The sequence below is a fragment of the Mangifera indica genome, chromosome 8, assembly GCF_011075055.1.
Source record: "Mangifera indica cultivar Alphonso chromosome 8, CATAS_Mindica_2.1, whole genome shotgun sequence".
NCBI lineage: Eukaryota > Viridiplantae > Streptophyta > Magnoliopsida > Sapindales > Anacardiaceae > Mangifera > Mangifera indica.
The window spans coordinates 13,677,334-13,749,422 of record NC_058144.1 but is presented as its reverse complement, the minus strand read 5'-3'; the positions used below and the strand labels follow the sequence as shown (position 1 = coordinate 13,749,422).

Sequence of the window (72,089 nt, the reverse complement as noted above, 5' to 3'; positions counted from 1 at the left end):
GGAATAAAAGAAACACTGTCTTGTAAATTCCTTTTTGTGGTTTTGTTGTTGGTTACATATGTTGGATTATATTGCATTGGTTTTTATATTGTCAAAATTTTTACTAGTCTTTGTGAATTATACCTTAAATCTTAATATTTTAGATTTTATTTATTGAACACTGATAAACCCTAGGAACTCTTTATCCTTCACCATTTATTTTCTGCATTTCATTTACTTTAGTACTGTAAATGTCCACCTTAAACAAATCAAATATGTGAAGATTATTAACATGTACCTGCGATGGTCCATAGTTATCATCTCTTTTGCATTGGATGCAATAGTGGAGAGCTACTTGAATTTCTGCAAGTACTTTTTCCCTCATTTAGATGTTCATGATCGGTAAATAAGCTGCTTTAAACTTATCAGCAATGGTATTATTTAGTGATGCATCATCATTGAGGTGCCAGATCTCAGACTTCCTTTGCTTCTGAATATCCATGTCTGCTATTGCCAAAAAAAAATGAGTTTGTGATGCACTTAGCTTTGTGATATGTCATTTTTATTTGTAGACTAATTTTAGCTGTTTCTTTATCTGTTATGTGGTAGTTTTCAGTGCCTACCTCTGATGTTATAACTTGCCAAATGCTAATCATCGGCTGTTCTCATATCTTGCTTTCTGTTAGGAGTAAAGTGTATGTGAGGAAACAAAGGACAAATGGAGCTGAAGAGAGGACAGGTGGTGGCATCCTGGAAGAAACAAATGGCAGGCAGCTGTTGGCAAAAGAAAGCCTGGAAGAAACAGAAGGAAGATAGGAAAGAACAGGGGAGATTTCAGAGACAGAACTGACATTAACAGAAAAAGGGATAACAAAGACGTAGCTGATTGAAGGGACATTCAGAATGTCTCAACCAAAAAATGTCAGACCAGGAAAGAAGGTCAACTGGGAAGAAAAGAGGGGAAGATATAGACCTGGAGAGAAGCATTGGGGGTGGGGGAGAAACAGGAATGAAGAAGAATTAGAGTATGGAGAGATCAGTCTCTCGAAAGTTGGAGTTTGTTATCTGTTATTATGAATTTAGTTAATTTTGGGTTAGTTGCTGTGTTAGCCGCTGCTGGTGTTTAATTACTTTTTGTAATGTTTGTGTTGGTGGAAACATTGAAGTTGTGAACTCATATCTGTATTCCAGGAAATTATCAATGCAAATATTTTCATATTCATTGTTCTTGTTACAACATTATTTCCATACAAAGTTTGTTACATTGTTGTTGGAGTGATTAACTATTGTTATATTCAATTGAGCAAGTCGATGCATTCAGTGCAATCGATCCAGGTCTGTATCAACGTGGTATTAGAACATGACGAGGATGAAAAATCAAGTGGACGGATTTGAGAAAGAGATGTCAACGGTTCAAGAGAAAATGATAGAGATGGGAAGTGGATTGGAGGAGATGGGCCGAGATGTCGGAGCCAAGATGACGGAAACACACTCGAATGGAAGGGCTAAAAAACAGCGTGAAAGTCATGAAGGGGTACCTTAGGGACTTGAAGGAAGCCATGGTTGGAAGAAACAAGGATAAAGGAAAAGCTTCGATGGGACAAGAGGCTTCCTCTTCTAACCCCAGCCCCCGAAAAATCCATACCAGTGTCAATTCTTGAGAGAACTGAAGAAATATTTGGGGAAGATGAAACAACAAACAGTAGAGGTAAAGGAGAGATTCACTGTGAAGCGTGCGTCGAGATTTCCAATACCGATTACTAGATCTACCTCTTTTCAATGGAGAAAACGGTTTGGAATGAGTAGAGAAAGTGGAGTGCTACTTTCTTGTTAATCAGTTAACAAAAAGAGAACAATTGATGACTGTCGGAGTTTGAATAGAATGAGGGGTGTTCCATTGGTTTCGGTGGAGAGAAAAGAGACAACCGTTCTCCAATTGGGAAGAGTTTAGAAACAAAATATTAAAGCGCTTTCAACCAGATGACGAACGGACAACACAAGAAGAATTATTCTCCTCGTAATAAACTAGTATAGTGCATGAGTTCTAGAGTCGGTTCGAATTTCTTTTGATAGCTCTGGATAGAGTTTTGGAGGAGACTCTTACTGTGATTTTCATGATTGGTTTGGTGGATGACATATGTGAGGAATTGCGACTCTTCCATCCAAAAACACTAGAAGAAACGATGGAAAAGGTTGTTGAAGTGGAGAGGAAGAACACTGTGATAGAAGGCAAACAAATTACCTGATTCGATAAACCAAGCCCAAAACACTCATATGGGCCAGTCTAATTTTCGCCTAACCCAGGCTTTTCAACTAACCCGGTCCACTTTAGAGCCCCAACTAAACCTATGCATTACCCAAGCGTTAATTACCCAACCCAATCGGCCCAGACTATAACCCATCCTCTAACCTGCCCATTTACCAACCCAGTTTCCAACTTGACTTGTTCCCAAATTAATCAAAACTTTCAGCTCCAAAATTGCATAAACACAAACCGAGCCACGATGAACACATTCAGAGCTCCAACGAACTCGGGTACAAAGAAGAGGCGGAAGACGATGGCAGAGGCAACAACACCGAGAAAGAGGCAACAGAAGGGAAAGAATTGGAAGCGAATTTGAACGTCAGCTCCGTGTCAGGTTTGGGGTCACCAAAAACTATGAAACAATAAGGGGATTTAGAGGGTTGGAAGGTGATTGTTTTGATTGATAGTAGAGCCACGCATAATTTCATCTCAAAAAAATTGGTGATAGAGCAAAACATCCCAATTAAGACAACAAAAGTTTTAGTGGTTTTGGGGGATGATAGGAAGGTGAGAGGGATAAGGAAATGTGAAGAGGTGAAATTGACCATCCAAAGGGTCACTATACAACATAATTTTTTGCCATTCATTTTAGGAAGCGTGGATATAATTCTTGGAGTAGACTGGCTCAATCATCTAGGTGAGGTGAACATCAATTGGAGAATCCAAACAATGAGATTCGAATGGGATGACAAGGGAGTCAATTGGTGTAGAGAATGGTCTTTGTTGAGGTTGGAATCCTCTTTCAGATCAATAGCAAAAATTATCAATGAGAAAGATGAGTGTTTTTGGGTAGAGTTGGGACTGATAACGGAGGAAGGTGAAGAATATCAGAGGGAAATTCATCCCAAAATAGCCTAGCTGTTGGAAGAATTTACAACTAAATTTGGAGAACCCAGAGGCATACCACCGAAGAGGGACAAAGATCAGGCTATTAGATTAGTAACAGGAGCCCAACCACCCCACTTACATCCCTACAAATACCTTTACTATCAGAAGGGAGAGATTGAAAAAATCGTACAGGAGATATTGGCAGTAAGAGTGATCCGCCCAAGTATCAACCCGTATTCGAGTCCTATTATTTTAGTGAGAAAAAAGGACGGAGGATGGTGGTTTTGCGGGGATTATAGGGCTTTGCATTTATATAAGGTTGCAGTAGAACTTAGTTGCATTTATATTAAAATTAAGACTTATTCTTTGACATTGTTAAGGTGGTTATTTTTGCTGGACCAACTAGCTATTATAATATAAGAGATTTGACATGAGAGGATCTTTGAACTTTTGGACTTCCATTTTCTCCATTTGGGTAGAACTATATGATGATGTTTGTCAAGACAATGACATAGATTGAGAGGTATGATAATTGTTAATTTAGGTCTGTTTCTCTTTCAAGCCAAAGATTGGAAACCCAATGGTGGGTGAAACATAATTTCTTTTCATTTTTTTCAATGAGGTTAATGATAATCATCTTAGATTAGTTATAATAACGTTTTGCTTGTAATCAAATTAACAATTCTATCCTAATACTTGCTTAGAGAGAAGACAAGATAATACTTTGACGCAAAATTATCTTGGGTAAGAGTGAGAAACAACATATAAGGATTATAAACAATTAGGAGTCCAAAAAATAACCAAACTTAATTAAATATAATTTTGTTATCATATTTAACCTTTCAATAAAATCCTATACAAAAAATTCTAACATAGTGAATCTTTAAATATTATTTGCAATATTTTATAATTAAAACTTGAAATTAAGTAAGAAAATTATTATATTTAGATATTAAAATTAATCTAAACTTTAAATTGTGTTGATTTTTAATGTTACAATGAATGTGTATTATTTTATTGTGTTGGCTTATTGTTAATTTATACCTTATTAAGATATTTATGTTTAAATTTTATAATATGTGTTATCTAAGTTGGTAAACATTTTTTTGGGTCTTAGAGATGCATTAATTGAGAAAATAGAGTAAAAACACAACAAAATTCCTTAGGTTTTGTAATTTTATCTCTATAATACATACCTTTTTACACGATTAAAGGGTTTTTGTAAGTTTTTGATTTGACAAGGATTGTTTCAAACTTTTTACATGATCATGGTCTTTTTTTTACGGGTTGTATTCTTTCTTAGCTTGATCAAAAATTTCACATTTTTATATTAATTTAGTATTCACTTATTTTCTCTCGTTATGATGTGTGGATATCCATGCATTAAACAGTAATTTTATGGTGGATATCCAAAATACTCAAGTGGTACCAAAAAAATTATCTTCCAATGTAGGTATGTAAGGGTAAATAAACAAAATTTTCAAACTCGACAAAATTTGAATCACTCCCAAGGTTGGACAAAAAGCTTCAAGAAATCCAAAGATTCCTTTAAAACAATATTTGGGAAGAAATTAGTATAATGTAGTATGAAAAATAAAAATTCTAACGATTTTAACAAACCTAAAAACACTTGAAAAACAAAGAGTAGACATAAAATGGTTAAGAAGTACGATGATGAACGAGGAAGAAAAATGATGAAATGGAAAAACCATCAAATGCTTGGTAAATTTTCGACTCAAAATTGCATGAACTCCGAAGTAGCCAGATTTTGGTTAAAAATTGTATTGAAAGGCTTATGCTGATAATAGCGTAAGCGGTGTAGAATATGCTAAATGACAAGAAATTGAGTTTATTATATACAAAGATAATTTTGTGGTGGTTATTTTTGGATAGAGCCTTAATTTTCTGTTATTTTAATTAACATCGTAAATAATAACTCATAATTTAGACATATGTTAATCACTTAGACATAAAAGAACATGAGTATGAGTAGGAGTAGGAATAGGAATTGGATGGTCAAATACAAAACGTGTAAGATATGCATACTGATGTTTCATTAACTCAGGCGTGTGACATGTGCCCTCTTAGACTTGGAGCTTTCAGCACATGGGACGAAGGGTAGCATGTTGGAAAGGTTATTATTATTTTTAATTTTACCATTTAATACACAAATTGGCTTTGAATTAGTACAATTATTGAACTAGCAAATAAAGTGAGCTTAAGTTAAGGATTAATTCTATTTTTATCAAATTAGTCCAGTTTAAATCTATTCAAATATTTAAATTTAAATATATTTATACCAAATTTAAAATAAAATTATTTTTAAATCAAAATTGGCTTTTAAATTATTAATTTTGAACTAATTTTAAATTCGCCCTGTTCTTCAAATGAGCCTTGGACTTCCTCAGCAGAACTGAACAGATACTGATGGGTCCGGTGATCACTAATGATGTTTGCCGTGTAATTTGACAATCCTATTGCCGTGTAATCTTCTTTCTTTGATATGGGATATTCTTCAGAACGCTTTAAACGTGGTAAGCCATTAGAGTGGACAGTAATGTAGCCAAAGATGATGGACCACAGGCTAGCCACCCAGTAAATGCTCAATGCAAAAATTACCTTTGACTGATTCGAACTCACGCAAAGTTTCAGATGATGTGTTTTATAGCCACAATGACTGACAATTTTAATGAGCTTTTGGTTATTTGCTCCCCATTATAGCTACACCATCAAAGATTCATTACTGGGCTGGTCTCGTGGCGCCAATTGCTCCATTAGAGATGTTGATATGTGTACTCTTTATCCTTGGATTGATCGGACATTTTCCCACCCAAGGTTTGCCTGATTTACTTTTCCCACTCTCTAAGTTTCAAAATAACATTTTCCCATTCACTGTTAAAATTCAGACATTGGCTTTAATGGTAAGAGGATATTTCATCAGTGTGCAAATATACATTATAAAGTTAATATAATTTACACCTCTCCAACACAAACTAATGAATTTCCTTTACCAATTTAGAAATTAATTGCTTAGAATATCTATTTTCAATTGAAAAAAATTAAAATCATAACTTGCAATATTTTAGATGGCCAAAATAGTGATTTCAAGTGCAATATAGTCGAAATTACATCTAGAATGGTGTGATCTAACCAAATTTAGCTTGATCCATAGCTAAATTGCACTATGTAGTTCAATTGGAATCTCATATATGATGGTGCCCTATGGCCAGATTGTGCATAGGATGGTGCGATTCAAACCAAATTGCACTATATTAGATGCGATTTTAGTGAAATTACACCGTGCCATTTTGGATCACACTATCTAAGTGCAAATTTAGTCAAATTGCACCCTTTCGCCACTTCATTGAAACAAACCAAACATTTTTTTTTTAATTTTAATTTTATAATTTTTAATACTAAAATTAATATAAACCAAGTTTGAAGATATATTTAATGAAGTTTCCGGGGTTAAATATTATTAAGTTTTAGTGAACATTACAAAGGCAATAAAATATATTTTCATCTTTTCAATGACTCTAGCATGTCATTTACCATATCTTGAAAAATGTTATTTTGAAACAAAGCAAGGAAAAATGTATAGACCAAACGACCTTTCCCATCAAAGGTTTGATGAAATGACAGATTCCCATATTAAAGTTTAAAAAAGCTAATTTTCTATCAATTTATTAAATTTGTTAACAACATCTGTTATTTTTTTTTAATATAAGGTTGATAAAAAGACAAAAAAACTCTCAAATAAAAAGGCATTTTGTCCCCAAAAATTTTAAAATGATTTTTGTATACTAATTATAAAGGGTAACCTACAATTTTTTAAAATTTTAATGGTGGTAATGAAATTTTAAGGGTTTTTTTTTTAATTTAGAAAAAAAAACACAACAAATTAGAGGTGTAATGTTATATTATAGACTATTAAAACTATAATTATATTTTTAAAATATATTAGGATGAATATGATAATTTTTGAAACAAGATATGAGAAAAATATTTGTTTGCCTCTAGTAAGTTTTTAGAAAATGAAATTTACACTTGTACAATACTATTCATAGTTCAATCCAACAAAAGTGTTATTATGATATTTTAAATTTCAGAGACAAAATAATACTTAATTACATCATAATTATATGTAAGCATAAATCAAACTAATTCCAGAATCACAGAAAGCATACCCGGTTTGCCTGAATCTGACAATTGATAATGATTCGGTGATTCGATGCACTCCTGGAAATATCCACAACACAATTTGCTGATTATCTCTCGTTTCTGCAAGCATCCTTCCAGAGAATTGATTTGGAAGAGTATTCTAATGCTATTTCTGTTTTGCTGTAAAAATGCTTCTGTTAACCTCCCAATGGAAGTTACATTCCATTTAAATAAAAGAGGGAGTGGCAGTTATTAAAAATAACTGCCAAGGGCAATATAGTAATATCGCCAATCATGGGTTAACTTATAACCCTAATGGATCAGGTCAACCCATCATGGGTGGACCGGATCCAATATTCCCACTCACACATGATGGGTGATCCGAATCACAATACTCTTCTACAGAAATCTTACAGAACAGAGCAATTCATACTAGCAAATATGTCGTGCGACCTTGCAAGCAACCTACACTTGGGAGCTAATTTACTATGCATCTGTTAGGAATAACATAGTCGCTTCCACCCAAAATAAAATAAAGCGTTAGTCTCGTAGCACCCCAGACTTACTCGATAACACTAGCTCCCTTTAATCCCTCATTTATTATTGTGTTATATTCCTATGTATCCATGATCAAGTCCAATCTCCTGTATGAGTGACATGATCGGCCGGCCAATGGACACACGTAATATATAAGTCTTCCTCATTTACTCGAAATTCTCAATTTAAACTTAGCTGCTTTTCTAGTCATGTTCCATAGACCGAATCATTCATAGCCATAGGTTTCAAGCTAAGATAACAACACTAAGAATAAACATCAAATAACAGCAAAGAGTTAAAGGGTACCATCATGAGGTAATCCTCATAAAGTCTCACATAGTGAAGGAGCAGGGATTCATCCTTCCACTACTTCAAGCGGTCGTCTTATTCATGCACACATGGTATGAATCATATGCTACAATGTGTATCTTTTCAAAATGTCATTACCAACATTGTACAGATCTTAGTTCAGTCGCTGCACTCAGCGCCTAACCTGAGTTCTTAATCATCTCTCCAATCTTGCAGGTGTCTTTATCTATTAAGAACTCACATCTGGCATTCATAAGTTATTTGGACGTGGGGAATCCAAATCGGTCATTTTCAAATTTATCAAGTCATGACCTCATCTTGATTAATCATCAAGGCAACATATCAAATAATTCATTTCTTGAACAATTCTTATTTTCTAAGTGCGTTCTTCAAGTCGCATCAACCTCAAGAAATATGTCTCATCTTTGCACGCTCTCCTCAACGTCAAAGGCGATTGCTCGTGTGAGAGAGCCAATCAAACTTATGTGACATTATCATCTTGTTGAGATTTCAAAAATAAACAATGTGTATATCCATAAACACCATGAATTCAAACACATAAAATAAATTCAAACTCTTTGATGTTCTAACGTTGTGTTACAAGTACAATATATACTCAACAAGTCATCTATCATATTCTACGTAAGCCAAGAGACTTGACATGTGCAAGATATACATCTCTTGAGATCGATTTAGTTAGAGGATCAGCAATCATGTTATGTGTAGAAATATATTGTACGATCACTTCTTTCTTCGAAATGATGTTTCTGACAAAGTTATATCTGGTGTCGATATGTTTGGTTCTATTATGGAATTTGGGATCCTTTGTGAAAGTTATCGCAGCTTGATTATCACAATGCATAACTATAGGACCAACTGATACATCCATTACACCCAAATTCTCAAAAAATCTTTTCAACCAAACAGCTTCTTGCACAGCAGCAGAACATGCTACAAATTCTGCTTCCATTGTGGATAAGGCTATGCACGTTTGTTTCTTACTGCTCTAAGATATAACGCCATTTTGGAGTAAGAAAGCATAACCTGAAGTTGATTTGCGATGGTCTAAGTCACCACCCCAGTCAGCATCCGAATAGCCAACGATACGCAAGTTGATTTCCTTGGTAGCATAAACAATAATCCACAGTGCCTTTCAGATATCTCAATATCCTCTTTACAGCCTTCCAGTGTTCCCTTCCTAGATTCGATTGATATCGACTAACCAATCCGATAGCGAAGCATATATCGGGATGAGTACACATCATCGCGTACATGAGACTTCTAACCGCATTTGAATAAGGTACTAGAGACATTTCATTTCTTTCGTTTTGAGTCTTTGGACACAAGTCTTGGCTCAATGAATCGCCTTTTGACACAGGATTATCTACGGGTTTGTAGTTTCCCATATTGAATCGTTCTAGAATCTTTTGGATATAACGCTCTTGTGACAGAGCCAAAAGTCTCTTTAAACTATCCCTTTTGATTTTTATACCTAAAATATAATCTGCTTCACCCATATCCTTCATGTCAAAATTTGTAGATAACCAATTTTTAATGATCATCACATATTCCAAATCACTCCCAGCTATCAGCACATCATCCACATAAAGAGATAGAATTGCAAATTTGTCATCAGATCTTTTCACATAAACACAATGATCTTGTTCTAACATCTTAAAATTATAAGACAATATTGCCTTATGAAATTTTAAGTACCATTGTCTTGATGACTGTTTTAAGCCATATATAGATTTTCGGAGCTTGCACACTTTACGCTCTTGGCCTTTTACCATGAAACCTACAGGTTGATCCATGTAGATTTCTTTGTCAAGCTCTCCATTAAGAAAAGCTGTTTTGACATCCATCTGATGCAATTCTAGATCTAAGTGTGCTACTATAGCTAGAATGACATGGATTGAAGTAAATCTCACAAAGGGCAAAAAGGTTTCTTCATAATCTATACCTTCTTGTTGAGTATAATCTTTTGCCACTAGGCGAGCTTTGTATCTATCTACTGAGTCATCTGTTTTTCGTTTAATTTTGAGAATCCATTTATTCCCAATGGGTTTTCGACCCAGCGATATGCCCACTAGACTTCAAAGTTGGTTAAGTTCCATGAATTTCATTTCTTCCTCTAATGCTTCTTGCCACTTTTCCTTATTAAGGGATGATAGAGCTTCTTTGATATCTTTAGGCTTATCGTCTTCTGGAGGAGTAGTTATGAAAACTTCATTTTCAATTTTGAAACGTCTCTTAGGGATTCAAGAACGTTCGCTCTTTCGTAATTGAGGATCTTCGCTCCCACTATCCGAAATAGGTTAGAGCATAACCTCATTGCTCCCACTATCTGTAACAGGTAGAGACATCGTCTCTTGTGACACAACTAATGGTCGCTGAGTCGAACCTTCTCTATATTCCTCTTCCGTTTCATACAGATGAAGACTTTTATCGATATCACCCTTTTCAGGAAATTCATTTTCTATGAACGTCACATCTCGAGATTCTATTTCAGTCACTCTTCCATCAAAATCCTTTCCTATGAACACGTACCCTTTGGAGTGCTCAGAGTATCTTATGAAGATACATTTCTTACCTCTTGGACCCAATTTTCTGAATTTATGGAATGTGTCATGGATATATGCAGCAGACCCCCAAGGGCGCATCATATTTAATTCAGGTTTCCTACTTGTCCATAACTCATAAGGTGTAGAAATTACTGACTTAGTAGGCACACGGTTAAGTATATAAGTCGCAGTCATTAAAGCATCTCCCCAATACGAAATTGGAAGATTTGCTTGCGCCATCATAAACCTAACCATTTCCAACAGTGTTCGATTCCGTCTCTCCGCTACACCATTTTGTTACGGAGTTCTGGGAATCATCAATTGCCTCATAATTCCTTTTTCACTACATAATTCCTTAAATTCGGTAGATAAATATTCACGACCTCGATCAGTTCTCAAGGCTTTTATTCTTTTGTCCAATGGATTCTCAACCTCATTCATATAATGTCTAAAGCAATCTATTGCTTCTGACTTATGGGAGATCAAATAGACATAACCAAAACGTGAATAATCATCTATGAAAGTGATGAAATAGAATGCTCATTTTCTAGCTTTAACATTCATAGGTCCACAAATATCTGAGTGTACAAGTTGCAGAGGAACTTCAGCTCTAATAGCTTTGCCAAAAGGTTTTCTAGTAGTTTTTTTCGCTAGACAATGCTCACAAATAGACAAATCTATTTTCATGATAGGTCCTAATAAACCTTCACGGGCCAATCTGTTCATTCTCTCTTGGCCAATATGCCCTAATCTAGCATGCCATTTATTTGCATCCACATCTAGACTATTAGGAGTTGCAAATAAAGAAAAACTAACAGTATTATCATTAATACAATTTAAGGTGTCCAACACCATAAAACCTTCAGATATAAATCCATATCCATAAAACATATCATTATAAAAAAACTTAACCAAGTTCTCAGAGAAAATAAAACAATATCCTAATTTTAACAGAACCATTACAGAGACCAGATTTCGCCGAATTTCTGGAGCAAATAAAACATCATGTAGGTACAAGGTTTGACCACCGCGTAAAACCAATTTGCATGTGCCCATTCCTTTCACTTCAACTTTGGTATTATTACCTACATATATCCACCATGTTTCTCTCGGTATTCGACGAAATTCTATGAAAGTGTCTCTGTCACGAGCTACATGGTCTGTTGCTCCTGAGTCTACAGTCCACATAGGATGAGATTCAGTTAAGAAAACGGTACTGAAAACATAAATCTCACAATTTGAGATAAGATAAGACAATACCTTTTTCGGCTCCGTGCATTCACGGGCGAAATGACCCTTGTTACCACAGTTATAACAGGTCAGTTTAGACTTATCTCTTTTCCCATAGCATTTGCCTCTTTTGCGCTTGAACCGTTTGTTCTTGTTCACAGGTCCTTGGACGATCTCTTTTCCTTTTCCTGATTTTCGCTATTTTCTCTTATAGCCAGAAAATTTCTTGGAACTGGACTCAGCAACATATGCTTGAGCATTTAGTCCAGCAGCCTCTAGGTGCTCAACTTCTAGTTCAAGATGGCGAGCAATATTATCAAAAGTCCTGATATTGTCATTATGGGTCATGTTCACTTTCATGTGCTCCCAACTATCAGGAAGACATTGTAGAACAGTCTGTACTTGCTGTTCATCAGTTAGATCATGCCCAGCTTTCTTCAGCTCAATTATCATGTTCGACATTTCCCTCAGATATTGCTTCATTGGCTTATTAGGAACTTTCTTATATGTGTCGAACTTGATGGTCAACTACAGCAGTTTAGAGACGGTCGTTCCTCCAAACTTTTCTGTCAATGCTACCCACATAGCATTTGCAGTTTTAAATTGCTCATACTGATAAGCAATATCATCATTCATTGAGCTGATGAGTATTCCTTTGGCAGTCGAATCTTTCTTTTTCCAGGAATTATAAGCGTCCATATTACGCCTATGTTGGGCATTATTAGGATTCTGCCCCTCAGCCAGTTGGGGCTCATCCATAACCTGATTAACAACTTCCAAGGCATCCTGTTCATCTAGGATATAGTGCATTCTCATTCTCCATATTTTATAATTGTCTCTATTCAATCTTTCTCCCTTATTCAAATCGACAATTATGTTTTTCGAAGCCATTTCAATATATAACTACAGAGATACGCAACACAACACCAACAATAAGATATATACACATTTTATTGTCGCAATTGTGCATTAAAGATTAAAATATATCACATAAGACATAGAGTCGAAAGTTCACTATGTTTCCAATCATCGTCTATAACACAAATGTTTCACATTTTAATAATTAATCCAATCGCGTCAATGTATATTCCAGACGAGAATAATTTAATTCTACCAGTCTCAGAATTCCCACAAATAATCCATAAAACATATATATTATATCAACATTGAGAGTTTAACATAATCATAATTAAAAAATAAACAAATATGCATGAAATAAATATGGACATGAAATTCAACGACTATGACTAACTTCTGAACTATCTTTGGCTTGAGATTTGTACAATTTAAAACAGAGCATCTTGTTAATCAAACGCTCTTCATATTTATAGGGATTTGATCTCCACCAATCAGATTGAGAAAAAACATTTTCTCTATCTCTAACAATACTAGGAGTAACTTTATCTAAGATAAAGTTATTATCATGCTTGCGATAGCCTACATGCCTCGCACTTCGTTGATTTGAGAGAATGAGGAGTGATGTAGATTTTCTTATATTCATTACAATTCTACGTTCTTCAGCGAGCTGTAATTCATCCACACATTGCCAATAATTCTTGAATTTCTTGCCCCGGACAAGATTAGAAATTATTGAAGTCCAATAATCTGGCAATGATCTTAGTAATCCAGATATCCTCTCCTTTTCAGTTAACTTTATGCCCTTGTCTTTTAAATCGTTATATCTCTCATGTATGACACCAATGTGAGTGTAAAGATTGTGCACTGGATTCATCTTATAGTTCAAATAGTAGTACTTAGTCAACATGTTCACCCTATATATGACCAACAAATGGACAATAATAAATTATACATGCATAACAATATAAACAACACATGTTCACATGTTTAGCAAAGTATAATTCAAAACCATGATCAAAATAACACCAATAAGTGTTTAATTCATGCATAAACAGATCACACAGAATTGAATCTAAGCTAATATAAGCTGCTGAGCATTAATAGAAGCATACACATGCTTCCACTCGCCAAAATAATGTCTCACGTGCTTCCACGCATCGAACAACTCAACTCACGTGCCGTCATGTGCCTTCATGCGTCGAGACCACGTCCTCACGCACTTCCACACACACTCATGCGCGGTCAAAGCGTTGATCGTTGACGGGTCAATAGTTTGACTGTTGACCGATCAAAAGTTGACCCCGATTGATCGGGTTGCCATGGGTCAGGATTCGGATTGGATCAATCTGATTGACTAAACGGGTTGAACCGTTGACCATCATGTTTGACCAACCCGTTGACTATTTGGGTCGGGCAATTGGGTTTTCCCAACCCGATTGCGACCCGCAACGCAGTATGAACCCTAATTCTTTGACGGCAAAATTAGCCGTCTTCTGGCCATCCTCCGTGACTATTTCATAGGGCTTTTGAAGCTTGTGACACGACGATGAAGATGCATCAAATTTCAGGCGACTAAGTCACCGAATTTTGGCTAATTAAAAGCATGAATGTCACGATTTTTGGGTGATGCATAGTCCTCTGAATTTCATTCAATTTCATGCGATTTCATGCAATTTTTTTCTAATTAATCATGAAACTTATATCCAGGATTCATCCTAACATGATTCTAAGCATCAATTTCACAAAATTGCAATAAATCCATCAATAAGCATAATCATCCGTATGCATTATTTAATAAATAAATTAATGTTCACATAATTCAATCCCTAAACATGCTTCCTAATTATGTTTATATCACCAGCATCACAATTGCACAGATATAAGTGGCTCTGATACCAATGTAAGCATAAATCAAACTAATTCCAGGATCACAGAAAACATACCCGGTTTACCTGAATCTGATAATTGATGATGATTCGGTGATTCAATGCACTCCTGGAAATGTCCACAACACAATTTGCTGATTATCTCTCGTTTTTGCAAGAATCCTTCCAGAGAATTGATTTGGAAGAGTATTCTAATGCTATTTCTGTTTTGCTGTAAAAATGCTTCTGTTAACCTCCCAATGGAAGTTACATTCCATTTAAATAAAAGAGGGAGTGGTAGTTATTAAAAATAACTGCCAAGGGCAATATAGTAATATCGCCAATCATGGGTTAACTTATAACCCTAATGGATCGGGTCAACCCATCATGGTTGGACCGGATCTAATATTATAATATTTGGTTAAAATGATATAAATATTTTTTGATTATCAAAATTATTGTTAACTTTGATAGGTGAGTGAGAAATTAACTTTTTCAAACGTAAAAGGTGGAAATATTGTTCATAATTCTAGTAAGTTTTTAGAAAATGAAATTTACACTTGTACAATACTATTCAAGTTCAGTCCAACAAAAGTGTTATTATGATATTTTAAATTTTAGAGACAAAATAATACTTAATTATATCATGATTATAATAATTGGTTAAAATGATATAAATATTTTTTGACTATCAAAATTATTGTTACCTTTGATAGGAGAGTGAGAAATTAACTTTTTCAAATGTAAAAGGTAGAAATATGTCAGTTTATCAAAAATTGGGTGGATAATAATCATTTGGCCAAATGTCAATAAGACAAACTTTAGGTGAAAAATGTTGTTCAACATTAATTTTGACAGAAGACAAATATCATACTTTCTATTACACCGATAGGATCCTATTAAATAAAGAGTGGATTTAATAGTTAATGCAAACAATTTTATTATAAATTATGAGTTTGTAAATGATAAAACTGAATAGTTTGCTTATTCAAATAGTTGACAAGTACATAATATAACATTTCTTTCCAGATACATAACCCTAGATGGAATATGGATTCGAAGAAAATATCCAACTTAAACTTCTTTTCAAATACAATAGAATTATGCATCATACATACAACATAATTGCATGTAAAAAGGTGTAAAACTATTTAAACTGAATATCTACATTACATAATTGATAATCACCATCTCTACATCATCAAGTGTCTGAAATCCAACATCATAAAAACTAGTGCATAAACAAAAGTATAGTCTTAACTAAATAATGAATACATAAACTCAAATATAATATGAAAATGACTAAAATGTCCCCCAACCTCTTGGGCTAGACTGTTAGATCCCCTAAATGCCCTGCTACTCACCTCACCTACTTGCAAACCACAGTAAGGAACACATGAGTGAAAAACACTCAGTAAGTAATTAACATCCTAATAACTTGCATACAATATCTCAATATAATGTTTCAATGCTAACTTATAACGTGGTTACTATTTGATACTTTTTGACATCCTCATATGTTTATCCATCTTACTTTGGCACCTTCATGCCTTATATCCATAAGTGACGCCATCCCGAAAGACTAATGCCTAAGTTGATCTCGACATCCCTCATGTCTTATGAAAGAATACAATATCTCAGATGTTTACTATATAAGTGCACCTTGCACATTACTATTTGGGCTTTGAGCTAACTAATATTAATACCTTGGTCATATAAGGAAATCTAATCACAATCTCTCCCTTACCACATAAAAATAACTACAAGACTGTTAACTAAATTACCATCTTGGGATGACCCTACCGTTACTGTGTATATGATATATCTTGCTGACCATATGCGGAACTAACTAGTGCCACTTTCCTTTACGATGCATATCTGAACTGAAATTACTGACTAATGTGTTTTGGTGTCAAGTGCATGGTGCATCTTATAGGTATTTACTCTCTTTTAGCCTTATTGCTTTCACAAATAATGTCACATGTGCATATAACTAGTGGCTATCTCAATATATATCATTTTTCTCAACTTTTCTTAAATTTAACCTGAATCTTCTTTGATCAAGGTGAGTTTCATCGTCTACATAGTCATACATATTTATTTAGCTAGCTACTTTATTTTGCTTTTGTAAGGGTCACTTTATCTTTATCCCCTTTCTAGCAAACAATATAGAGGTAACATTATCTTTTCACACTGCATAAACAAGCGTGATTAACCCTTGCTCCCCTTGTCTCTCACTTAATCATTCATCTATAGCCTCTTCTAATAGTTTCTCTAATATTTGGCTATCAGCCGTTAGGTCCTTATTTATTAAATCATGCTCATTCATTCCTTCTAACACAGGGTGTTCACTATGGATAATGTGCATCTCATACTACATGAATGTGCATGCTCTAAAACTCATGAGGAGTCATCGTTAACCTAAAGGAATGAACATGTGTGCATTATTGCATGCATAACCATGCATTGCCATCTAGAAGTTTAAAATCTCAATGAAGTGGAATGAAATGACTGGAATGCCCTCGCTACCCTATGCCCATGAACCACCGCTCGTCTCGTAGCTGTCAAAATTACTTGTACCTCTACACATGAAAGTAGAGGAGTGAGTGATAAGACATTCAGTAAGTCAGAGACTCTACTTATAACTTTTAATGAAATCTTTATAATGGCCTTAAACTTGACTCATGCTAACTTTGTCATCTATAGTGGATGATGACAATTCCTGTATATTGTCTCTATGCACATACTGTACTCTAGAGATTGTCTTGGTTGTATATAATCACTTTTGGGTCAAACTATATCCTACTCAGTCACTAAAGAACCATTACCCTATATTCCTATCTAGTGTGACCATACTAAACTTGGTGGAAGCATTTGAATCTGGAAATTGTAACTATAATTGTGTACTAGGTCGATTAGTTTAGATTAAATACAAAGATTTGACACTTTGGCCATGTGAGCTATCTCTCTGTTTCACTATACCAAACTGTATCTTAGTTAGGCTATATTATAAGCAAGTACCCTATTACAAGTTTGATGTCTTACTGCAAAAGTGCCCTATTATTGGCGGTGCAAGAAATATATACTCATGGTGCCCTCTTGTAACGACCTTATAATATCTAACATGCATGCATCTCGAGCCTTTACTTAGCTTAGCTCTCTCTTGCTTTCACCAATAAGTATATCTCATGTCACACTATGACTTAACTTTTAGGCATGTTAGGTACTACTGCGTATTTAGAATCTATGTATTGTTACTCGAGACGACCTTTAAATCTTTTGTCTAGTTCTTTTGCTCTTTTTTTACTATTGCTCTATATACATAGATGTGTATATCTCGACAAATGAGGTGTGTCTCTTTATTTTACTCACACATGACCACCTCTTTGTGGCTTCTCATGTGCTATTATTGATTGATACATGGGTGTGTATCTTAACTAACACAGACATGTGCCTCTTCAGATATTTATTTTACTTTCCTCTTTAAACTTGTCTTAACTGCATTACTTTATAAGGTTGTTTTGGTCATTTCACCCCACACACGGTCGTGCTAAAGCCATACATAAGAAACCCATATGTCTTGGTTAACTGCGAATCGATCAACGACGTCCTACAATCATTTGATCACCAAGAAGCATAAGGTGAATTATGGGCTTCATGCATATGGAAGTGTGTTCCATACCATACAATTGTGTGACGAATTCAAAATGTAGAAAATGTCTACTTTCACACCCTAATTTGGTTTCAATGGAACCCCTCCTTACCTTAAGAATTATCACAATCCAACACAGGTTCCAAACATATAAGTTCATCCCTAAACCACATACAATCATTCATAACATAGATGAACAATATTCATAATGAAATAAACTTATAACAGTGTTGTAAACACACAATCTCTTACTACAATATCCATTACTTTATATCTGTCTCATTTTCACAAAAACCAATGTTATAATAGGCCTATTATACATCAATCTTAACAGATCGTATCAATGGAATTATAACTCAATTTCATTACAACTTATGGCAAACCTTTTCGGTCATCAATATCAATAGCCTAAATATGATCGTAACGCTTCAATATAGTGATAAACATAATCATGAGAACGTATAAAGGCTTTATCAAGTCATAATAGATGCAAACGAAACAACAAAATCCTACTTACATCTTGGTACTTTCTTTGGCAATGAAGTTGATTAGAAGATTCTTTTTCTTTCACTATGTCATTGAAAAACACAACCAAAAGTTACTAACAGAAATTCGGTGGGTCAAACTCCAATCTCTCTTTCTCTTTTGGGGGATTTATGCATTTAGGTATTTTGAATCATAATCCCTAAAACGCAGCAACGTGTTATTTATAAATTGAAAATATGTCCTACACACATGAGCATGTATCTAAGGCACACAATCATGTGTCATTTAAACTTCATGTCAAGATTATAAGGATAAGCATAATTGGAGCTGCATTGAAAAAATGTGCAGGATTTGTAAAACATAATTGCAGTGGCAGACAAGCAACTGGATTTCATTATTGGACATGATGCTTTAGTTGGGAAAAATAAAGGTAAGGTCAAAGATGATAAGAATGACTACAAAAAGGCCAAAAACAAGAAGACACTAAGGGGTAATGAAGGAAAGGGAAAACATGAAAGTTAGTTTGTGTGACCATGATACCCATATAACTATTATGCACTGGTATAAAATGTCCAAACATTTGGTATGCTCATGCATGCATTGACGTTGAACATTTTAACATTTGAGATGCTTGTACAACATTGGGAAGCTCATGCACATACTAACATCTAGGCTTATTATCCTCTTGTGATAAGGTATCCTTAGCTTGAAACCTGGTTGACAAGTGTATTGGGTGCACTTTATGTTAAATACTTAAGATATCTTATGTTTTCACTAGGCATATAGGATATTGATGTACATTGTTTAACATTAATCATTTGAATGATATTGTGAATGGAGATTGGACATTAGGTGTTGAGAAACTTAGATGGGCACTCAAGATACTAGGGAAACATTCGAGAATATTACATTAAGATGTTTGACAGAACATTTTTGGTTATTAGTTATGTTGTGTGTAAGGTGTTATTGACTCTTTTCACTCATCATGTTTCTTTTGTGGTTTTGCACTCATCATGTTTGTGGACTCATCATGTTTGTGGACTAGCGAGGTGGTGAAAGAGCCAACGAATCAGTTTGAAATGTTGCATGAAGTAAGGAGCAATTTAGTCAATTGAATTATGGATTGTTATTTATGTTTATTTGAGTTGACATTTATGTTCATGCACTTTGGTTTTGTGTTTATGAACTTCAGACACTTAATATTATGGTTGATATGGATTTTATTAGTTATAATAATAAGGTATTTTCAGTATTTATTATAATACACCTTTTTGCATGATATATGTATTTAAGGGAAGAATCATGAAAGTTATTCCGTTGTTTGTTTGGGAAAAAATTATAAGTTAACACATTTTTTTGAGTCCATATTTTAGGTCAGAGTATGTATCTGGGAAGGAATGTTACACCTTCTCTCTCCAACTTTTTCTCCTTTTGAGGTTGTTTAAATTTGCAAGTTATCACTAGATTTTGGAGAGTTACAAACCTTATTCTTAATGCGTAAAATATTTTAGATAAAGCATTTTCGTGTGTTGTGATAACTATCCCTAAAATCATGAAAATGTGTTCTTTTAAATACAATTGAAACCACATGAGCAAGTGTTTGCTTTATGAGTGAATAACCATTCATCTAGTTTAAAATTTGCATAAGTGGCTTATCTAGCTTTGTTGACGTGAATGATTATGCATGAATGTTCATAGACTTACGAATGGGCGTTGATAGGCTATTATTTAATTTCAACTTATTCTAGTCCATAGTCAACATGGGCCTAAATTAATCAACTAAAATAATTATTTTACCGTTATTCTTACTTGTGGGTGTCACAACAATAAAACATGCAATGCCTGTTATATGTAAATAGTTTGAAGATGATGATGAGAAATTCCTTGATCACAGAGTTTTGGGATAGTGTAAGAACAAATAAAAGATTGAGTTTTTGGTCTTATGGAAGGGTAAACCTAAATTAGATGCCACTTGGGAGAAGACATGACCCTATGCATTTCGTATGAAAAAAAATTAGAGTATTCACATAAAGTTTTGACAAAGGAGAGAACATTAAAACAAGTTATGTCAAACTTTTTAATGGTGTTGTATCATGCAGATATTGGCTTAGATGAGTTGGTATTTGAAGTGTTTATCATTATTGAGGGTAATTAAATACATGGTGCTTTGATACACAAAGCTTATCTAGTTAACTTAGGCAATTGGCATTAAGATAATTTGAGGAGGCTTATGTTGAGAAAGAGAAGAAGTGTTGGGCACAATTTATTGCTTGAGAGAATGACAATCTACGTTGAGGCTAAGAGAGATTATTGGTATTGACAATGTCTGGATTTGGCTCAAATTTGATTACAAACCAATATTGTCCTCTAGCATAGCATTATGGTCACTCAACTAACAAAGTGTCAGCAAACAACTCTAGACTTTGTCAACTACATGGTTATGCACAATACGATCCCTTCATCAATCGATATCTCTGAGGCTGAGACATGAATGTTTGTCATCTCAATAACTTCTTGATATGAACTAAAACACATCAATGATCAAATGACTTGGATCAAAATTCAACTCAGTCCCATGTAGCCACAGATTCAAGTAGTCATCAATGTCTTTCAGTATTCTTATGCGAGATATCACCTCTCATACTTGAGAGTAATAAATCTTTTATTGATTTATTATAGCTTACATACAAATATCAATATAACTAATCATCATTTTTATGGTTACTCCAATTATAGTGACATGTTAAGTGTTGTCAAATCATACTGTTCATTATACAAGACAGTCCGGTGATCTCAAATCTAAAGATCACTTGTACTCGTGGGTTAGACGATTTATTCTATAAACATTGGAACAACCATCCATATGGAAATCCTCTTGTTATGTCTATCCAATGAACACGTTTACAATATATACCTATATGTTGCACTAAGTTGTTAGCTAATAGTTTCAATACGTGAAAATTGTCGCCACTTTTCAGAAGAGTTGCTTAATACTATGATAATTTCATCATTATTACTTGTGTCTTTGGTCAAAGTAATATTGGGATTATAAACGTTTTCAAAATGTACATTTAATGTGTTTATAGGGTTCTCGTAATCAGTAGTATGATTCTGTCTTCACGATTCAACTATTCTAAAGGCATATTATTTGTATGATCATAATATATGAACATCATTATGAATGAATAATAAAATACCTTTATTAATAAATAAGTAAATTACATAATACAAATGTACTAATTGATTGACTTTAAGACACTATCCTAATAGTTTGATAGATTAAGGAACATACATATACTTATTTATGTGAATCATACACATATATTGATATAAGAAGCAAATAATATGTTGATGTTCATGATGTGCAATTCTAAATTCTAATTTCTAGATTTGTTCAATTTGATCATGGGTTATTATATGATATGTGCCTATGTTTTTATAATAAGATTTTAGCATAAGGATGTAATGTACAATTTGATAATGGTATACTATGAACCCAGTCATTGAGATGCATGTATATTTTTTTATTTGTGATGTATGAAACCTTACTTTATGTTCTTAAGGCATTAGAAACTTGTAAAAATGTGTGAAACAAGGTTAGAAACAATTAAGTGCTAAAATCAAATATGAAATAGACTAAAAAAAGGGGTTTCAGACTTGCATGCATAATCTTCCCAAGAATAAACACGATTATGTCATGTCTATAACCTTATGAAAACGTCAGGTATGATTGTGTATAACTCTATGCTTGATGCCTTAAGTTCTTTGGTGGCCGATGGATGCTCATATGGAGGACACATATGTCCGTTCATGACACATAGAGTAGGTCATGGTGGACAACCATACAAAAAAAGGATGTACGATTATTCACATAGTAAAATGATGAAATCACCTCTAGGTTTTAAACATAGTTGTGAAGAAATGTTGTTAGTCGTCCATAGATTAGGAATGTATGCTTGTGCAATCAATCGCACATGCCCATACACAATGTCACATCCAATGATGCTTGTGATTGGTTTACTCGTGCATAAGGAGAATGATGCACACCAATTGCATTAAATGTAAACTAATGATATTGCACCCAACAACTTCCAATATGAACTGATTCTAGCTTTACACGTACACCTAGATTGAATAAACAAACAAATTTAGAAATCATCCTAGATTCACATATCCATGAATCATAATGATGCACTCTCTACTTGACCATAAAAATAAAGAGAGATGAATAATGTGAACTGACAATCCATTTATGGCTTGTTTCCCCTTTCGATTGGCACCATTTAGTCCACTATTTTCATTTGAACTCATGGTAAAGAGTTGGACCTAACCACTCTTTAAACATCTACCATAAATTTTCCCATGACGATGGATGGAAATCTTTGGTGCCTTGATGACTTCTGTGGCTCCATAAGCATCTTTTTCCCCTTTCCCATAATTAAAAAAAGTTTTTTTTTTTTAAACTCCAACTTGTACTAGTGTTAAAAAAGAATTGTAAGGTCTCCAACCCTCTTTGGCAGCATGAAAGGGGCATTAGTATCTCTAACCTGCTTTAGTGTTAGAGTACGAGCTTAAGAAGTTGATGCAACAGCCTTATCATGTTGATAGGCATGAACAACCCATAATGCCTAACTCACCTCTTTAGCTCGAGAAGTGGTGGGTGTATTCTTGACGGCCTCATTCTGAACTTTCAAAAGAAGTTTCAACAACAAAATGTGAAAATCAAAGTGCAGGAAGATTCAAAAGTTAAAGAAATGAGAAATTTACTAAGGCTTTTGTGAATGAAATATCAAAGTGGTAAACTAGTTTCCGAAGACAATTTTTAAGCAAAGGCCTTCGAGTGACAAGAAATCTTTATTGTCCAAGTCAAATCATGGCCACGTGTCAATGATTTGACATGAAGTCTTGAACCATCATATAATACATTCCTAAATGATATGATGACCATACAATCCAGAAGGTGTGTGCTTCATTAAATGCAAGACTTGTATGAGCCCTAGTCATACAGGTGTCACCTATCCTCACAAGAGAAATGAAAAGTTTTTATAGTTATATTGAAACTCAAAAAATTGCCTAACTACGATGTGGCAAATATTTGATAGGTGTCTAGCATCCTAATGACCGGAAATGATACTAGAAGCTTGTAGATAATGCATGCCACTTAGATGTATGTTTCTACACTACACGAATGTATGGATTCTTACTAAAGTAAAGAGAATTGAAAATCTCCTCCAAGTAAGAAAAGATTTAAGTCATTTAATTATAACCACATACCTACCACTAATAAGGTGTTTAAGTTGTCAAATTATGCAAATAGACATAATCATCACTATTCGGACTAGGTGGACTATGTCACATTTAATGCAAAGGATTGACACATTAACCGATTAGGTGACATACATCGATTAAATTCAAATCGCTGATGCCATACCTAATAACCTCCAATGTGTACTGATTTTGATCGTAAAAATATCACCCATATTGGATAGACCTATAGATTTGCCAAAGCATTCATGTTCCATGTGTCCCTAGATCATGGCAATGCCCTTTTGACTTGAGCATAAAAACCAAGAGGTGGATGAGGGCAAGGGATTCAATTTTTCCACTCTCCTGGAATATCTTTGAATCCTCCTTTGGATTCTTCTTATAATATTTCAGACTAACTTAACTATTGAAAGAAAGAACACAAAAAGAATTCTTTGTAATGGTTCTCAAGAACACATTCTAAAAGAATAATAATATAAATTGAACCACTTCAAAAATTTTATTGGGTTGCTGTTCCATTGAATTGTGCTTCCTCCTACACAAATTCATTTTGTGCCTATTTTTACCACATTTATCATGTAATATCTCCTAATTAATATGTCGTCACGTTACTACAATTTTTTGTATCTATACTAATCATTCATTCATATGGCTAATCGCTTATGCCTACTATAATGAATTATAGAAGAAAAAGTAATTAAAATTTCAATTTAGCTTAAGCCCTAATCAAGAAAATGTCTATCTTAATTTAATCTAGAAAGTAGGGCCAAACACAATCCACTACAAGCTCAACGAATTAGCCGTTGCTTGATGGGGGAGGCGAAGACAATTACAAATAAGTAATAATGATTTTGAACTAGAAGATGATGATCAATTCAAATAATGGGTTTTTTTGTGCTGGGGCATACAACTTTTGCACACCATTTCTCAGGTGCCCAATTTGCTCCAATGGACCATCTAGCTAACCAATCGGGTCCACCCATGAGGCATGCCGCTTCCTAACTCAATATCATGTTGTTTATCACTCAAATGCATTTCTACTTTGCTAGGTAAAGAAATAAGAAAAAAATTTGATTTTAATTTAATTTCACTCCTTGTTGCTTGCTAACTGATATTGTTATGCTGTTAGACTTTCCCTTAGAAAAATACATTATGATAAGGGAAATTTTATAAAATGGCCAAAACGCCCTCCAATTAAGCAAAAATACCCAAAATCACTATTCTCAAACAAAAAATGCCTATGACTTTTTTTAAAATACCAAAATTACCCTTCCCCTTATATTTATATAACTCTCCTCACTCACTATGGGGTTAAATGTAATTTTAGATAAATATGAGAGGTTTTTAGATATTTTACATTGTAAAAGCATTTTGATATTTATTTATTTATTTCAAACTTTTTCTAAAATATCAAAATTACCCTTCCCCTTGTTTATATAACTCTCCTCACTCATTATAAGGGTTCAATGTAATTTTAGATAAATAGGAGGGGTTTTTGGATATTTTACATTGTAAAGGCATTTTGATATTTATTTATTTATTTCAAACTTTTTCTAAAATATCAAAATTACCCTTCCCCTCATATATATAAACTCTCCTCACTCATTTTATTTACACACACTTCTCATATCACTCAAACACTCATTCTCACTTTCATTTTTTTTCAACATCAATTAGTAAGGATTCGTTCGGATGAAAGAAGTTCGTAATTTTAAATTCGACTCGAAAAAATACTATTCATCAAAAAAAGGTATTTATGTTAATCTTAGCCTAAAATTTAATTTTATTTGTTAAGTCTAGTTTTTATATCATAATATAGGGGTTAAATACAATGTTTGATAAGTATAGGGGGTTAAAATAATTTAGGATAAATATGGGGGGTTTTTGGATATTTTACATTGTAAAGACATTTTCATATTTATTTATTTATTTCATTACTTTTTCTAAAATGTCAAAATTAGCCTTTCCCTCATCTATATAAACCCTCCTCACTCATTTTATTTACACACACTTCTCATATCATTCAAACACTCACTCTCACTTTCATTTTTTTTTCAACATCAATTAGTAGGGATTCGTTCGGAAGAAAGAAGTTCGTATTTTTGAATTCGATTCGAAAAAATACTATTCATCAAAAAAAGGTATTTATGCAAATCTTAACCTAAAACTTAATTTTATTTGTTAAGTCTAGTTTTTATGTCATAATATGGGGGTCAAATCAATATTTGACAAGTATGGGGGTTAAATGTAATTTAGGGTAAATATGGGGGGTTTTTGGATATTTTACATTGTAAAGGTATTTTCATATTTATTTATTTATTTCATTATTTTTTCTAAAATGTCAAAATTACCCTTCCCCTCATCTATATAAACCCTCCTCACTCATTTTATTTACACACACTTCTTATATCACTCAAACACTCACTCTCACTTTCATTTTTTTTCAACATCAATTAGTAGGGATTCGTTTGGACGAAAGAAGTTCGTATTTTTGAATTCGACTCGAAAAAATACTATTTATCAAAAAAAGGTATTTATGTCAATCTTAGCCTAAAACTTAATTTCATTTGTTAAGTCTAGTTTTTATGTCATAATATGGGGTTAAATGTAATGTTTGACAAGTATGGGGGGTTAAAATAATTTAGGATAAATATGGGGGTTTTTGGATATTTTACATTGTAAAGGCATTTTCATATTTATTTATTTATTTCAAACTTTTTCTAAAATGTCAAAATTACCCTTCCTCTCATCTATATAAACCCTCCTCACACATTTTATTTACACACACTTCTCATATCACTCAAACACTCATTCTCACTTTCATTTTTTTTCAACATCAATTAGTAAGGATTCGTTCAAATGAAAGAAGTTTGTATTTTTAAATTCGATTCGAAAAAATACTATTCATCAAAAAAAGGTATTTATGCGAATCTTAGCGTAAAATTTAATTTTATTTGTTAACTCTAGTTTTTATGTCATAATATAGGGGTTAAATACAATGTTTGATAAGTATAGGGGGTTAAAAAATTTAGGGTAAATATGGGGGGTTTTTGGATATTTTACATTGTAAAGACATTTTCATATTTATTTATTTATTTCATTACTTTTTCTAAAATGTCAAAATTACCCTTTCCCTCATCTATATAAACCCTCCTCACTCATTTTATTTACACGCTTCTCATATCACTCAAACACTCACTCTCACTTTCATTTTTTTTTCAACATCAATTAGTAGGGATTCGTTCGAAAGAAAGAAGTTCGTATTTTTGAATTCGATTCGAAAAAATACTATTTATCAAAAAAAGTATTTATGCCAATCTTAGCCTAAAACTTAATTTCATTTGTTAAGTCTAGTTTTTATGTCATAAGATGGAGTTAAATACAATGTTTGACAAGTATGGGGGGTTAAATGTAATTTAGGATAAATATGGGGGGTTTTTGGATATTTTACATTGTAAAGGCATTTTCATATTTATTTATTTATTTCATTACTTTTTTCTAAAATGTCAAAATTACCCTTCCTCTCATCTGTATAAACCCTCCTCACTCATTTTATTTACACACACTTCTCATATCACTCAAACACTCACTCTCACTTTCATTTTTTTTTTCAACATCAATTAGTAGGGATTCGTTTGGAAGAAAGAAGTTCGTATTTTTGAATTCGACTCGAAAAAATACTATTTATTGAAAAAAGGTATTTATGCCAATCTTAGCCTAAAACTTAATTTTATTTGTTAAGTCTAGTTTTTATGTCATAATATGGGGTTAAATGCAATGTTTGACAAGTATGGGAGGTTAAATGTAATTTAGGGTAAATATAGGGGGTTTTTGGATATTTTAGATAAATATGGGGGGTTTTGGATATTTTACAATATATACAGGATTTATATAACATGTTAAAAATAGATAGGTATTGCTTTGATACAAGACAACATACAAGGGTGTTAAATAAAGAAAGAGATAATTGAGGGGTCAAATGAAATGTTATTAAAATTAGGGCGCATTTTCACATTAAACATTGTAGGCGCATTATAATTGAAATTATAGGTTTTTTTCAGTTTCACCACTTTAGGATATATCAATGCACATTTTCCAGATTTTTGAAGAATTTTTCGATTGTTGCCATACTAGGGCATTTCAACGTTTAGATTCCGAATTTCAGTTTCGTTATTTCGAATTTCATCGCTTTAGGATATATCGATTCGTATTTTTCAGATTTCTGAAGAATTTTTTGATTGTTGTCATTCTATGGTATTTCAACTTTTAGGATTCAAATTTCAGTTCTGTTTTTTTGAATTTCACCGTTTTAGGATATATCAATTCGTGTTTTTCAGATTTTCGTAGAATTGTTTGATTATTACCATTCTAGGATATTTCAACTTTTAGAATTCGAATTTCAGCTCAGTTTTTTTGAATTTTATTATTTTAGGATATATCCACTAGTATTTTTCAGATTTCTGAAGAAATTTTTTATTATTGACATTTTAAAGTATTTCAAAGTATAGATATTATAAAAACGTTTTAAATGGAACGTTACAAACAAATAGATGCATTTTGATATAAGATAACATACGAAAGTGTTATTTAAATTGTTATTTAAATTGTTATATAAATTGTTAAATAATTATAAGGGGATAAATAAAATATTAGAAAAATATGAGCAGTTTTTTTTAATTATTAATAATTGTACGACTGATTTACATAGTTATTATTGATTTTTTTTATTATAAATGAATAATTATCTTCAAAAACTTGTTATTGCAGGATTGATAATTAAAATGGATGGTTATGCATCGGTTCGTTACCAGGGAGAATGGATTCAAGGTCGCAACAACATAATGAAATATGTTGGAGGAGCCAAACAATTGATTAAAATCCCTTATGGAACAACATTCGGGGGATTTAATGATGAAGATGTCCAGGGTCTTCTTGATATGTCTCAGTACTTTCAGGAATGTATTCCTGTTTTTGTTACATGTACCCAATTGAAGGGCAGAAGGAAGAAGATGAAGATGAAGATGAAGATGAAGATGAAGATGAAAAAGAAAGTAGTTGGGTCAAAAAAGAATACGATTTGGAAAAGATGATTAATTTCAGTAATGACCCGTGATATATTGCGAACTCATGGGCTCATGGAGAAAAAGATATAGTTCCTTATTGGGGTGACTTTGATGGAAATGATATGCCCGACATTCCTTCAGAAGATGGAGAGCCTGAGTATATGATATTAGTTACCAAGGGTATGGATAGTTTACAGCTTGAAGATCCTACTTCAGGTGGTAGAAATTATTCTGGGCCATTTTTTGACAATATCCCCACTGATCCATTTAGGTGGCTTCCTGATTTTCCTCCACAGCCATCAGTATCATCAAGTGGTTCCTGATCGATCCGAGAGGAGAATGGTGTCAAGATTGGTGATATTTTTCATAATAAAGTCCAATTGAAAGACACCGTGACACAATTTGCCTTACTTAAAGGATTTCAATTTGGTGTCAAAAAGTCTGACAAGAAATAGTGGAAAATTAAGTACAAGGCTGAAAATTGTAAGTGGTATATACATGCAACCAAGTCCACTGTCGGGGATGTGTGGGGGATCAACTCTATGAATCCTACCCGCACATGTTCAGTTGATCAAATCATGCCACATCACAGACAAGCTGGGGCCCGAGCTTTAGGTCAATTAATGAGATCAAAGTTTGTGATGATTGATCAAATTTATCGGCCTAAAGAAATAATTATGGACATAATCGATCGATATAAAATTGATATTTCCTACTCACAGGCTTGGCTGGTAAGAAATTGGGCTATCAATTCATTGAGGGGTTCACCAGAGGAATCATTTATGCTTTTACCAGATTATTGCTACAATCTACAACGTACTAATCCGGGCATCGTTACTGCTATTGAAACAGATGATGACCATCGGTTTACGAATTTTTCATGGCGTTAGGATGTTCCGTTCGTGCATTCAGAGAATATCTTCGCCCTGTTATTTGCATTGACGCTGTTTTCCTTAGAGGTCGATATCTGGGGCATTTATTTATTGCGGTGGCTCTTGATGGTAATAATCAGATATATCCTATTGGTTTTGGTGTCGGCAAAAAAGAAGATCACGACACGTGGTGTTGGTTTCTTATGAGAATTAAAGAATACATCCCTGACCTCTCTGAGCTTGCAATAATCTCAGATCGACATCATGCTATCTACTCGGCAATGGTCGAAGTCTTTCCAGATGTCCACCATGGATGCTGTTGTCATCATCTTTTGTGTAACATGCAGGCAAAATATAAACGAGACTCAAAGGTATAGTGTAAACAAGTATTTAAATTTATAACAATTTATCCTTTTCATACATTTTGCTTATACTGAGTTTTCATATTTTTTACCATTTTACAGGTTGCTAGTGCATATTGGAAAGCCGCAAAATCATACACAGAATCTGAATTTGGTTCAGTGATGCAATCCCTTGACTCAATGAACCCCCAAGCTAGAGCTTATCTACGGGATGTCGAATTTGAGCGTTGGAGTAGAGCATACTTTCCAGGACATCGATACAACATCATGACCACAAATATTGCTGAGTCATTTAATGCCCTTGTCAGACATGCACGGGGCCTACTTATAACCATGCTCTTGGAGTTTATTCGTGGTACCATGCAACGATGGTTTTACAAGAGGAGAACCCATACAAGTAAGTATCAAATCGATATTAATTAAAAATTGTCTCATGTACTTTTTTCCACTTTGTTAATCATATTACCAAATGTGTTCTTAATATTTTTTCCAAATTACAAATGAATGTCATAACTTTCTCACCCCTTGGGCGGAAGATAAGATCAGCAATCGTTTATCAAAGTCTACAAGTTTAGATGTTCGACCGATTACACATATTGGTATCAGGTTGTTGGATTTGGTGGATTCATGGGTATTGTGGACTTTGGTGACATGTCTTGCATGTGTAGAAAGTTTCAGATTTCATGTATTCCGTGCAAGCATGCCATTGCCGTTGCACGACATATGAGACTCACGAATGTGCACGCATGAGTTCATCCATTCTTTCGCACCGACATTTACCATGCAATATATTAGGAACCGATCAATCCTCTTGGAAAATCAATGTGATTGGTTACACTCACCAGAAGACAGAGTTATATTGCCCCCCGTCCTCGATAGTCGTCGTCCAAGTCGTCCATCCAATAGAAATTGACGTCCATCGCAAGGAGAAATTGTTACACCGAGGATTTGCAGTCGTTGCCATGAACCGGGGCATACACAAACCCAATGTAAATCCCCAACATCAGTCCCGAGCTCCGCCCCACAGCGTTCATCTGCAAAAGGCAAAGGAACGAGATCTTGATATACGCATACTCAATTTTGTTTGTTATATGATTCTTCATTGTTGTACTTCAGTTTTATGTAACCGATGTATTTTTATTATTGTTTCAAACGTGTAATTGTATTGTCATTTGATGTAATAAATTTAGTGTTTCGTATGAGTTATTTTAGTATTACTTTATTTCCTCTAAATGTTTCAAGTGTGTAAATGTTTGAGTAATCATACGTTTTTATTATTTTTTCATGACAATATTATTTAAAAAATGAAATCAAATACGATACATATTCATATATAACCACAAATAAAATATATCATACACATATGCACATACAATAAATATATACATCTAAACATAAGAATAACGATAAATATACATCTGTGAGCTACTCGATACAATGAAAATACAACTGCGTCACTAATCGTCGACGCATAGCGGTAGACGACTCTCGGGGAAAAACGTAGCTCCGTGACAACGCCAAACACTCAAAAAATCGTAACATAAACACGCCATAGTCACCGGAGCCCAATCCCTACTGAGGGACATCTGACACTCGATGCAAAGTGAGGGGATCATGTCGTGGAGTCCTCCCAGAAGCTGTCTAAAAACTCGTCACCTCTAATAACGCGGGAATAAAGGTCATATATGGTCGCATGTGCTGCTCTAGAGTCCTTATATTCCCTGAATATGAAACCTCTGAATCGTATACCGTAATCGACTACTCACGGAAATCTATAACTCCGATGACCCAATGTGCTTTCTCAAAGTTTATAGGGATGAAAACCTATAAACAATGAGATATTTTAGTTACTTATCGTTGTCGTTAACCAATTGAATGTAATAGAAATAAATATAAACTCTACTTGATCGACCATCCCCCATGGTTTGTACAACAATCCCGGGGTGTATGCTGCATCAACCATCCTCGTGAAGAGCCCCGAAAACTCAAACTCATCAATCGGTGTGGTCTGCCAACTCTTCCAAGCCATCTCAATATGGCCTCCAAAGAATGTGTGGACAGTCGTCCACCACTGTGAGATAGTCGACTGGTGATCGTCTTGCTGTCGATGTAATAAAGCCAAAAAAGAATCTACATGATAAAATGGTATAAACAAGTTCACGTGTTAGTTATTAATAAATATATCTAGCTATTTACCAAATTATATAGTATAGACAACTTACATCATCGGTTAACCACTCGCACAACTCTACAACAAACTTCTAGAAGTTGTCCTTCGACTTCGATCCTATAAAGTACACATCATGTGTGTTAGAAGCCGCAGCTCTGGTATACCATGTGAGGAAAGATTCCTCATGGTCTGGCGTAGAGGATGGAATCGTTCTGAGTTGCTGTTTCGCCCTCCCTTTGAGTGGATTTGTATACGGGGTACGAACCAGTGGACCCTTCCGGACGATCTGACCACGTGCTGTACGAACCAACTGCATGTTACAAAAAATATTAATTTATTATTTCATTCAACAAAAACATACACATTATTCGATTTATATTACCTTCTCTATGTATGCGGGAGGAGGTTTAACCGGAGAATCCTGAGAAACGGTCAAGTCAACAACGCGTGCTCCGTCGACAGACTACATAATTATATATTAAAACATCTTAGTGACATATATTTATCAATTATATTTATTTAGTAATTATAATTGACAAACCTCAATGTGAATGGTCTCAGAAACATCCTCCTGAAAGTCTTTCTCCTGTGAACTAATATCCACAAGCTTTTTTGTCTAGCTCGGGATATCAGCAAGTAACCAGAGTTGCTCGTCCTGAAAAAGAGACAAAACATCATTTAAAAAAATATATAATATTAAAGACAAATTGATCAATGATATTTCTTAAATCCCCATAACCTGAACTTCTGGGGAAGGTATTCGGAGATAACCTTTGATCGATGATATGTCAATGTCGAGTCCCTATATGCATCAAAAGGAAAAAATGGTTAATGATATTTAATATAAAATATCATATGAACAATAATTTTAATACCTCCAGTGGACGATCTAAAGCGATAGGAGATCTGATCGGTAAACCCTCCTCATGACGAAGACCCTATACAAATATATACTATGAATTAATCGATAACAAAATAGTATTAAAAATTAAGTTATAATGATAAGTGACATACCTCAGATCGGATCGGTGAAGTCACCGAAGGGTCAACCGGTGCCCTATCCTGTCGACTACCTTAAGATAATAGTAATATTAAATCTATTCAGTGACATTTTATATATAACGATATTGTAATATAATAACAACATTGAGACATTAAATATAAATTTGAAATTACATACGTACCTCATGTGACTGATGGGATGGTATTGCGGTATCAATGGGGGAGGTCATCCCAATAACGTCGTCCCTCTCCTGTACGAATGTAATAATAGTTATCAAAACAATAACACTGTTGACATTTTATATAAGTAATAAAATAGAAGTAGTTTTACAACCTCAGCGACGGGGGCTGGATATGTACGCGTGACGATGTCCTCCAAACGAGTCATATGATCCTCTAATCGAGTCATTTGAGAAGAGATATCGTCACGTAATCAAGACATCTGAGTAGAGATATCGTCGCGAAAACTCGATATCTCACGTAAAATCGTAGCACCCCAGTGCGCTAATGTAGCATCTGATGTAGAAATATTGGGTGACATGAATGGGGAACACTGCTTGGTGGTATGATAAGTAGTGCAGTCCTCCACTCTAGGATGGTCTGTCGTCTGTGGGCTCTGAACAACAGGAGGCCGAATAGGGTCTTCATGTGTCTCAGAAGTCTCGACGGGTACATTTGAAGGTTCCGAGGATGGAAAAGCCCCGTCTCTAGTCGTGGTTAGAACAGAAGAAGATGAGAAGGAATCATCATCTGGTAAACCGGTGTACTCATGAATCTCAGCGTACCACGCTAAACCCTACTCGATCGCTGATGCACGAAGAGAGAATGTGACATCCTCCTAATGATGAAGATATATAAGTCAAAATAATTGTAACATATAATGAATTAGTCGACTTATTAATTAACTAGTACATACCGGATCACCAGTGAAAATATGACCTATATGAGTCCAACCAGGGATGTCTCGCGTATGCCACCTCAACATCCACGTGGACGAATAGGGATGGACAAGGTTAATCCAATCATGTAACGTCTCTAGAGTCTTATATATCTAGTACTGTAATATAATCATTTACGATGTAAATAAATCAATTTATATTTTTGTCAATTAATAAATGGAAATAATAATATAAAACTTACCTGAAATGTGAAAGAAAATCCGTAAAGGTCGTATTTACGGATTTCAGGCATTCGTCCGGAACAGACTCTCTCACTCACCTGTGACATAGAATCGTATGTCATTTGCCACACAACAACGCCCTAGGGGTAGGAATTAAACTCGTCCAAATGATCAACTAACTGTAAGTAATCCGTGGACACCTTCTTTCGTCGATCATTCCCCAACAAAATCATATGAAAAATATACAACAAGGCCATCTTGACAGCGTTAATATCATCATCCCTCCATGGCCTCGACAAGAAGACACGCTCAATGTCGTGATACTGCACCTTTGGACACCCGCGAAAGTATGTATCCCTGATCCTATGTTCGAAGGAGCAAGGAATATATGAAGAAACATCAGTCCGTCGGCTAAACGAAAGCCCTGTCACCAATGCAAACTCAAACGTGCTAAATCTCACATCAACCCTAAACCAAAACTCATCTCTGGCAAAGGATGGATGTAGCTGTCGTAGTAGGAATGCACGAACCAATATCCCGACGAATTTGGTTTTGGGTAAACGAAGGAGAGACCCGAAACATGTCCTCTCAAATAGGCGCAACTGACCCGGGGTCAATGTAGAAGAAATCTGAGATAATGCGGTACGTTGTGCACGAGATATCGCATCTACCCGGAAGTGTCTGGACTCGTCAAGATTGCGCAGCTTGCTGTCAACCCTTCTTCTTTTGCGAGAAATATCCTGTAACAATTTTAAAAATTTATTAGACATTCATAAAAATAAATATGTAAACAAATGTATTAGTGGAAAAAACATAAAAAGATGAGAAATATCAAATAATCAAAAAGGAAATGACAAAGCTTAACAAATAAGAATTGAAATTCGAGTTCTATACGTTCAAATACCCTAGAATGACAAAACTTAACAAATAACAATCGAAAAATCGATCGAAAATAACAAAATATAAATCAAGTTATCATGAAATGACGAAAAATAGAAAAAACGAAACTGAAATTCAAAATTTATACGTTGAAATACCTTAAAGTGACGATAATTGAAAAATCGAATGGAAATCTTGAAAATACGAATCGATATATTCTAAAATGGTGAAATTCGAAAAAACGGAACTGAAATTCGAATTCTATACGTTGAAATACCTTAAAGTCACGATAATTGAAAAATCTTTCGAAAATCTTGAAAATACGAATCGATATATCCTAAAATGGTGAAATTCAGAAAAATAGAACTAAAATTCGAATTCTATACGTTGAAATACCTTAAAGTGACGATAATTGAAAAATCGTTAGGAGATCTTGAAAATACGAATCGATATATCCTGAAATGGTAAAATTCAAAAAAACGGAATTGAAATTTAAATTCTATACGTTGAAATACCTTAAAGTCACGATAATTGAAAAATCTTTCAAAAATCTTGAAAATACGAATCGATATATCCTAAAATGGTGAAATTCAGAAAAATGGAACTGAAATTCGAATTCTATACGTTGAAATACCTTAAAGTGACCATAATTGAAAAATCGTTAGGAGATCTTGAAAATACGAATCGATATATCCTGAAATGGTAAAATTCGAAAAAACGGAATTGAAATTCAAATTCTATACGTTGAAATACCTTAAAGTCACGATAATTGAAAAATCTTTCGAAAATCTTGAAAATAATAATCGATATATCCTAAAATGTTGAAATTCAGAAAAACGAAGCTGAAATTCGAATTCTATATGTTGAAATACCTTAAAGTGACGAGAATCGAAAAATTGAATGGAAATCTTGAAAATACAAATTGATATATCCTGAAATGGTGAAATTCGAAAAAAAGAATTGAAATTCGAATTCTATACGTTGAAATACCTTAAAGTCACGATAATCGAAAAATCGATCGAAAATCTTGAAAATAACGAATCGATATATCCTGAAATTGTGATATTCGAAAAAACGGAACTGAAATTTGAATTCTACAAGTTGAAATACCTTAAAGTCACGATAATAAAAAAATCTTTCAGAAATCTTAAAAATACGAATCGATATATCCTAAAATGGTGAAATTCGAAAAAACGAAACTAAAATTCGAATTCTATACGTTGAAATACCTTAAAGTGACGATAATAAAAAAATTGATCGAAATTCTTGAAAATACAAATCGATATATCCTGAAATGGTGAAATTAGAAAAAACAGAACTGAAATTCGAATTCTAGAAGTTGAAATACCTTAACGTGACGATAATCGAAAAATCATTTGTAAATCTTAAAAATACGAATCGATATATCCTAAAATGGTGAAATTCGGAAAAACGGAACTGAAATTCGAATTCTATACGTTGAAATACCTTAAAGTGACGATAATCAAAAAATCGATCAGAATTCTTGAAAATACGAATCGATATATCCTAAAATTGTGAAATTCGAAAAAACGGAACTGAAATTCGAATTCTAGAAGTTGAAATACCTTAATTTGATAAAACGAAAATGAAATTCGAAATCTATACGATAAAATAACATAGAATGTGAACAATTGAAAAATCGTTAGATAAGTTGAAAAGAAGACTCGATTTATCCTAACAAGGGGAAAATCGAAAAAACGGATTTGAAATTCGAACTCTATCAGTTGAAATACCTATGAATGTCGCTAACCGAAAAATCATTTGAAAATTTGAAAAAAACGAATCGATATATCATCAAAAGACAAAATATGGAAAAACGCAATTGAAATTCAAAAACACGAATCAATATATCCTATAAACGAAAAAATCGAAATATTAAGTTGAAATTACGTCATTACATCATAAATTGTGTCAAAAAGCATCAAAATTCGAAAACTCGAATTTCAAATTTGAAAAATACATATAGAAAAGCCCTAAAACAGAAAAAACGGATATAAAATTCGAAAACTACACGATCAGAAACCCTAGATAAGAAAAATCTCAATTTACCCCCTCATGAATATTCCTTAATTAAAAAGGTCCACTGTTATATGACAAATTTCCAAAAAAACCATTGTGTTTTAATGAATATCATCCGGCTCCCCAACATTTTAAAAAAGCCACTTTACCCCCCCACTAACCCATGCTCAATACGCTGCCGTGGGAAACACTGTTCCCACGGCAAGACTGCCGATCCATTCGGCAGCTATTTTCGACCGAATTTTGGTCGTTTCGACCTCCGATTTTCACATAAATCAAATCTACACGTTGTATAACACAAAACCCCTCAATCAATTCAACGAAAACAACCAAAAATCGAAACATTTTAAGCATTGTTCAAACCGTAAACACTAAAATTTCAAACCCAAAAATCTCAACCAAATCTCAATAATATGAGTAATAACTTAATCCAAACAAGATTATGAGAGATATACTAACCTTCTTTGCCATTTGCGGTTGCCGGAAGCAAGAAAATCGACGGAAATGACGTTTGCCGTGGGATTGACGTGGGAGGTGGGAAACTTTGGAATTTTCAGTTGAAAGGCACAGTGAAAACGAAGATTGCCGTGGGAAGAAATGAATTTTTTGCTGTGCTTATAAAGAGGGGCAGTTTCGTCATTTTGTCTTTCCCACGACCACGTGGGAAATTTCATAAAAACCTGACGTGGGCTAATGATTTCCCCGACACCCCAATATTTTAAAAAAGCCACTTTACCCCCCCCCCCCCCAACTCATGGTCAATTCAACTGCCGTGGGATAAATTGTTTGCCGTGGGAAACGCTGTTCCCACGGCAAAACTGCCGATCCTTTCAGCAACCATTTTCGGCCTCTGATTTTTACGAAAATCAAATCTACAGTTGTATAACACAAAATCCCTCAATCAATTCAACGAAAACAACCAAGAATCAAAACATTTTAAGCATTATTCAAACCGTAAACCCTAAAATTTCAAACCCAAAAATCTCAATCAAATCTCAATAATATGAGCAATAACTTGATCCAAACAAGATTACGGGAGATATACTAACCTTCTTTGCCATTTTCAGTTGCCGGAAAGCAAGAAAATCGGCCGAAATGACGTTTGCCGTGGGATTGCAGTGGGAGGTGGGGTTTTCTTTGAATTGCACAGTGAAAATTTGCTGTGTTTATATATGGGGGCAGTTTCGTCATTTTACAAAACCTGGGCATTTTTGCTTAAACTTGGATTTTTTGGACAATTTTGCTTAGACCCCTTTAATTTTGTCTATTTTTAATAATTTCCCTTATGATAATAATAGAGACATGTTTAGTTATAACTTAAGTGATTGATTAGTTATGCGAGCATTATGTAGTAAGCATGTCATCTATTTACATGTTGATTTGGAATACATATAGAAGTCCTTGTATTTTAAAATGGGTGGAAAAGTGAGTCCATTCCATCAGTTGATTAACTACATTCAATCTCTATTAGCTACTTTTATAAAATAACAATTATTTACTATTTTTAAGTAATAGTATAATTAATAAATTTTTTTAAATATCTAGTTGAATGTATTATGATTTAGATAAGATCTACTCGTGGAATTATATAACAATTCCTTTTTATTGTTATATGAACAACATAATTATATAAAGTAATGGATGTAGACTTCCCATCGATAAGTCAATACACCGTCAAAATCTCATTTTGTTGATTATTGCTTATGTAGAATACATTCATCTCATGGGTGGATTTTACCATCAACACTTGCCGTTGTGGTTCATTATATCATATAATCTAGATTTAATTATTGTTAATCAAGCTTAACATGTGAATGGTGATGATGTTTAATCAAAGTTGTGGCTTGGGAATTTGAGTGCAACATCAGATGTGGCCAACTTGTTCGAGTGCAGCATATTGCAACATTTCATTGCTAGTTGCCTCTTTTCTTTCAACAAATAAGAAATTCTCTAATTCATCCATAAATATATAATTGATGGATAGAAATGTTTTGCGTCGATGTATACAATATTCATAGAATATATGCAAACTTTTGTCTTTGACAAATTTACATACAATGAACCAATAAAAACCTGTTACTTTAAAGGTCAATTTAGGATTTGACGAGGACCCTGAAATTGAAAAAATATGAAGCCCACGATTTTCTGTCAAACAGCATAGACATGATTATCGTGAGGCGTGTGAAGACATGTGCTGACAAACCGCGACTCATGAAAATTGAAAAGTGGGAAAAAAAAGAAAAAAGAAAAAAGAGAGAGACTACGAAAGAAAAACCAAAACACCCACTTCAGTTCATGATGTTAGATGATGAAATCTTGAAATGTAAATGAACATAATGACAGGAAACTGTTGCCATCTAGTGCTAGAAAAGCATGACAGATCTTACTTTGCCTTTTTTTATTTCTCTGTAATTCTTCGCTCTGTATTCTGTAATTATTGTATTTGTCTCACTTAAATTTCATTGGCGTTTAAGCTTTGGACTATTGTGCTGGTTACATGTGTTAATGTCAGTAAAAGGTTAGCCCATAATGATTCTGCTAATTATGACAAAAATTTAATAATAAAAAGGTATTTATTTATTTATATGTGGGTGAGATACCCTTTAAGTGTAACGTAGTATAAAATACCAGCCTTTTTCCAGCTAATAATATTAACAATCGGTTATGGTTTTTTCTTAATGTATTTATTCTCATCCATCTGTTTCTTCTTCACTTGCCTACTGCCCATGTGATTTCAGTAATCTATCTCTCTAAATCCAGTGACCAAATTTCCATTTCTTTCAGTTTCTGTATCATTATCTTTTAGTCATGTCTTTTTTTAGCTTGTTTTTTGATATGGCCTTACAGCTCAGAGACATTGACAGTGAAGCAAATCTAAGTCCACTCTTTTAGTTCTCTGTCTTTTTCATACGCAACTGTAAACTTCAAAAGCCCGACACGATACAACCCAGAACAGACTGAAGCATTTGAAAGCCGATCTTGAAGCATTTGGGTGATGGGTTCTTAAATTCATCTTCAATTGACTGAGGTAGAAACTGTTTGTTATTGTTATTGTTCTGTGTATCAAGTTTGTTCTTTTGTTCATTCTTTTGATCTAGTGAAGAAACCGTGAGAAAAAAAGGGAAAAATTTATCATTTTTGGTGTAAAATGAGGGACTTCCCTTCTTGTTTTGGTGAAAATGGAGTTCAAGTTGCTGATTCTTCGTCATCAAGTGCAGCAAAAGCTTCTCAAAATTTGGTTACTTGTGTTTATCTGTGTAAATTCCATGGTCTTTCTTTCTTGGTAACTGTCACATGGACGAAGAATCTCATGGGTCAAGGTCTTAGTGTTGCAATTGATGATTCAACCAACCAATGCCTTTGCAAAGTTGAGATAAAACCATGGTTGTTCTCCAAGAGAAAAGGGTCTAAAAATTTAGACGTAGATTCTAGTAAAATTGATATATATTGGGACTTGTCCAGTGCTAGATTTGGTCCTGGGCCTGAGCCAATAGAGGGATATTATTTAGCTGTTGCATATAACCAAGAAATGGTGTTACTTCTTGGAGACTTGAAAAAGGAAGCATACAGGAAGGTTGAAACTACCCCTGTTAATATTGATGCCATTTTCGTTGCCAAGAGAGAACACATTTTTGGCAAGAAATTTTATGGTTCCAAGGCTCAGTTTTGTGATAAGGGGAAGATGCATGATGTCACAATTGAGTGTGATACTACTGATGTTAAGGATCCTTGCCTTGTGATTCGCATTGATAGTAAGGCGGTGATGCAAGTCAAGAGGCTGAAGTGGAAGTTCCGCGGTAATCACACTATTCTGGTGGATGGGCTCCCGGTTGAGGTATTTTGGGACGTTCATAATTGGCTGTTTGGTAATGCTATGGGAAATGCAGTTTTCATGTTCCAAACTTGTCTTTCTGGTGAGAAGTTGTGTACGAGCCAATCTATTTTTGATCCTTCTGTATTGACCTGGTCTCATTCTCAGCAATTCAGAGATTACCAATTACAAGGACTTGGTTTTTCATTGCTATTGTATGCTTGGAAGAATGAATAGAATTGTAATTTTCACCATTGATTATCAACAAATACTTTCGTTGATTTTACTTATAAACAATGTGATTGAGCTTTATAATGCATCCAACTATAGGTTTACCAATTTGTTTTGCCTTAAATGTTTTCTTAGTTACTTTTGATGATGTAACCAATCACCTGTGTTCAATTCTGTTTTGGAAAATGTTCATGGACAATGTTCTGTAGCTGGTTAGGCAAAAATCTGCTTGCACTGGGATCCAACCCATGTGATATTGTGGCAAGGCATTACAGTAAGATCTCTTTTCCTAACAATGATTTCTGTGATTAATTTTTCAATAAGTTGCAGCTTTTGTTTTAATGAAAACAATGGCCAGAATTAGCTTGATCGAAAACCTTGTTGTTGCAGGCATTTGAAAATTTTTAAGAGATGTCTATGCCACTGTTGCTACTAATGCAGGCATTTATTCATGAGCAAATGATCAGGTGCAGTAAATATGTCCCTTTGGTTTATACGAAATTGTCTTTGCATTTGTGTACACACTGATTCATTGTTATAGGATGTCAAATTTATATCATCTTTTCACAATATCAAAGAAAATAACTTGTTGGGTTCATTTGGAATATGCTTGAACTCTGGCAAGCTTTTAAAATAATTATGAAGAATAGGTCAACGATTAAACGTCATATGCTCTATAAATAAAAAGCTTCTGTGAGAAAGTATTTCTATACTAATTGACAGGAATAGCCAACTAATTGAAGCACAAAAATTGTTGTAATTCTCTCTGTCTAACCTGCAAAATTCTCAATTTACCGGAAAAAAAAGACATGCAAATTTCTCTTCTACTATTGCGTGCTAAATATGTATCCTTGGCTTCACTGACACAATTCCTTATGTTCAGGCTGTTTTAGGCTTCATGAAGCAGCAAAAAACAAATAAATGCAGTAAACTGAATCCGTCATACTTACTAAATTTGGTATATGCTTCACGATAGAGATAAAAGGTCATTGAGCTCAGGATTTTAAGCAGCTCGAGTCTAAGATTTTCAACCAATTTCTATATCATGATTTTCTATAGTTCTGTATTAAGATCTCTAGTGCAAAATACAATACTTAGATCTCATATTGAAATGTATAGGCTTTTGGTATAGGGTTTATATGATTTTTGGCTTTTTAATGTCAACAACTAACTTTTGAGATATGGTTCTTCCAAGATTCATATCATTCTCTTAGTCAAACATTGACTATATGACATTCCTTCTATGCCACTGCCATGTGCTTCTTCTGTGCAAGCATACAGGATTTGATTTATTTAAACCCAGAGAAAATTTCATTGCACGTTTCAAGAGTGTAATACAAGTGCATATTCGGTATAATCTTATCACAATGTATTGCATATTATACATAGAATATATAATATTACAGTTGGCTTATAACATGGAGCACATTTTTGTAAGATTGACATTGTAAGTTCAGAACTGAAGCGAGGCTGGTGCTAGTTCATTTTTTAAAGCATTAGACGGAGAACTACGCAATTATATCTGCATCCAATCTCGATTCCTCTTCAAATTGTTCGCTGACTTAGTTTATGCTTGGTTGCAGAGTAGTTTCCATCAGAACTCCAGTATCTCTCTCTCTTGTACAGAAAGCATATTTATATCTGCTTTTATCAGGATTTGGCTGGTTTAACTGGTTGTTTACTTGATGTATCCAGAACTGATTAAATGTTGTTTCTTCAGCACCAAAAATTACATTATTATTTACCTTCTAAATTCAAAGTTAATCATAGTAGAACTGAGGATTTGTATTAAATCATGCAAGCACTCTTTAAGTTGCTTCTGATCAGATCAAGGCTCATGTCGTGTTTTTTGAATACTGGCTGGTCCCAAGTTTTACTCAAAAATTGGGATGAAAGAAGAATGAAGAAAGATGAAGTTTAGAAGTCCTTTGCTAGCAATAGCATCACAATTTTCTCATTGATCTTAATGTATAAATAAGCAGCAACTTGCATAACTCATGCTGTCTCACACTGGAAATTAATTGAAATGACTCTTAATGACTAAATCATCATAATTGCATGGTTGACTGGTTGTGCCTAAAATATTATTATTATACTATTTTCAAGGATAATGGTAGAGTGAAAACGACACCGTTTCCAACTCCCGCGAGCAAACGAAATCCTTTTTCGTTCTCGTTGCTTTACCACTAGTTTAGCTTAGCGAACGCCGCTAGACGAAAAGTTTTCATTTTTATCTTCTAGAAAATGAAAATGGGAACTCTATCTATGTTGCCTCTCTCTTTCTCTTGTGCGCTGACACCACGAAAACCCTATCTCTCAAACTCTATTTTATGGTCTCGTGCTTCTTTATATTCCCTCAAAATGGCAAAAATGGGCACCAAAAGTGTTGTTTTTGGAGCAAATTCAAGTGACCCAAAAGAGTCAATGTTCATGAATGAGAATGGTGCTATTAATGACATGGATGGCTATCTAAATTACCTCTCTCTCGAGTATGATTCTGTTTGGGACACTAAGCCTTCCTGGTCAGCCTCTTCACTATCACTAGTCCTTATCATTCTTTGATGTCAATTTTGAGTTTTTAGGTGTATTTGGAGTTACAAGTACTGAGCTTTTTTTTTTTTTTTGAATTATAGCTTGATGGGTTTTGATTGAAGTTATTTTCTTCTTTATGATTTGAGTGGCTTTACTTGTTACGAACTGTCTAGATACATATCAGTGCTATTTATCACTTTAGAGAACAATAAGGGCATCCATTGAATGTACAGTATTTTTATTTATTTATTTATTTTTAATATTGCCATAGGATTTAAAAGTGAATTTTAAAGCTTGAAAGAAGCTATTTTTTGAAGTGGCATGCAACGAATATCCTGTTATGGCAAGTGAAACTTGCTTATGTGACTTTACAAACAATCACCTCTTACATTTCTCTTAGGGTTAGGCTCCTATCCATCATGGTCTATGGCGTAGAAGCTTTTCCTTGGTTATTACAACTTCTTATAGGAAGAAACATACTTAAAGCTCAAAGTATATTTTCATTAGACATATTCCACTTGCAACGGTAAATTCTCACTTGTTACCGGGTATTCAACCTTGCTGCATATAGTCTAGCTTTTTACGGCAATCTTGTTTTGCATACACACCCTTGCTTCTTGCCATAGCCAGTCACTTTCTGTTCATGATGTCAGTAGTGAGTTCTCATAACCACAATAATTGTGGCAATACATTGGGATCATTCAACAGGGCTTGCACTGTCAATTTTGCTTGTGATTTTAATTTTCTGCAAAGTCCAATCCATGATAGATTCATGGATAAAAATGCATGTGCCAACATTCCACATAAGCACAAACCATTTGAGGAATCTAGTTAAAGAAGATGGAATTTAGTAAAGCATAAAGTGGTATTCCCTTTTTTTTTTTTTTTGTTTACAATATATATTCCCTTTCAGAAATTTTCATTTCGACATAATCTTTTCATCTACTTTTTTCTATTACAAGATTTTTATCTTCTTTTCTCATCTTTTGTCACTAGGTGTCAACCATGGACGATAACATTGACTGGAGTCTTAGCAATTGCTGGTAGCTGGCTAATTTTGCATTCATTCTTATTTACAATGGTCATAATTTTGTTAGTTTGTGGTTGGTGGTACATATTTCTCTATTCTTACCCCAAGGTATGAGCTTCACTTGTTTTTTTCCCTTTCTCGTGTACAAAACCTGCCTAGTATGGTTTCCATGTTTTATATGGTTTGTTCTTGCATTTAAAGTTCTCAAGTCAGAATATCAAGGGGCCCTGTTATATCTTTTCAATGCAAGATAAGCTTGTTGTTGGATTCTGCCTCTTGCAATTGCCCCCATATTTCTACTTAACCACCCTGAAACATGCAAATGGTTTTTTTTATTTTTTTTTAGTGACAATTCAACTTCAATAAGGAAGTAGAAGTCTTGAGCTGTTGAGGGCTAATCTCTCTATAAAATCTCTCTTCCAAAGCAATAATGACTGACATACATGTGGGGCATCATACAGCAATATGTTTAATGGCTGCAGTATTAGAGTTCAATTATTTATTCATATTATTCCAGACAATGCATTGAAGAGAAAAAAATTTAGGCACACATGAACTTCAAATGTAATAATTTAATTTTCTAGCTTAAGTTTGACATGTATATGGAGTTGTTAAAAGATGGTTTGTGTCCATTTTTCTTGAAGAATAGGGGGCCTAACTCTGTAGATTGCCTAGAGTCTTTATAAGGGAAACTTACGCGGATCAGTTTAGTGCATAATTGGAATATCTAGCTGAATGACTGATGTTCTCTTTGACATTTAGAAGCCATTTGGGTTCAGCTGCAATCACAATATTAAGAATAGTAAGTAATATTTGATTTCAGGCATATGTGGACATGATAGCCGAGCGAAGAAAGAGGGTGATGAATGGTGTTGAAGACACATTTGGTGTAAAGAAAAGGTGATAACTAGATCTAATCTATCTCTTTTTGGAGCTTCTGTAAGCAATTATATTTTCACTACTTTTCTTTGCCATCTTTATCTTTGTAACAGAAAAATGTATTAGTAAAATTAATTGCTGTAGAGATTTTGGGGTGATCGGCAAGATTTTAGAATCCATATATTCAGTCACCAAAAGGAATTATAATAATAATAAATCCAGGAACATCCACAGGTACAGGTTGGTATGAAAAAAGAGGAAATAGAGAAGAACTAGAGCTTTAGCAACTATTGTCAATGATGCATGTAAAAATATATAAAATATTATAACCATTTAGCTTTATTTCAAGAAGCATATTTGTTATTTTGTTAGATTCTTTAGAAAGAATCTTTAAACGTGATCATAATTTATTTATTTATTTTAAGAAGAAATTATCTCACACATACTCAAATACTAAAAATATGGTGGACCGACGTTGCAAGCCACTGGTAATAAGCACGGACAAGACGATTAGAAAATTGCGCACTCAAACGCTGTGTAGAGGTTGTTGAGTAGGACGGCGTGTATTAAGGAGATTTTATTAAAAGTTAGACATAGTCAGGTGTTACTCCACAAATATCATGCTATATATTATGCCATAAAAACGCTAAATTGGAATTTGTAATTCAGTTTTATGATAGAAAGAATGAATAGTGTTTCCTTCCTCCTTCACTCTGCTACAATTGCAAATGATTAATATTAATTCAGTGTTGATCTCAGCTACAATTACAAATTACACGAGAGAATAAACATATTAAAAATAATAAGTGAAGTGAAAAGAGAAACATGAGGGGTTGCAAAAAATAAATCCCCTCATGTGTAGTATTCTTCTATCCAATTGACCAACCTGGGAAAATCGCCGCAATAGTGTTTGGAATTGGAAAACCGACGTCTGATATCTGTTTGCCGCAAAGTGGAATCTTTAAGAGCAAAATCTCGACTTTTAAAACAAACAACTGAATCTTTACAATTGGAGAACTTTGCTGGAACAAAAGAAACTCTTTACAGAGATGGCAAAATCCAAACCCAGTTGACCTTCTGTAGCAGGGCTAGTGACCTCTAACATCCGTGTTACTGGATTGTAATTCTCTTTGACTTTCGACACCCCAGAAAATGCCCTGACATAATGGACATAGTGTTAGATGTTATAATTTATTATTGTCTATGAATAAAGTTGATAGAGCAGCTTCTGAATCTGCATTTTGCCTGTGTTTTTTTGTGAAATAATAATTAACTACTAAATTAGAGAAATTGTTAGTATTGCAAACTTGTCAAACATAGAGAGATAGCCAAATGGAAATTTATATATTGCTCTCGGTTTTAAGCTTACCTCGAAATATTCGATACGCTTGCTTGAATTCAAGTCCGGCTCTCCAGAGTATATTATTTTTCGTCCTCTTTTTATCAAAATCAACTGCAGGATTATATATGAAACAAAAAAGGTAACGAACTGTATGATATCTTCATGCTTCAATTTTTCTAAACCTTGATGGCCAATATTATAGTTTTACACAATGAAACAAAACCAAAACTTGGAATATCTACCAGAGTATGCAATGGGAAATTTCTGAAGCATAACCGAAAATTAAGGAGCATTATGAAAATTTACCGTTTTAAGAAAGAACTGACATCCTTTTTGTGTATATGAGCATACAAGTTAATTACCTCGTCAAATACCTCAATTGTGTCAATGCTTGGCTAGTGAATGGTATATACAACCATCCTCTTTGTATGGACAATATTTTTTACAGCTCACATGATGACTGCAATTGCTCTGGCATCTAGGCCTGAGGTGGGTTCATCCATGAATATTATGGATGGATTAGAAACAAGCTTTACTGCTATAGTAAGTCGTTTCTTCTGCTCATTTGATATACCACTAGTACCAAGGATTCCAACTAAGGCTTCCTTGATTTCATGAAGTTCAATCAGTTGAAGAATTTTGTTACGTACCCGAATAATGTTGTTAGATAGTGGTATCTGCCACGGCTTCTGGTCTCCTACCTGCGAATTCTAGTGGGGAATTCTGGATAGCCTCCTATCTCTCCAAAATACTCTACCCAGTCAACACCTCAAAAATACAACAACACCATATAAGTCACCCCTCTGCACTTTCTTTCCAACAAGATTCTTAACTACCAAATAGCAATTAATAATGAAAATTAGATGGAGAAATAGTAGAGCAGAGATAAGGAATTCATCAAGCAATGGAGAAGCTCATAAGTCATATTGCATTCATTAACTCCAATTCATAAATTGATACAAAATTTGATCATAATGAGCAGTGTTTAATGGCTATAATTCACTCAGAAATTAACAAGAAAAGGTAGTCACCAGAACAGTAAAGAAAGACATAAAATCTGGCTACTGGAGGCCAGTACTCCCCAATACAAAAAACTTAATGATAATTTATTTTTCTTCTCAATAGATCATGCCTCACACTCTCCACCACCTCACCTATGTACAATTTCCCATAATTAACTCATTCCTACACTATTAGCTTGCCAGGTGTCACCAAAGGAGTTGCTACACTTGGTACACTACTCTCCCTTTTCAGGAAAATGCTCCATAATCTCAATATAATTCTCCCAAAAATTTTCATAGTTAGGTAAGAGTTCACATTTGAGTAAGACCTCCAAGCGGCTAGAAGGGGAATATCTAGTGCCAAGTAATGTCTTAGGCTATAGTTGTAACTCCAAATTGTCAACTAGATAAAGGGGGTTAAGGGTTGTTGGGGAAAGAGCTCCAACCACTTTTTCAATTGAAAAATGTGAAAGACAAGATGTATTTTTAAACTAGGAGGCAACTCCAATTTATAGGCAACATGTCCAATTTTCTCTAAAATTGTATAAGGGCCATAAAACCTAGGACTTAATTTTTCATTTGATCGCTTGATTAGTTTTCATAAAGCAATAAGGTTGTAACTTTAAAAACACACTATCACTGACACTCAGATTGACCTCGTGCCATTTCAAATTTGTCAAATGCTTCATTCTTTCTAGGGCACAAATCAAGTGTTTGTTTAATTTAGAAAGAATTTGATCTCAATTCTGAAAAAATATCCTCACCTCATCCACCTTAGAATCAGTTGAATCCCACCTAAGCAAGGTAGGAGGGTATTTGCCATACAAAGCCTTAAAAGGTGTCATACCTCAGACATTTTGAAATGTGGTGTTATACCATTACTTGGTCGATGAAAGCCATTATGTCCACTCCCAAGGTTGTTGAGGACAAGCAACGTAAATAAGTCTCTAATCCATGATTTACTACCTTTGTCTAACTATCAGTTTGTGAGTGGTAAGCACCACAAAACTTGAGAGTAGTACCCATAATGCAAAATAGCTCAACCTAAAATTGGTTCATAAAGATGCGGTCGCGATCCCACATGATTAAGTGAAGGTAGCCATGGAGCTTAATGACCTCCTTAGCAAAGACATTGACCCCCACTTTTACAGTACGGATGCGAAAAGGGCATAAAGTGGCTATACTTGGTTAGCCTATCTAACATTACTAAAATAGTATCACCCTTTTTTGTTTGTGGTAATCTTCCAATAAAATCCATGGAAATATCCTTCCAAACTTTATCAAGTATCGGGAGGGGCTGAAGCAATCCTATAGGACTTATAGCCTGATGTTTACCGCGTTGGTATATTTCACAAATGACCACATAATTGCGAATAACTAACTTCATTTGTACCCAATAAAAAATTTTAGCCCTTCATTTACATGTTTGACAAAGTCCTGAATGGCTGCCTAAAGGAGTAGAATGAAATTCTACTAGGATAGTGAGAATTAAAGTAGAATTTGTTATGAGAACCAAACGCCATTTATACAATAGGGTGTTTTTTTTCAATAGGAAATTAAGGTGACTGTGGGATCCTTCAAAAGATCCTGGTAATAGTTTTGTAATGGGCATCCATGTGGACCTCTTCATCCATTGTATCACCATCCAATCAATAACCTACTAAAATGGCTATCATGGCTATAGTGCTACTAGGTAATCTAGACACCGCATCAACCACCTTATTCTCCATCCTGGGTTTGTATTATATTTCAAAGCCATAGACTAAAAGTTCCATAACTCGTTTTTGTTGATTCCCATTGATTATAGTATGCTCCATTAAGTGTTTCAGACTTTTTTTATTAGTGCAAATAATGAAATGGCAATCTAATAAATAATGTCGCGACTTTTTTAAGGCCAAAACGTTCGTCATCAATTCTTTTGCATACACAATTTAGCCCTATCACGAGGAGATAAAACTTGACTCATGAAGGAAATAGGCCATTTTTTCTTACAATAACAATGCCCCCAATCCAGACCTCGAGACATTTATTTCCACAATAAAATTTTTTATCAAAATTAGGCACAACCAGAATATGGATTATGGTCATTGCCTTTTTCAAACCATTAAAGGCTAGTATGGCATTATTACCCCAACTGAATAAGTTCTTTTTCAACTATTGCGTAAGGGGCACGACAATGCAACCATAATCTTTAACAAACCTCTAATAATACTCCATAAATCCAATAAATCCTCTTAATTCTCTAATATCACAAGGCTGATGCCACTCTACCATACTCTAGATTATTTGTGGATCATCTGCTACCCCCTCAGTTGAAATAATGTGGCCCAAATACCCTAATTAGGTCATGACAAATGAGCATTTTTTTTATTCAGAACTAACTGATACTCAGATAATATTGTAAGGGTCATTTCTAAATGTTTTGAAAATTTTTTATTGTAGATTAAAATATTGTCAAAAAAGACCAATATAAATCTACATAAATGGCCTTGAAAGATGTCATTAATAAGGGCTTGAAAGAAGCTTAGAGCATTTGATAAGTCAAATGGCAAAACGAGAAACTAGTAATGGCCGTTGTAGGTGCAGAAAGTCGTTTTCTCAACATAAGACTCAACTATCTAGATTTGGTGGTAGAAGAACTTAAGATCTAACTTACTAAAAATAATGGCTAATCCTTACTTATCTAATAATTCATCAACAACAGGAATAGGAAGCTTATATGGGATTGTTAGTTTGTTGTGCATCTGATAGTCCAAGCATAAATGCCAACCACGATTTTTCTTTTGAATAAGCAATACTGGGCTAGAGAAATGATTGATACTTGGTCGAATGATCTTAGCTTGAAACATTGATAAGCCAAGAAGATCAACTAGAGTACCTATCAAAAACCCAAGGTACGAGGATTGAGTATGGAACAATTTGCATAGGGCATCAAGGCGACATACGACGAGGACCATGCTAATTGCAAATTATGGCTTAAGATTTGCATTAGTTATTGCTATTATTTTATTTGTATCGACTATAGAGTTCTGAATGCTGTAACCATCAAGGATAGATTCCCTATTCCAACCGTTGATGATATGCTTGATGAACTGTATAGGGCAACCTTCTTTACTAAACTTGATTTACGATCAGGTGACCACCAGGTATAAGTACATCCATTAGACATTCACAAAATTGTCTTTCACACACACAATAGTCATTATGAATATTTGGTTATGTCATTGGGCTTGTGCAACGGTCCTACAACTTTTCAAGCCATTATGAATTCTATATTTCATCTACATCTTCAGAAATTTGTGTTAGTCTTTTTTGATGATATTTTAATTTATAGCCCTAATTAGACCAAGCATCTTGAACATGTTAAAAAGGCTTTTGATATATTAAGGCATCACAAATTTTTTATCAAGCTCAGCAAGTGTGCCTTTGGTCAGTAAGAAATTGAATAATTGGGTCACATTGTAACTTTATAGGGGGTTAAGGTGGATCAAGGGAAAATTCAGACTATGATCAATTGGCCTAGGCCCACTAATGTTTCTTAATTGCATGGATTTTTAGGCCTTACAAGTTATTATAGAAAGTTCGTCTGTAATTATGGAATTATAGCTCGGTCACTTACCAACCTCTTAAAAAGGGGCAATTTAGATAGACGACAGAAGCGGAGGATGCCTTTAAGGCTTTGAAGGTAACTATGACTTTTACTCCTAGACTTGCTATGCCTAACTTTAATGAACCATTTGTGATCAAATCTAATGCTTCAAGTGATAGTATTAGAGCGGTGTTAACTCAACAAGGGAAGCCCATAACATTCAAGAGCTGAGCCTTGGGAGTCACAAAGCAATCCTAGTCTACCTATGCTAAAGAAATACTCACCATTATTCAAGCTATTTAGACTTAGCGTCCTTACTTGTTGGGTCGAAAGTTTTACATCCAAACTGACCACCGCAGCCTCAAATATTTGATAGAGCAGTGTATCGTAACACTAGAATAACAGAAATGGGTGTCTAAATTGTTGGGGTATGACTATGAAATTATGTACAAGCTGGGAAAGGAGAATTCAACTGTTTATACTTTGTCAAGAGTAACAGGCAACCCTAGCTAATTATGTACAAGCTGGGAAAAGACGTAACTAACAAGCATCCTTATATGGTCCGAATTGGCAAACTTGCAACTGACGGTCTTGGAGCTTCGTATAAATGGAGAAATGGTTTGGTATGTTACAAAAACTGTATAGTTATTCCTTATAATTCCTATCTTGTCAATTAGCTACTGCAAGAATTCCATGATTCACCATATGAAAGACCACAACAATTCTATTGGCCATCAATGCATAAGGTGATTCAGTAATATGTGGCTTCTTGTACTGTTTGCCAAAAGAATAAAAAATACACTTTATCTCCAGTAGGTATTCTCCAACTATTGCCTATTCCTTGCTAAGTATGGGATGACATCACCATGGATTTTATTGAAGGATTACCATTATCCCATGGCAAGAGAACTATTATGGTGGTAGTTGACCGCTTAAGTAAATCAGCTCATTTCTTAACTTTGTCGCATCCTTATACGGCAAAAATGGTAGATAAAAAATTTGTGGAAGCGATTGTCAAGCTTCATGGCATGCCAAAATCAATTATCAGTGATCGAGATCTCATTTTTATAAGTTATTTTTGGAGTGAATTCTTCAAAATGTCAAGAACTAAAAGGTATATGAGCTCTGCCTACCATCCCCAAACTGATGATCAATCTGAGGTAGTTAACAGGTGTGTTGAGCAGTATTTACGATGTTTTGTTTCCCAACAACCTTGAAAGTGGAGTTCTTTTCTTCCATGGGTTGAATTTTGGTATAACACTACATACCATAGCTCTATTGGGATGATGCCATTCCAAGCTCTCTATAGAAGGCCACCGTCGAGTATTCCAAATTATCAAGTTGGGGTATCTTCCGTCAATGAAGTGGATCGAACAATGGTATCTCGAAATGCCATTTTACAACAGCTCAGAGCTAATCTGCATGCAGTAGTTAATCGAATAAAACAAGTGGCCGATTCAAAAAGAAGGGATATGAAATTTCAAGTGGGGGATTTAGTCTTCCTTAAACTCTATCCTCATCGCCAGCAAACTATCTATAGGACATCATATCAAAAGCTAGCTAATCGTTTTATAGTTCGTACCAAATTGAAGCAAAGGTTGGAAAAGTAGCTTACAAACTCCAATTGCCTGAAGGGTCTCGAATCCACCTTGTTTTTCATGTTTCAATGCTTAAAAGGCAAGTAGGGGAGACAAATGCTACTAGCACTGAACTATCGTCCATAGTTGATGATGGTGAAATTATTATGGAACCTGAAGTTATTTTGGATACTAGACAGGTTAAGAAAGGGTCAAATTTTGTTGAGGAAAACCTTGTTTAGTGGAAAAAGCTTCCAAAATAAGATGCTATGTGGGAGAATACACAAGAGTTACAAAACAAGTTTCTTAAATTGAACCTTAAGGACAAGGTTCCACTGAAAAAAGAGGCAATGATAAGCCAAGAAGATAAACTAGAGTACCCATTAAAAACCAAAGGTACGAGGATTGAGTGTGGAACACTTTGCATTAGGCATGCAAGGCGACATACAACGAGGACCATGCTGATTGCAAATTATGGCTTAAGATTTGCATTAGTTATTACCGTTATTTTATTTGCATAGGAATAGGTCAATAAGTTAGAATATCTCTATTATTGTTGGCTATTTTATTGCCAACTAGCCGTTTCACTCCTTTTGTTCAGAGAAATAGTTGAGTCCTAGATGTATTTAAACTCTATTACCCAGCAATGTAAAAGAGACGAAACTTTTAATAAAATTATAAGGTTCATTCTCGCCTTAAGTAGAATAATTTTAATATCTAAATAGCTTTGAGTGGGACCAATCAAACATCTCCCGAACCAATCTTTTCACCTCATTCTTCTTATGATGCAGGTAACAGTATGACTGACTATTAGGTGGTTGGGCTCCATTCATTAATTTGATGACATGATAGTGTTGACGTTGAGGTGGTAGTCCCGAAGGCTTCAAAGATAGTTATTGAAATTTGTCCAATATCGCTGTTATAGAGGGATTTTATGTAGTTATAGTTAATCTCACTGCTCTCCATCTCGACGAACTCAATCTAAAATCTATCACTCTTATTTTTAATTGATTTCATCATGCCCTTGCCACTCGAAGCTTATCGTTTGTGTTTTCTAATTGCTATGAACCTCCCCTAAAGTGGACAATCAATCCACCCCAAGAATGACATCCACAATGCCCAGTTGGAAGGGAAAATAATCCTGAGAATACTCCATACTATCTAGCTCCAATCAGACATCCCAACAAATATAGATTACCTATCCCCCAAAGTTACTTGAAAATTTTTCCTACTAATTGGTAGTTTCAACTACTCCATCAATTTTTGATAGATTACCTATCCCCCAAGAAATAAAATTTATATATTTTTATTATATAAACATTAAAATAACCATTTTACCCTTCTAACAAAAAAAATTAACAGAAGTTGGGTTATTTGTGGCAGTTTGGGTTTTTTAATTGCTACAGGTGTGATTTTGAATTTCAACTAAAACTTGGGTGGGAAATAGTCCTTTTCCCTAACAAGTATACAATTTAGGAACTAAATATTTTGGGACGATTATAATTTCGTCATGGAATGATGCTTTTAGGGACAAAATTTTAATTTCATCCCAGAATATTAACTTTAGTGACAAAATATTAATTTCGTCCTAAAATGATTATTTAAGGAGATGAAATTATAATTTCATCATTTAAAACTTAAGATTTACTTTTAGAGACAATTTTAGTTTCATCACAAAATAATAATTTTGTGGATAAAATTATAATTTTGTTTTAGAATGATTATTTTAGAAGAAGAAATTTCAATTTTGTCCCCCCTAAATTTAGGATTCATTTAAGGTTCGTTCAAAATATTACTTTTAGAGATAGAAATTTAATTTTATCTCAAAAAAATTAGGATTCATTTTTAGAAATAATTTAATTTTGTCATTAAATGATAATTTTAAGTTCAGCTTTGATAGAATTCAGAGTAGGTTGATGTTTACGAATTTCTAGCTCTGTCTATTATTGAGTCACAAACTTGTAAGCTTTTGTGTGTGTCTGTTAACTTGAATGTTAGAAGCTCTTATTGACTGATTGTACAGATAAATTTATGTTTCATCTTCAAGAAGAAAAGAAAAATTGATTACAACATCTTGCTCAAGAATTAATTGAAGCTCTCATAGTTGTTGTTCTCATGTCATGCTTGTAGTGGTAATGTAAAACTACCAAAGGCTCAGAAGAAGCACCTTCATGAACGCAACGGTAGGTTTCTTTCCTTATGCATTTCTTTTATGTATTTTCTGTGAATGGCATTTCTTTTATGCAGTGTTGCTTTAGGCATTGTTATTACATTGTCTCAAAGGAATGGGTTATGTAAGGGGAAAATGGAATTATAAGAAGAATTCACTATTGATGTTATTTTCATAATATATACGACATAGTGTGTTAGGTCCCAATCAAAGCTTAATAAAATAGAGTTCAACTTAGGGTGAGAACAACCCATAATTTTATTTCAAAAATAAGCTCCTTGTACATCTGCTGAAAGGAGTTTAAATAAAAAAAGAACATAACAGCTTTTTTCCCACTACTTGAATTATATCCCTAAGAATTAGGACCCTAACTGCTACTTTGCAACAAAATAGTAGAATTATTGGATTCAAAGAAAACTGCTAGACCTATTCATAAGCATTTGTTGTGACTCTCCCCACTATTTCTCCCACTACTTCTCCCACTACTTAAGACCAATTCTTATGCATTCTTGTGCATGTTGCATGGCTCATGCAACTTAACACGTCGTGTAATCCATGGCCGAATATTTTGGATTTTTCTGTGGCACTCGTACAGACCTTTTGAGCTTATCATTGCCCTCCCATTTCAACGAAACTTTGTCCTCAAGGTTTAGAAATCGAGTCTGCAGTTCCTACGAATTTTCTCAAGTAGCATCTTTAGTGGAAAGACATTTCCACTTAACTAAACTTTCTTCCATAAATTTAAATCCACGTTTTATCCAACGTGTATTCAATATGGTTTTGAGCTCCAAGATGAAGTCACCATCAGGTGAAATAGGCATTTCAGAACTGATAACATGAGTATCACCCACGTGTTTCTTGAGCATGGACACATGAAAAACTGGATGTATACGAGAGCATGAAGGAAGCTTGAACTTGTAGGTTACATTGCCAATTCGTTCTTCCATCAGATATGGTCTGTAAAACTGACTTGTAAGCTTCTGATAGGTCTACTTAAACACTGATTATTGACGATAAGGATGAAGCTTGAGAAAGACCATATCGCTAACCTGAAACTCAACATCTCTGCCCTTCGAATCAATCTACTGCTTCATTCGATTATTGGTAGCATGCAAATTATCCTTGAGTTGCTTTAGTAAAGCATCTCTAGCAACCCAATTTTGATCCATTTCATGTACTGAACAGGTTCCTTCTTGATATGGTGGAATTGTTGGTGGTGGTCGACCGTAAAGGGGGCTTGAAAATGAGTCATTCCAATGGAGGAATGATAGGTGGTGTTGTACCAAAATTCAGCCCAAGGTAAGAAATAATACCATTTTTGTGGTTGATGATAAACAAAACACTGAAGGTATTGTTCCATAAAGCGGTTCACTATTTCGGACTGGCTGTCAGTTTGAGGGTGATAGGTCGAGCTCATCTTCAATTGTGTGCTAGATAGTTTAAAAAATTCTTGCCAGAAATGGCTAAGGAAAACAGGGTCTTAATCACTAATAATAGACCGTGGCATTCCATGTAGTTTAACAACTTCTTCAACAAATTTCTTGGCTACTATCTTCGCTATATATGGATGGGAAAAGGCTAAAAAATATGCTGATTTGCTTAATCTGTCAATGACAACCAGAATAGCTTGCTTGCTATTTGAAGGAGGAAGTCCGTCGATAAAGTCCATGGTGATATCATCTCATACTTGACATGGGATCGATAGTGGTTGTAGGAGTCCGGCGGGCAACAAGGTGTCAACCTTAACGCATTGGCATATTTGGCAAGAAGCAACATATTCCTTCACTATTTTGTACATGGCAGGCCAATAAAATTGTTTAGCTAATTTTTTATACGTGCGAAGTACACTAGAATGGCCTGCCCAGGTGAAATCATAAAATTCCTGCAATAGTTGTTGGACGACATCTGAATGGGGAGGAAGGACGACTCGATTATGATAATAAACCAAATTATTATGTCATACGTAAGGACTGCCTAGTTTGTCTTGTGCTTGCTGGCAGAGTCTTTACATGTAAGGATGGGTTTTAGCTTCGGTCTTGATAGTGTCCTATATGTGAGCTCGAGAAACGGTGAGAGTATCAAGGCTTAGGCTACCCACTACTCGTGATAAAGTGTCAGCTACGTGGTTTTCCTTGCCTAGTGTATATGTGATTTCATAGTCATAGCCAAGCAATTTAGAAACCTATTTTTCTTGCTCCACTATTGAAATAAGTTGTTCGAGTAGGTATTTGAGGCTCTGGTAGTCTGTTTTGATGTAAAACTTTCGGCCTAATAGGTAAGGTCTCCAAGTTTGTACATCTTGGATGATTACTAGCATCTCTTTGGCATAGGTGGACTAAGACCATTTAGTGGTTCCCAATGCTCTGCTCATGAAGGCAATAAGTTTCCTTTGTTGAGTGAGAACTGCCCCTATGCCATCATCGGATGCATCTGCTTCAATGATAAAGGGTTCATTGAAATTTGGCATTGCTAGTGTTGGAGTTGTAGTCATGACTTGTTTAAGATTCTGAAATACATGTTCCGCTTCATCTGTCTACCTGAATTGCCCCTTTTTTACGAGATTAGTGAGAGGCCAAGCGATGACACCGTAATTACGGACAAACTTTTGGTAGTAACCTATAAGCCTTAAAAATCCACGTAACTCAGAGACATTAGTAGGTCTAGGCCAATTCAGCATAACTTGTATTTTATCTTGATCCACTTTAACTCCTTGTAGAGTCACAATATGGTCCAAGTATTCCAACTCTTGTTGACCAAAAACGCACTTGCTCAATTTAATATAAAACTAATGCTGCCTTAATATTTCGTAAACTTTCTGAACATGTTCAAGGTGCAAATTCCAGTTGGGGCTATATATTAAAATGTCATCAAAGAAAACTAGTACAAATTTTTGAAGATAAGGACGAAATATGGAATTCATAACTGCTTGGAAGGTAGATGGGGCATTGCAAAAACCGAAAGGCATAACTAAATATTCATAATGACCATTATGAGTACAGAACGCTGTTTTATGGATATGTGGAGGATGAATTCGTACCTGATGGAATCCTGCCCGTAAATCAAGTTTGGTGAAATAGGAAGCCCCATGGAGTTCATCAAGCATATCATCCACAGTAGGAATAGGGAATCAATCTTTGATGGTCACTTCATTAAGTGTTCTATAGTCCGTGCAAAATCTCCATGTCCCATCTTTTTTTTTTACCAATAAGACAGGGGATGAAAAAAGACTAGTACTAGGTCATATGAGTCCTAACTGTAACATGTCTTGAACCTATTTTTCAATTTCAGCCTTCTAAAAGTAAACATACCTATATGGTTTCACATTAATGGGCTCGGTTTGTTCTTTCAGGTTGATGTGATGATCCACTACTCAAATAGGCAGTAATTGCTTAGGCTCCTAAAATATGTCTTCAAATGCTTACAATAATTGTTGCATTTCGGGATGAATTTGTGGTGATAATGGTTGTGTTGTGGCTTGAAAACACATGGCAAATACTGAGCTCCCATGACGAATGTCTTTGGAGATGGCTTTCATGGATATAGGTTGGATCGCTTGGTTGTTGATGCCTTGCAATATGTGAGTTTGATTTCCCAACGTGAACTCTATGGTTAATTGTTTCCAATTGCATGATAAAGTACCTAATTGCTCTAACCAATGGATACCTAACACCAAATCCAATCCACTAAATGGCAAAGCATAAAGGGTAAGGATAAAAGGAATGACCTGAATTAAAACAAAAACATTTTCGAATCGCCCTTGACATTTTAATGGTTCTCCATTTGCCACCTTTACACTAAAAGGCCTTGTAGGAATTATTGGCAATTGTAACACGTTGGCCACTTTCTCACTAATGAAATTATAGGTAGAGCCACTATCAATAAGCACAACCATTTCATGGTGTCTAATATTTGCCATCACCCGCATGGTTTGAAAGATGGACCAACCTGAGAGAGCATGAAGAGATATTTCGAGCTGAGCATCTAGATTTGCTTCATCATCCGAATGATCATCGCCACTTTCTAGCAAAAGAAGTTGAGGGCTGCAACACTTGTGGCCTGGTGCAAACTTTTCATCATAATTGAAGCAAAGTCCTTGTGCCCTTCGTTTCTGCGTATCCTCCCAAGTCAATCGTTTGATTGAAGTTGATGGTTTGATTGGTGTTAAAGAAGACGAGTCAGCTAGTGCTCGAGCAAATGGCTTGTTGAATCTTCGCTATCGGTTAACTTGATCATCCCTTATCTGAGCAAGATTGATTGCTTCCTTCAAGGATTTCGGTTTGAACATCTGAATTCCTTCAGCTATCTCAGCCTTGAGTCCGCCCATAAATGTTCCAACCAACGCCTTTTGTGTCCAACCTTGCACCCGATTTCCTAACCTCTCAAATTCTTTCTGGTATTCGCGTAAGGAGCCGACTTGTCTTATTTTTGACAAAGCTTCATTAAAGTCGTCACAATCTATGAGACCGAACCAACCCCATACGAATAGTTCCCACGTCACTTCTTTGCCTTCTTCCGTGTAAGCCCAACGTAGCCATTGCCACTACTGATTTGCTTCCCCCTCCAGACGGAAGGAAGCCAAGGACACTTTCTGTGTTTCCTGGGTGCCTTGATATTCAAAGAATTGGTCCACTCTGGTGAACCATTCGATAGGGTCGTCACTAGAAAATCTGGGGAATTCAAGTTTGGCTAATTTGGAGGAGAATAACCCAGAATTTTATTTCGAAAATAAGCGCCCTATACATCTGCTGAAAGGAGTTTAAATAAAAAAAGAACATAACAACTTTTTTCCCACTACTTGAATTATATCCCTAAGAATTAGGACCCTAACTGCTACTTTGCAACAAAATAGCAGAATTATTGGATTCAAAGAAAACTGCTAGACCTATTCATAAGCATTTGGTGTGACTCTCCCCACTATTTCTCCCACTACTTCTCCCACTACTTAAGACCAGTTCTTATGCGTTCTTGTGCATGTTGCATGGCTCATGCAACTTAACACGTCGTATAATCCATGGCCAAATATTTTGGATTTTTTTGTGGCACTCGCACAAACCTTCTGAGCTTATCATAATGCAGTGAATTATGTTGAGCAGTTTGCACTGTCATAATTTGCTAATGTATATTTGATTTGGAAAGAAAATGTGAATGTAAAATATGAAGGGGAATATAATGTTAAAGTTGCAGGTGGAAGTGCCTTTGGATGTTTGCTGGACAAATCTAGGTGTGGCCTTTGGATGTTAATACTTAATATATTGTTAACAAGTCCACTAATATTTAGAAAGTTCTTTGTTTAAAGTTTCTGTTTTCTGAGTATTCTATTAGCAGGTATTTTTCACAGTTGGAACACCTGATAATGTTGCTGTGGAAAGGGATATCCACCATTTTAGTCTGATTATCCAGTTACAACATGCAGAAAAGTTTGCTTGAACTATTCTCTTAAGTTGATTATAACAGATTAGTTTGTCTTATCTACTCAGTTTTAACATATATGACCTATATTAAAATATCATTGTTGAATCCAGTGTCTGTGTTTTATGTCATATTGCTCACTTCTAACATGCTTTTCATGTTGCTGTACCTTTTTCTTTGTTTATGTATTAAATGAATTCAAATTAATATATTGCTGGCATCGAATAAGAGGAATTAAATTAATGTCCTTATTGCACCAGTTTGAATAACAAATTTGAGGAATCTAATTATGAGTTGATTTCACTACCTTATTCATATCAGATTGTGCATTGGAAAAATCACTTGAAATTTCCAGAGGCATGACCACTGAAGCAAACAAATTGAAGTATTTTTCTTATATACTCCTACGATCATTACTTCAAAAGTTTGCTATTGCTCTTTACCGATTCTTTTAACACCAAATATGATCAGGCTCCCCGTGGTTGAAAGAAATCTTATGGGACAAACTGTATGAAATGGAGACAGCATACTGTCCTAAAATTTGCTCTAATTTACAATGTCCTTTTACTATTTTTGTTTGAACTTCTTAACATGTGGTTGCATATAAACCACAGGTTGAACATGTTAGAGATGAAAAGGATTTGCTTGCTGAATGTGTCAGTCACTGCATTGTGAAACACTTTTATTCCTTTAAAGATGCTAAGTACTTGTATTAATTATGGAATATCTGCCTGGTTAGATTTACAATATTTTGCTAGTATTTTGTTATTAGTTGATTTGTAATAATGATAATTTGATATAATTAATATTTTTTGCTTAGTTAAAAAGACATTTTATATGAATTGTTTGACTGAAGGATTAATATAATTATTAATTTTAATTTATAATCGAAATTCTCGTATCAAATTCACCACATAAATAAGAAAGGAAATTCTTTGACCTCGACTTACAATACTAGACTTGGCGATGATTCATAAACTGATAGTTTTGATTCAAAATCACCGGTTCACGATTTAAAAAAATAGAAACTTTGAACCAGAACCGTTACAGGTCAGTTCATAGCCGGTTCGAAACCGACATTAAACCATCAGTTCTGATTTATGGCCCCAGCTCATGGCCCTGACTCGGAATTGACATTAAACTGTCAGTTTCGATTCATGGCCCCGATTTATTTTTTTAATTAATAATTACGATAATTAAAAATTAAAAAAAAAACTTTGGACTTAATTTTTCAATTAAGCTTTCTACGTATCTTCTTGAAGTTTAGAAGAATCAAAGCCTACATAGTTCTCTTACATTTGCGTACCCGATAGCTAAGGATACCCCCTTACCTTATCATTCACCTCTACTTTTTTTACTACTGGTTTCTGTCATCGAACTATCTGTTGTTAAATCAAAAGGTTCTTCATTGAAGTTCACTTTTATACTTGGACTTTAATAGATTTGGGAGCCAAACTTGATCGCCTTTTGTTCAATATATTACGCCTTTCACTAAAAACTTATTCCACTACGATAGTTGATGTTAGTGTTACTAGGACTTGTTTAATAATAACTGCTAATGTTAGAAAAGTTAATGTATATCAACCCCACCACTCTAGAATTGGAAAGTCTTTTCTTATATTACTATCACCAAACTCAAAAATAGTGGTTAGATAAATTTCAAGCTCTAAGGTGGAGTTTGATGTTCCTCTTAGTCTTTCACCCTTTTGCATCATAATACAATCACCATAACTAATATTTTATGTTGGTGATGGGGCGATAAGTGGCAAAGAAGAAGAATAACCACCTTGGTTATCATAAATTAATGAATATTCAATATAAATTTTTTTAAATAAATCCATAATAGTAGTTATAGTTAATGGAATATTAACTTTATCCTCATCATCTAATTGCATGCATTCATAATTTAATGTTAAATAATTTGTAACACCATCTAATGTAAACCAAAGATTAAAAAAAAAAGCAATAAGAAAAATTTCTGAAATTTCTTTATAGTAATTTAATTATTTTGTTTTCATCAAAAAAATAACTTCTTTTAAAATAACATTTTTTTCGGTCTCTTGTAAAGTTCTAATAATATTAAAAGTTTCATTTAAAAACAAATGAGAAGTGGGATAATAAACTCTACTCAAAGCATAAGTTACATTATTAAAATTTCTTAAAACGTCTAAAATTGTCTCATAAATATCCCAATGTTGGGGATATAATGTAACTTTTGATACATTTTATGAAATAAATATGCACAATAATTTCTTATAATTAAAAGACTTGCTGAGTAATTCATATATTGAATTTCAATAAGTCAACACATCTTTAAGAAATTTTTTCGGTCTTCTATTATGTATTTTATAAAATTTATCTTATTCTTTTATTGTTTGAGGATATGTCCATAAAAATGAAGTTGTTGTTTTTATTGGATTAATAAAATTATTAAGATATCTTAAACCATTTTGTATATATAAATTTAACACATGATATGCACATCTAATATAAAAAAATCTATCACCTAAATTATGCTTGCAAATTTTTGTTAAATTAATAGTTGAGGTCGTATTTACAATTGCATTATCAAATGAAATTAAAAAAATTTTAAAAACTAATTTATATTCTTCTAATATTCTTTTAATTATTTTATAAATATTATCGATCGTATGTCGGCCATCAAACAACCTAAATGTTAAAATTCTTTTTTGTAATTGAAATTTATCATATATCCAATGACAAGTTATACCCAAATAAGAGTAAACTTGCCAATGATAACTCCAAATATCACTACATATAGACACACGTTCATCTAAATTTGTGAATAATTAAATTAATTCTTTTTTTGTTTTTTATATAAACCTAATAATGATTTTTTTAATGTGTTTATAGGAATAGTTTTATGTTTAGAATTTGATATAATTTTACAATAATTATTGAAACTTAAATTTTCACCAAAACTAAATACTAAGTGATTTATTATTACTATTTTTATAAATTCTTCTTTACTTTTATTATTATTATAAATAAATAGAGATTTATGTAAAGAACCATGCTTGATTATTTGTGTTTAGCCTCTATTTTATCCAATTTTTTCGGATACTTTGACTTTAAGTGTTTTTTAAATGTCCCATATTCATCTTTTTACTTGAATTTATAAATTTGTTTACAACAATTGTAAACAATATCAAAATTATCATTTTTTTTTGTATTTTTTAAAATGAATTTTGAAAATATCAAAGATAAATTTTTTTTGTGGTTGTTGTTCTATCTCCACTACTTGTTGTAATTATAGCTCCACCTCCACATATTGACTTCCATTTTTTTGTTTAAAAAATCTTCTATAAATTGATCTTCATCCACATTTGATGTATATAAATATTGACCAAATCTCTTATTATGTGAAGAATTTTCACTACTTGTCTTTTTAATAATAAATAAAATAAATTATATAATTAATTATAAAAAATAATGGAAAAAATAATAATAAATAATAAATAAAATTAATTATAGAGATAAATTTAATAATTAATTATGAAATTGTATAATAGAAAGATAATAATAATTAAATTATAGAAATTAAAATTGGAATTAATAAAAATAAATGGAGAATTTGATTGAATTTGAGAGAATTTGATTGAAATATTGAGAAACTATTGATAATTGAAAGAATGAGAAATGAGAATAAATAAATGAAAAACTTGAAAGATTGAGTGAGTATTTATAAGTAAAATTTTATATAAAAATAAAATAAAAAAAAAAAAATCAGGCCTAACGGCCATATTTGCAAAGGCTACTTAGCCTTTGCATTTGCAGAATTTGCTAAGGACTGTTGGTCCCCTTCAAATTTAAACTTTTTTGTAATTTAAAAAAAAAAAAATTTTTAATTATTGGACTGATGGTTCGTGAACCGATCATGAACTGGTGGTTCAATAGTTCAAAAAAAAAAATTGAATCAAACCCTCAAAATTCGATTTCAATTTTACATGAGTCTGTTTCGATCCAGTTTATGGGCCAAACTGGCCTATGACTAGGATTGTACAATTCAATCAATAACATAATTTTTTGTTCTTGATTCATAACATAATTAAGGATATAAAAAATTGTCCTCAATTCACTATTTAATCAAAGACAAAACTTTTGTCCCCTATGCATCATACAATCAATGACCAAAAAAATTATTCTCAATTTCTTACACATTCAATGATGAAAAAATTTGGCTCCGATTCAAGTTACATTTAAAGACGAAAAATTTTGTCTTTAATTCATTACATATTCATGGACCAAAAAAAATTGTCATCAATTTAATGTATAATTAAGGAGGAAAAATTTCATCTCTAATTAATTATATCTTTAAAAACAAACAAAATTGTCTCTAATTTATTGTACAATTAAGGACACAAAATTTTATGGCTAAATGCGTGTTTTTTAGAACGAAATAGAGTTATTAAAGATGAAAGTTAATTTATTTATAAGCAAAAAACTTTGTCCCAAAATATATACCTTTTTATGACAAAACATTATTTTGTAATTAATGATGGGTTATTAAAGACTATTTTCTTTTTTTTTTTTTGGGTATTACTATTTGATAACGCATATTTTTTTGATTATATGATCTTTTATCACTTTTTTGAATGAACTTTTGATTTCATGGGACGAAAATTTTTGTCACGTTTCATGGAATTTGTTGTAGTGAATGGTAGTTCAAGTTGCTGGCCATGCTGCTTCCTACGAATCGGCGCTTTTGTAATAATCATGTTCGGCAGATGATTGGGTTGTTGGGTGACTCCGATTGTCATCCTCATTCCATGCTAAAATTGCGGTCGAATGGTAACTAGAGATGGCACCGCCGACTTTCCTTCCTTCTATTGCAAGTGTGATCAATTGATGATCGTCGGAGATTGCACCACAGACTTCTCCTTCCCCTTGGTCTTCTTCATCATGTATTGTTGTATCTTATACATGTAACTATGTAAGGCATCGAATCGACTCTCTGTTTTGTTGATTTTCAGAGACATTTCCTCCATCCTAATATCCATGGTTGTCATCCTCTCCATCACACTCTAGTATCCTTGCTCTAATCCTCCATTCGGGTTGACACCATTCATCAGCATCGTCGACTTTGATAACAATTTTGTTATGTACCTAAAAAATATTCCAACACTTTCCAACAAGATTCTTAACTCTCGAACAACAATTAATAATGAAAATCAGATGAAGAAATAGTAGAGAAGAGATAAGGAATTCTTCAAGCAATGAAGAAGCTCACAAGTCATATTGCATTCATAAACTCCAATTCATAAATTGATACAAAATCTGATCATAATGAGCAGTGTTTAATGGTTGTAATTCAACAAGAAATTAACAAGAAAAGGTAAGTCACCAGAATAGTAAAAAAGACATAAAATCTGGCTACTACAGGACAATACCCCTTGAAGTCATTCCATGTAGAGTGACCAAGATTGAAAAACAAAACAGACATTACATTGATGGAATATCTGTTTCATCAGACGAATTGATGTTTTTATCAAGATATTATTATGTTTTAGTTATTCAAGTTACCAATGTATAAGTAAAACCCTAGTATTAGAACGAAGAAAATTTTGATAGATTTTCTACAACTCTGTCGATGTAAGTCACGTAAATTTTTGTGTCTTGTGAGATTGTTTTTATTGTATTGATTTTTCTGTTGGTTTATTGTGCAAACTCTAATTCAATATCTTGCAAACATCAAATTTAAATTTGATGTATTTTCGGCTACCTCTCTAACCCTAGCTTCCAAGTCTCTATCAAATCTCCATTTGGCTCAAGCCACCATTGAGAATGAAGAATTAGCTTCTTGCAAGCCCAAAGATTCATTGCTCTTTCCACTTTGGCCCAACTTTACTTTTGGGTGCAATCTCATTACTTGCATTCAAGGCCTTAATGAAATGGAAGCTTAAATGAGTCCAAGAAGCCAACCACAAGCCCACTTGAAGCCCAAGTAGATGAGGCAGCCCTCCATCACTTAAATGGAGCTCAAGATGCCATGAAGCTCATTTAGTTGGATTACAACTAAAAGGGAAACAAGTAACTTTAGTTTGTGGACATAGTTCCACCTTTTAGGGAAAAATTGTTCCCTTTTATTGTTTTCTTCAATTAATATGGTATGACCTTAGTATTGAATGAATGGCTAAGCTTAAATGAAGGGAAAAACTTCCATGTCAAATTAATGCCCAATTTTTGCCGCCACTTGCTCTTGTATATGAAAGTGGATTTTCACTTGTAAAAGGCTAGACTTCTTGATAATGAAATTCTCTAGTAAAGCTTTGTAGCTTTTCTTTAGTTGCTTGTTCCTTTATCCGATTCATCTTGGAGGAAGAATTGGTGGTGAAGATCCTAAGGTTGGTGGAAATTTCCTTTATGCCTTGGTTAACTTTCTTGTTTCCTTTGAAATCCAAAGTGAATGTGTGTTGTATGCCTCGTTACTGTTCACAGTGTGTGATTTTGCCATTTTCAGATTTTGCTATCAAACTTTGAAACAAGTTTTGAATGCCTTGTTGATTGAGTTGTGATTGCTATCATATACCATTAGAAAGCTCTTTGAATACCCTTTCCAATGAACTATAATTTGTATGTTTTGGAGGTCATTTGATTGGTTAAATTAGAAGACAAAGTGCTATTGTGCCATATGAACAATAATTTCCAGATTTGAGTTTGTGACTTGCTGCATTGCCTTGATGAATATGTGTCATTTGGTATCAGAGCCTAGGTTGTTTGTGTGATTTGTTGACTGACTTCTACCTCCCGGAGCTACTGTTTACCTCCCAGAATTTACTGTTCACTACAAATTACTATTTACAGAACCTTAATTTGCCTTAAACATAAACCTTTCTTAGCTTAAACACTTACCAATACTCACCCCAACCCTTAAACACTTATAACCATTAACCTTTACCTACTAGCTATTACCACAAATGTCCCATAAAAAGAACTTCATCCTCATCCTCCTCACCTCCTCATCCTTGGGAATTTGCAAACATGGCATTAAAAGAAGAGGTTAAAGGAGAACTTAAGACCATTAAGGACCAAATGAATCAAATGATGCAAATGATGAGGGACTTGACCCTCACTCAAAGTCGAGCACCCTTATCATAGCCCCAAACTTCAACACAAAGCCCAATACCCCCTCCTCCACCTCACCCAACCCAACTACATCAACCAAGAAGACATATTAGATCTTCCCCTTCTCCTCTTAGACATCATAGGGAGGAATTGATGCTTCATGATTATTCAAGTGAGGAAGAACAAGAGAGGCCACCTAGGAGAGAAAAGGATGATGATAGGGGTTTAAGGATTGAAATTCTGGAATTCGAAGGGAGCATGAGTCCGGATGATTTTGTTGATTGGTTACATGCTATAGAGAGAGTTTTTGAATATAAAGGCCATTCAGATGAGAAGAAATGTAAACTTACCATCTTGAAATTCAAGGATTATGCATTCTTGTGGTGGGAAAATCTTAAAAAGCAAAGGGAAAGGGATGGTAAAGAAAGAGTGAGATCTTGGGAGAAACTGAAGAAGCTTATGAAGAGAAGATTCCTTCCGGACAACTATAAACAAGATCTTTACCTCAAGCTACACACCCTTAAGCAAGGAAGTGATGGAGTATAACATTACATAAGGGAGTTTGAAAAGCTATTAGTGATAAGTGAGCTGCCAGAAGTGAAAGAGCAAACCATTGCAAGATTCATTGGTGGTTTAAACCAAGACATTACTCATATGGTAGAATTGCAACCATATTGCACCTTTGAAGATGTTTGTAAGTTGGCTATTAAGGTGGAGAAGCAAAAGAAAGCCATGAAGTCTACGGTTGCCAAGCCATTTACCAAAGAGACTTCATTCTATAAAAGTCCTCATTTCAACAAGGGAACCACCTTTCAAAAGGGTTCCCTATCTAACTATAAGACTGTCGAAATCACTTCCAAGGAGAAAGGGAAAGAAAATATGGTAAAACCTAGCAAGAACAAACCAACTATAGGAAAACTTGATATCTCCAATAAAAAGTGCTTCAAATGCCAAGGCTATAGACACTTCCAAGCCGAATACCTAAATAGAAGAACTTTGTGTCATTGATGGAGATTCAAGCTATTGAAGAATCTCTTCAAGAAGATGAAGAAAATGTAGATTATGGCCATAAAGATAGAGTTGTCGAAGAAGAAGAAGAGGAGGTCATGCAAAGGGCTGATGAAGGAGAGATGTTAGTGATTAGAAGAGCATTGCATTCTAAGTCCTTTCCATATGAGGAACAAAGGCTCCAAATTTTCCAATCAAGATGCACCATTTGAGGCAAGGTGTGTTATTTGATTATAGATAGTAAAACTTGTGCAAATGTGGCTTCATCTACATTAGTAGAGAAACTTGGATTGTCTACCATACCTCATCCTCAACCATATAAGCTCCAATGGTTGAGCAATGGGACCAGCCTCCAAGTAGCCAAACAAGTACTTGTTTCCTTCTCCATTAGCAAGCATTACCAAGATAAGATTGTGTGTAATGTAGTTCCTATGGATGCATGCCATTTGTTGTTAGGGAGACCTTGGCAATTTGATAGAGAAGTAACTCATAATGGTAAAAAGAACACTTATTCCTTCAAATTCAAGGGGAAGACTATTACTTTGCTACCTCTTAGTCCCCAAGAAGCTAACAAGGCTATCAAAGGGAAAGAAGCTAAAAGGGAGAGTATGTATATGAATGGGCAGCAAGTAGAAAGAGCTCTTTTGAGTTTGCAACCTGTCTTTGCATTATTTATACTTGAAGGGGAGCTCAAACATGAGAAGAAATAAGCCCATCCCTTAGTTCAATCTCTCTTGGCTGAATTTAAAGATGTGTTCCCATTAGAGCTTCCATCTGACCTCCCTCCTTTAAGAGGCATTGAGCATCAAATTGACTTGGTTCCAGGTGCACTATTGCCTAATAAGCCAGCCTATAGATGCAATCCCATGGAGACTAAAGAGTTGCAAAGGCAAGTAGAAGAATTGATTAAAAAGGGTTTTGTAAAGCCTAGCATGAGTCCATATTCTATTCCAGCCCTACTTGTTCCTAAGAAAGATGGCTCATATAAGATGTGTGTGGATAGTATAGTCATTAACAATATAACCATCAAGTATAGGTATCCCATCCCTAGACTTGATGACATGCTTGATGAGTTATATGGTGCTTGTGTCTTCTCCAAAATTGATCTAAGGACTGGCTACCATCAAATAAGGATGAAAAAAGGAGATGAATGGAAGATAACCTTCAAGACTAAGGGAGGCTTATATGAATGGTTGGTTATGCCCTTTGGCCTTTCAAATGCTCCAAGCACTTTCATGAGGCTTATGAATGAGGTACTCAAACCTTACATTGGTGCATTTGTTGTTGTTTATTTTGATGACATATTAGTATATAGCAAAAATCTTGATGATCATTTCTTGCATTTGAGAAGTGTTTTTGATGTGTTAAGGAAAAATAAGTTATATGTAAAAGAAGAGAAGTGTGAATTCTTTGTAGACCAAGTTGTGTTCCTTGGATATGTAGTTTCTAAGGATGGCATTCAAGTAGATCAATCCAAGGTAGATGCCATTAAAACGTGGCCCCAACCAAAGACTCTTACTGAAGTTAGGAGCTTCTATGGCCTTGCTTATTTTTATAGGCATTTTGTGCCTAATTTTAGCACTCTTATGGCTCCCATCACTGAATGTATGAATAAAAATGGGTTTGAATGGTCCACGACAGCCTCCAAAGCATTTAAAGAGATTAAAAAGAAGTTATGTGAAACCTTCATACTTGCTCTACTTGATTTTGATAAGGTATTTGAAGTGGAATGTGATGCAAGTGGAGTTGGCATTGGGGCAGTCCTAACTCAAGCCAAAAGGCCCATTGCTTACTTTAGTGAGAAGCTCAATGAGTCCAAGAGAAGATACTCCACCTATGACAAAGAATTCTATGCAATTGTTAGAGCCCTTGATCATTGGAGTTATTACCTAAGGCCTAAACAATTTGTGCTTCGTTCCGATCACTAAGCCTTGAAGTTTCTTAGTAGCCAACATAAGATAAGTTCAAGGCATGCTAAATGGGTGGAATTCCTCCAGTCTTTCTCCTTTGTTTCAACATATAAACAAGGTTCTTCCAATGTAGTTGCCGATGCTCTTTCAAGAAGTCATTACTTGTTATCCATTCTTGATGCAAGAGTTATAGGTTTCCAGCTTATGAGACAATATTACAATGAAGATGATAAACTTTGGGAGATCATGAAGAAGTGTTCTAGGGGGCATATGAAGACTATTCTGTCCATGATGGTTTTCTTTTCAAAGAAGCTAAATTATGTATCCCTAAGAGCTCTTTTAGGGAACTTCTCATTAGGGAGACACATGGTAGTGGATTAGCAGGTCATTTTGGCATAAATAAGACCTTAAACATGCTTAAAGAGCATTTCTATTGGCCTAAGATAGTGAGTGACGTCCAAGCTATTATTGCAAGGTATGACACATGTCAAAGGTCCAAGTCTCATTTCAAACCTGGTCCTTACATGCCTTTACCTATTCTGAAGCAGCCATGGGAGGATCTTAGCATGGATTTTATTGTGGCTCTTCTAAGAACTCAAAGGGGAAAAGATGCTATAATGGTTGTAGTAGATCGATTCTCTAAAATAGCCCATTTCATCCCTTGTTCCAAGACTGAAGATGCTAGCAAGGTGGCTGAATTGTTCTTCAAGGAAGTGGTGAAGCTACATGGAATTCCAAGAACCATAGTTTCGGATCGAGACACCAAGTTTTTGAGCCACTTTTAAAGGACATTATGGAGAAAAATGGGAACCAAGCTCATGTTTAGCACCTCTCATCACCCTTAAACCGATAGTCAAACCGAAGTAACTAATAGGACTTTGGGAACAATCTTGAGGACTTTGGTTAACAAGCACTTAAGGGATTGGGACTTGAAGATTGCTCAAGCTGAATTTTCCTACAATAGGAG

At 34.2% G+C, this 72,089-nt stretch overlaps 3 protein-coding genes across 3 annotated transcripts in view; all 3 read left to right on the top strand.

Annotated features, from left to right (window-relative positions):
• The window catches only part of LOC123223603 (NKAP family protein-like), a 4,931-nt gene extending 3,730 nt beyond the window's left edge, over positions 1-1,201 (top strand). The window contains 1 exon segment of the mRNA XM_044646843.1: positions 666-1,201. The gene's annotated coding sequence lies outside the window, so the exon portion shown is untranslated.
• Positions 1,202-40,167: 38,966 nt separating this feature from the next.
• Positions 40,168-41,697, top strand: LOC123222767. The gene has a single exon (XM_044645712.1). It carries the CDS (start codon positions 40,696-40,698, stop codon positions 41,593-41,595), a length of 900 nt encoding a protein of 299 aa, XP_044501647.1. The 5' UTR covers positions 40,168-40,695; the 3' UTR covers positions 41,596-41,697.
• A 2,004-nt stretch (positions 41,698-43,701) lies between these two features.
• Positions 43,702-46,175, top strand: LOC123222919. Its single transcript, XM_044645947.1, has 3 exons — positions 43,702-44,111; positions 45,118-45,259; positions 45,975-46,175. Exons 1-3 carry the CDS (start codon positions 43,834-43,836, stop codon positions 46,053-46,055), a joined length of 501 nt encoding a protein of 166 aa, XP_044501882.1. The 5' UTR covers positions 43,702-43,833; the 3' UTR covers positions 46,056-46,175.
• The last annotated feature ends 25,914 nt before the right edge of the window (positions 46,176-72,089 follow it).

Excerpts from the sequence above, each read along its gene's own strand:
- LOC123222767 (XM_044645712.1), top strand. The coding sequence starts at position 40,696 with ATGAGGGACTTCCCTTCTTGTTTTGGTGAAAATGGAGTTCAAGTTGCT.
- LOC123222919 (XM_044645947.1), top strand. The coding sequence starts at position 43,834 with ATGAAAATGGGAACTCTATCTATGTTGCCTCTCTCTTTCTCTTGTGCG. Across the intron at positions 44,112-45,117 it reads TGGGACACTAAGCCTTCCTG|GTGTCAACCATGGACGATAA; the intron begins GTCAGCCTCTTC and ends TTTTGTCACTAG. Across the intron at positions 45,260-45,974 it reads TTCTCTATTCTTACCCCAAG|GCATATGTGGACATGATAGC; the intron begins GTATGAGCTTCA and ends ATTTGATTTCAG.